The sequence below is a fragment of the Varroa jacobsoni genome, unplaced genomic scaffold, assembly GCF_002532875.2.
Source record: "Varroa jacobsoni isolate VJ856 unplaced genomic scaffold, vjacob_1.0 scaffold_965, whole genome shotgun sequence".
Taxonomy (NCBI): Eukaryota; Metazoa; Arthropoda; class Arachnida; order Mesostigmata; family Varroidae; genus Varroa; species Varroa jacobsoni.
Genome location: NW_019213867.1, coordinates 39530 through 109421, shown reverse-complemented (window position 1 = coordinate 109421; position 69892 = coordinate 39530). Strand labels below are relative to the sequence as shown.

The 69892-nt window shown below is 39.4% G+C and overlaps 2 protein-coding genes across 5 annotated transcripts; one reads left to right on the top strand and one right to left on the bottom strand.

Annotated features, from left to right (window-relative positions):
- Nucleotides 1–1551: 1551 nt before the first annotated feature.
- Nucleotides 1552–26281, top strand: LOC111265381 (uncharacterized). Of its 4 annotated transcripts, none has more exons than XM_022841983.2 (18): nucleotides 1552–1677; nucleotides 2607–2739; nucleotides 3007–3108; nucleotides 3293–3405; nucleotides 4049–4268; nucleotides 4674–4897; nucleotides 7661–7758; nucleotides 10050–10195; nucleotides 16608–17165; nucleotides 17799–18277; nucleotides 18789–19027; nucleotides 19451–20940; nucleotides 21083–21235; nucleotides 22096–22266; nucleotides 22611–24021; nucleotides 24692–24882; nucleotides 25200–25361; nucleotides 25674–26281. In XM_022841983.2, exons 1-18 carry the CDS (start codon nucleotides 1654–1656, stop codon nucleotides 25946–25948), a joined length of 6189 nt encoding a protein of 2062 aa, XP_022697718.1. In that variant the 5' UTR covers nucleotides 1552–1653; the 3' UTR covers nucleotides 25949–26281. The 4 variants fall into 4 exon arrangements, with proteins under 4 accessions (XP_022697718.1, XP_022697719.1, XP_022697716.1 ...); XM_022841984.2 differs by having other exon boundaries at nucleotides 7658–7758; nucleotides 16608–17015; XM_022841981.2 differs by having other exon boundaries at nucleotides 7658–7758.
- A 23518-nt stretch (nucleotides 26282–49799) lies between these two features.
- On the bottom strand, nucleotides 49800–56379 carry LOC111265379 (uncharacterized). The gene is made up of 3 exons (XM_022841979.2): nucleotides 56227–56379; nucleotides 55491–55797; nucleotides 49800–51751 (listed from the first exon to the last, which is right to left on the bottom strand). The coding sequence occupies exons 1-3, from the start codon at nucleotides 56362–56364 to the stop codon at nucleotides 51708–51710; spliced, it is 489 nt and encodes a 162-aa protein (XP_022697714.2). The 5' UTR covers nucleotides 56365–56379; the 3' UTR covers nucleotides 49800–51707.
- Between the last annotated feature and the right edge of the window lie 13513 nt (nucleotides 56380–69892).

The window sequence follows — 69892 nt, the reverse complement described above, 5'->3', positions numbered from 1 at the left end:
TATATAATTCGCTTATCACACTACACGTTACATTAGGTAGTAACATCAGTAAAGACCGTTTTTAGTGTTTTTTTACCTTTTATTTTTCGACCATTTACTTATATCCCGTGTTTCAAATGATTCCTTTTTGTCCTTCATAAGTCCGTTGGGCTTTTGATTGTGCCATCGAGTTTAATTTCTTAAGATTTGTGTTGTGAAAAAAAGTTTATTTTTGATTACCACTTTACTTCTAATTTTATCGAGCTCAAAGAAGCTCCCAAAACAACTTTGGTATAAGCCTTTAAACGAGAGCACTACTTGAGGAAGTCTGTTAAGTTCAAGGATATAATTTCACACCCTGGAAAACGTATCCCATTCTGGGCAGATCAATGAGGACCTTCGATGATAAACAACTCATTAATTGATTTAGACAATAAACCGCAAATACCAGATTGTTGTCAAACATCTGAAATGCAATTTTATTAAAAATTGGGAGCTTTATTGTAAATCCCTCTCCCTCACCAAACAACGCGCGGCCACAACCATGGGTTTCTTACACAGAGTTATTAGGCGTAACAAAAACTGATGTCTTCGTATCGGCTATAGGTAACTCCGGGACACGTAACTAAACCTTGAATTAAGCCACATTTCACTTGAAAAAAAAATATCATTTGGTTTTAATGAAACTGAAAAAGTCTTATACCGGGAGATGTTCGAGAGTTACAAGACAGACCAAAAAAAAGGGCCTGTAGAAAAGGCAAAATCACCTCGTCGATAATACCAGACCACGCATGGCAGAAATCTTTAAAGTAGTTATGCAAAGGCTCAAGTGGAAATTTTTTTGTAGTTGACTCTGTTCTCCAGACCCCACACGTATGAACTACAACCTTTCCCATCACTGACCGATTCATAATATTGCACTTAACTATAACGAGAATCTCAAAGTTGCTGAGCAAGTATTCAGCACTAAAACTAGCATTTTCTAGCGAAGACTAAATAAATTTGTTGAAAAGTTGAAGAAGGTTAGTCATCGCAAATACATAATAAACGCATTTATTGCTAAAACTCGAGCCATGAGTGCTGCAGAGGGTAATGGCACTTGCATATATAGCCACGATAAATAGGGTCGATTAAGTTTAAAAATGTCCTTAAGAAAAACATGAGTGCGATTAAGTTGAACGTTAGTATAGTTGTCTAAAATTTTAACTTATACTGTTCGTAAGCCTTTGTGTAATGGTTCTATTCCAGTGCCTGAAACCCATTTGTTTCCAAATGAAGACACGTCAGACCTATTGTCAAAATGATGAGAAGTAATAATTATTTTACAATAACATTAAGAAACATTTGATTTCTTTTAATGACCATTCTGTTACGCATTAGCATCGATCCTATAACGTGCAAGCATTTATTAAGCAGTATCAAGATTATTCTGTGGTATTTCTTTGCTAGATGATTTGTTATGTTTAGAGAGTCTTGTTTTGCTGACTGCTCAGATTGAATTTGGCGCGCTTAGCAGACAAAATGGATCAGCCAAGTGGTGTTTTTATTTGGGTGTCGCGTTCGAATGTCCCGAAGTGTTAGAAGAGCGGGCAGAGTCGTTTCTAATTAGTGGCAAACCCAGAACGTGCAGATAGAAGATCGTGTCAAAACGAAGCCCATAACATTACGTATTCAATGGCGTCCATGACGCCCACTTCAGTAAGATAATCATCAGAAAGAAGCTTACCTTTGACTATGATTCATAACGCATGCTCGCAATATATGATTGACTGCATGTTTTATATTGACCTTTTCACGGGTGCTACATTACGGTAGTTTTGTATGTATATATTTTCCTTTTGGCCTATATTTTAGGGCGCCCACTTTATATAATATCAGACTAATTACAATTGATGATTTAATTTGTACTAATGATGGTACAGCTCGTAATGTTGCTTGCGACGACGACATCATTATTTAAAGATGAGACGTTGTAGAACCCAGGTGTTCCTGCTTGTTATATATAACAACGAGCATGTATGAGATCCTGTTGCTTGTATCCAGTGAACTCCTCCCGCTAATGCGGTTTGTTTACGTAATTTTTTTGTATATTTTGAAAAATTTCATATATTGTTTCCGCAAACAAGCTTGGTGTTTGTTATCTAGTTATCGGGCGAGTTTTTCAAACCTTCATTTTTTCGTACAAACGTATAATTTATTAATCACTTTACGCCCTCAAACCATAGAAGGGCATATGTAAATTGGTAATTTTACGTCCTTATCAATCAACCGTATCATGGAACTGAATTTTATTTACAGCGCACAAATAAGCCATACTTCATGCGTGAAATTCAGCTAAAATTCTTGCATGACTTTATGCCAGCGCAGACCAACACGATAGATCTTCGTCGTCATAGATAATTACATACTTATACTATACTTTATTGTGTAGCATATAAAAGTAGTTGTTTTATTAGTTGATTTGAATTTGACTTGAAAATTCATTTATTAACAAAAACAAAGGGTGTTACATTACAAATGAAGCAGTGTATTATTACAATCAGATAAATATATTCATGTGTAAATATATTTATCTGATTACTAATGTGTATGTTTATGTGGATATTGTTTGTTCTACTATACTTTAGGACGTGTTCTTCACGTCCAGCCGGAACGTGGCTCTTGGCTCTCCTGAAGAAGCGGCGTCGTTCGATTTGTTAGCGACTAATCTTGTCGCCACGTCTGACAGATTCGGCCTCGTGTTTGTGGCGTCAAATAAAGGTGTCTTAGAAACAACGAAATTAGAAGTTGATATAAAAGAGTATTAACTATTAAGTTAACTGATATATCTGATATATAGATTTTTATTATTAATTTGTTAACAAGGGTGAGATGTTTCTAAAATATGTGAAACACGCTAGCTGACAGTTATTGAAAAACTTAGTGAAATAATATTGAATAGTGCATTCCAATGTACCTGCACAAAGCTTTCCTTATCGACACGCATTGTGTATTAGTTTTTCATATGCTTATATCTTATCAATTTAGAACTGAAATGCACAACGGTCTCTGCCATCCAGAAAGAGGACAATCCAGAGGCGCGGCTACCAGAGGTCACGAATCACGCATTCGTTACTGTTCCAGTTGGAGGTGGGTATTTCCAAAGTCATAATTCCGTTCGAATTCGTTACGAGTAAGCTGCAAGAGCTGATTATCCTGTCTTGTGCAGTACAATTATGTATGATTAGTTTTGGCTGTGAGTAACGAGCATTTTTAGTTGTTATGCATTTAGTCCTTCGAAACTAAAGTAAGCTAGTAACTTTCCGCGTTTCAGGTGCCATAAGCGGAGTGTTTCTGAGTTCGGATGATTTGCTTTTAGCTGTGTGTTCAGAGAAGGCTGGTCTTTTGTTCTGCCATCTTTTTGACGTTCGTGTTTTCGCTCCTCAGGTTTGTATTCAATTGACTATTTTCCTGTGAAAGAGGAATGGCAGCCCGGAACTGCTTTCCGTATGTTATACGCGACATATCGGCATGCAAATTCCGTAATTGTTAGTTTGGAAAATTTCTACAATGATATGGGTATCATTAACTTTAAAACGCTCTTGATATAAAATATAAAAAACAGGCGATGTTATATCAACACTCTTCGTAACATTTATATTCTATTACCTATTACCAATAATTGTCAATGGATCTTCTCCACTCACTTTATGGCACAAAGTGTGAGTTTATTTATCTTTGCGATACAATTATCGCCATGAATAATTGGGTTTTGGCTCTCTGATATGTACTTCAGCTTTAACACCCGGTTAAATTGAAGAAAATTCCAGTTAAGAATGTGTTGAACGACTGCGTTCCTGCCGGTAATTTGGTTACCTGCCGTATTGTTTATGAATGCTCTATTTTGGCCTAATCTTATTCTAACTTGATGAAGTGAAAAATTGAGATGGAAGGTTTTGGATTCAGTTCCAAAAAAACATGCAATTTGACACTTGATGGTTTAGGGCTTCCAAAGTTGCTACTAATCTTCACTTTTATTGCGTAGAAGTGAATAGCGTTCAAAATAAATTGGTCATCACGCAACTTTCAGGCCTCACTGCTTGGTGGTAATGCCTCTATTGGACCAGTGCATTCTTTTCCACTATCAAACGTCCCTGGTGTCCAACTTACGGATTTTTCATTCAACCCGGTTACCGTAGAAATGTTTGCAGTAGTAACTTCAGACGGAGTAACCACTAATTATGAACTGGGCACCCAGATCACACCGGAACTCAAGATCCACGGCAGGATTGCCATTGGAGCTACATGCTGTAAGTGTAATCATGTTAACGTAAACTAAACTTTGTCATGGAGAACGAATTGCAAATGGTGCAAGTACTCCTTACGAGCAACGTGCTGTCTGCCCAGTCCTTTTTCAAAAAAAGACACTCGTATTACAATGAAGCAGTAAAGCAAGTGTTTTTTTAATTATAATTTGTTGTTTCTTAGTATTATATCTCACTTTATGTACACAGATGTTAGTCATAGGTTTATAATCTTTTATCGTTTTATCTTTTATCGTGTTAAATTCTAACGAACGAGCTGCACGTGCCTTCAACAGGTGGCACGGTACTTGGTCTTTTTAGCTAGAAGAAATTATGCTACTAATTGAAAAAATAGTATTCTTATAATAGTAGAAATTCTTTGCACTAATGTGTGGTGCATGCCTTCTGCAGGTTCATGGTCTCCCAAAGGCAAACAACTGGTGGTGGGCAAAGCAGATGGTAGTTTAGTCCAGCTGAAGCCGCAGCTGACTGAGGTGAAAACTATTCCACCGCCAGTTTTGCCTAATCGACCCGGTTCGTATATAGCAAAAGCAATTTACTGGAGCGCGAGTACAGTGTTTTTCGTCTCTCATTGGTACGATTCTACTTCCCTTCTCGTCGTAACGACACTGCAGGTTAGTTTCGATAATTCTAGGATAAATTAACTCCCAGGATGACATTTGAATAAAGCTTTTATCGACAGAAAAGTAGTTAACCCAACTGGGCTCCATATCACGTGCAGTTTTCCCTGAAATGAATTTCTAAGGTCCACTATACGGCAGAAATCAAATCAGACAAACACATATGAACACACTCCTAGTTATGTGTAAAATTATCGAAAAATCGATTTTTCAACTTGATGGCTTTAAAGCTGCAAATATCAGATAATAAAAGTCGCGTCAGACTGGCGTTGATATTATTTAAAAACTGATTTTATTGAATTGTTGCAATGCTTTTATTCAGACTTAAGATAAAGCGCCTTGAAGATGAGTAAAGTGTTTGGAAAAATTCGCTGCATCTACAATTTTATTAGAGGCACAAATGCCGCTTAGGCTCATAAAAAGTTGCGTTGTTTTGCAATCAAAACGAGTTATTCATATTTTAATTTTGAATGAAGGCATGCCAACAATCTCTGCACATTTACTGTTGCCAGATCTCAGCTCTTAAACGACCCCAGCGTCGACTAACGCAACTTTTAAAATCTGAGATCTGTGACCTTAAAGCCATCTAGCTCGAAAAACGATGAATAGTTCTTGAACAAGCTTATGTATTAGGCCATTACAGGCGATTCCGGCCAACTTTAAAATTGAATAAGCTTTGAACTACGCGCGCCTACTAGAGGAAATTCAGTTGATAAATACCTCAGTCTTCTAAAAATTTGCGAGTAAATACAGGTTGAGTTTACTTTAGCAGAAATTGGTTTCGAAGGAAAAACAGCTTCAAGCGTCGAAAATCAGTGCTTAGTGGTAAAGTCCTTCGTTCCTCGAAGGTTACAGCGCTGCAGAAATTTATCGAAGATTGGTGAAAACATTATGCAAGATCGCTTTAAGAGTACAGTGATAGTAACGTTTTAAGAACAGCGACTGGAGTGTTAAATACTAGTAGGAAAGTGTGTAGATGTCAGGACATTTTATCGCAGGACAAAAGGCAAAACCTGGAGTCTATGGACTTTATGGTTAAAGCTGATATTTCACGTGTAACGTATTGCAGAACTATAATCCAAACAGAAAATGCGATAGCTGACTAAAGAATGGGTCCCCCATGCGTTGACTCCAAATCAGTTGGAAATGCATGCAGTATATTCCACGGGAAACTAACGGATGTTAATCAATAAAAACTTGCTTAGAGCATACGCTCGCAGTAGGCATGGTTTTATCTATTGCCAACCGAATAGAGCCTAGGCAAGAAATTGGCGTCGCCTTGAAGAGTTTCTTGGTAATGGAATAGGCTCGGACGTAAGTTGATGGTAGCGCTTGTGATTGACATCACAGACATCTGCTGCTACGAAATACTCGCTAAAAAAAGATTCCTCAAAAGGTTCATGGACGGCTGGCACGCAAATCGAAAGCATATTGTCTTGTTACTTGGTAACAATGCTAGAGATCATTGCTATGTTTCAATTACTTTTTATATTGAGCAAAGGAATATCTACTGTCAGCTCCAACTTGCTTATTTCCCCTTTTAGTCCGTGTGATTACGGAACCTTCCATGCCTTAAAAGGCACAACTAATGCTCAAGCATATCTCACTGTCCATTCATTTTGCAAAGCCATCGTACATATCTTGTACTGTGCCTAGTGCGCATCCATCTTTTTCGTACTTATAGCTCTGCTGCAAGAGCTGCACTCATCTGCTTTGCATCTTAATGAATTAGACACTTTTGAAAACTTCAGTTGCCTAAGGAAAAGTTAGCCCTCGTTATCTGCTTTATTAGGTAATTTAAGGTTACGTATTTGGCTTTATGCGCAGTAAGACGCTGAGAAAGTTTTACTCTGTTGTCAGTCTCTTCCGTTTCAAGGTGATTATGCTGTAATTCAGATGATGCGATTCTTAGATGCATATTTGTGGGGTGCTTCCATATATCGTGAACCCGGCGACGAACAGATTGTACTATATGTATATATTTCCCCGAAAATATAGGTGTATCCAATACCCGTGTCTATTCTGTAATTCAAGTCATTAATACGAAGGAATGTTTTATTTTTGAACCCAACCTTTATTTGCATCTATATATCTCTAGCATTCAAAAAATACCAACAGAAGATATTCTAATAATATAATTTCCTAAGGTTTTCGCTTTTTTAGTATTGATAAGGCAATGAAAAATTTGAATATGTTGTACCGTAGCGTATGTCGTTATGCTTAAACCATAAGTCGCTTAAAATTTAGTAGATATCATGCGTAAACAGGATCTGCAGTACGCATATGGTATGATTGCTTACCGTACAATAGTTTCAGTTAAATTTTCAATTAAACGATTTCCGTCAAATCGGACTACATGGTAGTAAGCTGGAACGTTTAAACGGCATAAAATATTCTATTTGGTTAAAAATATACTCGAAGACATTTTAGGGCTTTCCCAAAGGTCCTAAAAACGCGGGTTCCCAATATCAGTTCTAATGGTTTCGTCACTAGATCTCTTTGCTGCGGTCTTATGTATTAATTGTTTTTTACGATATTAACTCAATGCATATAAAATACAAATACTATATAATTTATTTAAATACCGAAAATTATTTTTAGTATATTTAACTAAAAAGGTCCTGTTGTGAAAAAAGTGCTGTGAATGTAGTTTCTACGTTTCGATGATTTCCACAATTTAGCCTATTTCATTAGCAAAATAAATATACTTGTGCTAGTTTATCTGATAACTCGCGCATTTTATGTGAATTGAAGAAGAATCGACCCACATCTTACGTCGAGTTCGTTGATGCCTGCCTTCAAAACCTTGACGCAGAACAATTCAGTCGCGTATATTTCTGCCCTGTCCCATCCTGGTACGTACAGATTCGGACAACCTTAATTACAGACAATAATAGCTATTATGATAGACCAGATTATTGTTAAATATAACAAAAATATTTGTCTTTGTGTATATATATAACATGCGTTTCTTTTAATTTAGTCATGCCTTCGCGTAGTATGTGTCTGGCTACAAAATAGCGACCTCACGTTTCGTCAGCCTGAGGTCGCTATTTTGTTAGCTGTCTAAGCCACATATATGGTCCTGTATTTAAGTTCTATTACGTTTTCTTTTATATTTTTTGATAAGTTGTGTAGGCATTCTTCCTCTATGGGACACTAATGCTAAAAGGTTTTAGCTTTGCAAGGTAAATAACTTTTTTTTTGCTATACATTTCTTATTTACTCAATGGTTTTATTTTTTTTACTATATTATTTCTTTGAAGAGTCAAATACAACTCAGAATGTCGCTAACTCTTTAATCTAGTCTATCTCAGTTTCCGCTAGCGTAATGAATTCTGCGGCGAAGTTGAACATATTGTTAACGTTGGCAAAAATATCTGAAGTTGTTCCGAATTTTCTGTTTAGAATAACTGTACATTAAACGTCTTTGTGAAGGGCGACAAGTAGACCATGGACAGTATAGATCCCTTCTAAATCGCAATTGATCGGGCGAGTCTTTTTTATCACAAAATTGTAATATAAATAGGACCGTTTATCTACTTCCTAAAAGACGCCACGTTTTGCAGCAGCAAATTAATCTAATGTGCACTTCTGGTCATTCTCAACAATCTTCTTTCATTTCTTAACCAATATTTCTATTCTCGCGTTTGAGAATAATTCGACTGTCAAATGTATAACTGTTAATTTGATTTGCCAATAACTGGAAAATATGGTCTTGAGAGTATGATGGGTGCAAAAGAACCCCTCACATAAGCTTTTGTAGGGCTAGTTCGACGACTTTTAACACTTGTCGCTGGGTTTTGTTACGGAAAAAAGGTGACTGTGTCTTGTCCGTTGGCTCTTTCACGCTGGGTAGTCTCGTGCACTCGGTACAATACTATATATACAAAATTCGTTGACTGTCTTGTTATTCTTAGACCTTCACTACCGTATAAGACCGTTCCGATCCTGCCCAGTAACAAATTACGATCTTTTTCGGATTGGGATTTCCCTTGATTATATTACCTTGATTTATATTGACCTAGGGGTATCTCCTGAAGCTGCGCATTCCATTCACTACCTGATGTCTACGTGGGAACACCATTTCTTGTCATCCATAACAATTCCATAAGGGTGAGATGTTGAAAGACGTTGGCAAGCCTTGTTCTTTTATGCTCTTTATTCGGTTTACGAAATATCGAAGCTTCTTTTAAGCTTTCAAGCAAATTCCACAGATCTAAGATTCTGGTCGATAGTTATATGTCTGCAACCTATCGACTAATTCACGAGTCATGTGCCGGCCATCTTCCTTTAACATTGTCCTTAAAAGTTATTCATCGATCACAGATATCGGCTGTCGGCCGCAACAGGCCAGATCTTTGAGTTGCAAAAAATCATTATCAGATTTTGCAAACTGCGCTTGAGAAGTATTCTCAGGTGTCGACTCCTCGCTGTACACCGTATAGATATCCCGGCGCTTTTTTGGCAGCCTTAACATTGGTAAAGAAAGAAATAGAATAGGTATCGAAAATGCACACGCTTTTTATCAGAAAAAAAAAAAGAAAATGTAACAGGCTTATAAATGGTGGAGAAAGCACTTACGAATGATATAGGGAAGTACATAAAAATTATAAGGGCAAAAGGGAAAAAGAACATTGAATAACAATTCATTATAAAAGTCAGTATTTTCATTTAGATTTATATAAATGAGTATGCATTTAAATAGTTTAGTAGATGATGTAACTAATAATGCGTACTCGTATACAGCTGGTGAATTTTATAATGGATTATGTATTTTTTACACTTTGTGTACACTTTAACGTATTTCGGTACTAACGGTAACCTATTTCGTAACATTTATCGCTAGAATGGTATGATTGATATCTGCGATGATATCAAACATACTGTGGTGATCTGATTGATCATCTTTTATTTACACATGCGATCATTTTATACATGCGCTTCAGTTGTCGAGTGTAGTCAGCGCAAATTTTCGCAAATACCTCTTGCTATACATTATTGCTAGCTAATTTTGTGCCACATGTGTGTCAAAGTGTATAGGAATTCCATAGACTATTTTAATGCAGTCAAGAGAATTTTTAATTAATTAATCATAAAAAATAATTTTAATGTAATCAAGATAATGTGACTAACTCTATTACAGGAATTTGGTAGTAGTACTCTGCCGAAACTCAACAGAGGTAGCCGTTTTTCAACACAGCGAAGATCGACTTCAATGGACCGCGTTGGATTTAGAGAATGGGCGAGCGAGTCTACCATTCGTCAATCGATCTGACACCTATCCCATCGGTAAGTGTGGTTCTTATCGGTATTGTTATGTCAGATGTATGTGTACTTTTTTATTAATAAGTTTCAAAAGAAAAATGTTGTTTTTGTTTTAACACAACCTAAACGTAATTCTCAGGCATCGCTATGTTGCCATTGTTCTAAATTAAAAACGACTGGCAAAAATCAATAAATGATTTGTACTAATTAACCTACTTTGGAGCATTCGTTCAGAAGCATCGAGAGGCTATTTCCAAAATCGATCATTGCAATTTCATATAACAGGCATTACTTTAAACCGCACACTATCATGTTAAGTTTGCTATTTCTAAATAACGTTCTTGATAGCTGGAATTAAATTTAGTCAATAATTCATGGGTAACTCATTAAATATATGAGATGCCCCCGTAAAAACGAGGCTTCTGCCTTAAATGTGGTAGATTTGTCACATTTTTTCTGATCTTGGACGAACAGTCAGTTAGATAAGTGCTCAACATAATTCACTCTTTGTGTCTAATATGTAAAAATAAACGCATATTTTTATTGCTCACATTAATGTATTAAAATTTATATTGAGAATTAATACACAAATATATCGGCGACTGTTTTTGCTTTATCGCTACTAATAGTCTTGTGTACTGGAGTATCACTACTATCACCATTCTCGATGACCTAAAATGGGATGCGACATAGAGACGGTAACTCTTCATATGTACAGTGATGTTTAGTATATATATACACCACTGAATCAAATAAGTGTCAACAAGAAGCCAGACTTTTGTCGGTGATTATGTACGCACCACATTCGCTTGTCTTTCTGCTAGCCGCATGCTAAATTTCGAAGCATTCAAACGTGTGCGTTATATTTTGAAAGCACCTTGAAACGACTATTTTCGTGCTTTTTCGGGAAACTAAAACGAGATATTAAGGAACAAGCATCATATTCTGCGTTAAGAACGAAATCAAATCCTCATGTTTTGGGCTTCGCTGTAAACAACCTGCCGCTAGTCGCTTATATATATATAAATAGTGTATTAACCGTTTAAAGCCAAAACTGAAGTAAATATTGTTTTTCTTCGGAAATTATATTGCTCAACCAAAACATGCACCACTTTAGTCTGTGATCTTCTGCTATTTTTTTTCGGTAGTGCTATAATTCCATTACTGTAGAATTCTGTGCTTTCTGGGAGAAAAATTGTGACAAGAGGTTTTCGCAGCCGTCCATTAAAATTAAATTACAGATAGTAACTTGGCGGTGCAAGATCCAGGCTGTGTGGCGGGTACACTTGAATTTTCCATATATATTCCTTCGGTTTTATTTAGTTGCCAGGTAGCTAAATATATATGTGGTGTGGCATTGTGACGGTAAAAGACGACGAGTTTTTTGCTCACTAGCTCCGTGATTTTTTCAATGACTTGTCATAATCTTGTCAGAAGCCTAAGCTAGCCGTTTTGCCAGGCGGCAGAAACTCATAATGCACGACTTCTTATTAATTCCGGCTCGATTTCGTTGCGTTTCTATCGAGCCTCGCAGGTGAAAATGTGATCGAGTAAATTCTTTTGCGCAATTTATGTGGCACCTAAGTATCGAGCTTTTTTGTAGTCGACTTTCTTCAAACAATTTGAAGCTGTTTAATGAGGATATTTAGTTCTTTAGCAATATAATGACTACTCACGTGTCGATCTTGCTCAACTTTCACAGTAACTTCGTCAACAGTTTCCGTAACTGGTCCACTACGAAGAGCACTACAAGTAATTACAAAATTTTCAGAACCAGGTTTTCTCTAGGCTATTCCTTTCAATAGCGCATGTTAACTACAAACAGCACAAACTTGTTTATGGATCTGGGCAGCATCTATGTCCTTATCTTGTAAAAGTTGTAAAGTGTGGTGAATTTTTGCACAAGTTTTACTTATATTTAAGATGCTTCATCTTGAGTTCCAGTAGATAGTATTCCAATGATTTTAGCTGTTTATTATCAGGATCTACAACTGCCAGATCTCAGCTTTCAAGGACATTAACGCCGATCCGACATGACTTGTACTACCATTTAGCTAAAAAACGGTCAATACTTTGGCAATCAGGTATACCGAGGTTAGCATATCTAAAACTAAAATTTTTCTTATGATTTATTTTTTATACCGTTTCTAAGTAAAAACAAATATATTAATGAACTTTTTTCATGCGCTAGGGGTGTCATTTTTGATGGTTATAATTTTTCAATGTAACCGCCATCTTATAATAATTACAGTTTCAATTCTGGGCCTAAACTACTAGATAGTCAATTTTACAACATTTCTTCCTTAATCCGCAAATAACTTTTCAGTTAGAACCGTGCGTTAATCGATGTCGGCAAGCGTCGCTCCGGTATATTACATAAGAAGGTTTAAATGAAATTAAGTTTTGCGTTGATTGCATGCCAAAAGTCTGAAAAATGCAGAAGCTCACAACGGCCAAAAAGGCTTAAAGGTGCAAGAAATCTTAAAAAGGCTAATTGTGGGATATTATCTAGACGACCGATTCAACAAGTAACAGTCTTCTTTCGAAAACGACCATTATCCCTGGTTTAAGATCAAAGCTGCATCAGAAGCCCTTTGAGCCATTTTGACAAATCTCGAGCCCTTTAAATCTAAACCCTATTGGGAATATTCCCATTTGCATCATAAAAACATTCCTCTATTTTTTTTTTCAGGAATAATAACAAAGCTGGCAATAATGTAAACGGTCACCTTTTTACGAAATAAATTTTTAACCTTGGTAAGGTGTCGTCCAGCGCGGAAAGAGAAAGTAATAGCTGACCTTCACTCAAATTCAGAAAACGACGCATTATTGTTTTTCACGAAGTATTGAGTTTGCTTTTTTATCATTATTATCGCTATTATGTTATAGTTATTCATTATTGTGCTTTAAAAGAAACTGGCTCCAGTTTAGTACTAAAAGTAACGGATAAACGCATTCCCATTTCGACAAACAACCCACTAAAGTTCTCCCCAGGTTGAACGCGCGTCGAACATATATATATACATCAACGTATTCGATCGCCTTGCTATTTTAGACAAATACTTGTTACGTTAGAGCCCCATAATATTGACCGCTGACACTTCGAGCAGTACCAAGCTACCAAAACCAGCTTTTAAATACTTTATTGAGATATGCATTTTCAAGATTTAATCAAAACTTCGTTTTGCTCTAATATCTCGAAAACTTAGTTTTACGTACATATATTCAATATGCGATTTGTATCGTTTTGTGGGAAGATATATAAATATGAACATGTAGAACTATTAAAAAATCGAATTTCAGTTTAGATCTTACATATTAGGCGACTCTAACATTACTAGTTATTGAAATTTTTACACAGTTTCTAGTATTGTTATAATAGCGGACATTTTTTCGAAAATTGAAAACATTCCGTGTATTTACTTTTTATTATAAAAAATTTTTTTAGCGAACATAGGCATTAATTGCGAAAGACATGCCCAGCATGTAGCAAGACTTTCAGCAACTTTATACAGAGCCACATCTATAAAATGTTCTAACGACCTCAGTGGATTTATTTGCGCTTCCAAGCTGGATTTGGCTTTATTTTCGGCCTGAACCGCGTTGATTCATCCGTGTTTCGGAAAACCAAGTTCCAAAGAAAATTCCAGAGCGAGTAATTGAGGAACATTAGGTCATAAGTACTGCCCACTGTAGGGCTTCCTTATGTGAGTCAGTTGGTTGGCTAAGCGACTGGCATGCAAAGGAGTACTTCATATGGTTCAATAGGGTCACATACGTTTACTGCACCCAATATACGTAGCTATGCATAGCCCTGTTGCTTTGGAGACGCACAAAATTTGCGACCTATGAGTAGCTATATACGCTTAAAATAAATACACTGAGGACTTTATGTACTCTCCCGCCTCCTATCAGCCTATATCTTTCATAAATAAACCTACAAATCCTATAAAACACTTTTTTTTTTAAAGAAAACATACTTTGATCACACTTTAAAACCTTACGTTTCCACATAGGCCCGTTATTCGGGTTCTATGAATGATGTCAGCCATTTATGAAAAAATAGTCTGTCCAATCAGTGTTTGAATAGGCGAGTTTTATTTGTAAACAACTGTTGTCATCTAAAGGTGTTGATTATATATTGTTTCATTAGAAAGCTTTTAGATTTTATTTTGAACTCGAGCCAGCGTCATTTATTTTGATCGACTTTTAATATTCTATTGAGTCGTATTTCCCGGTTCGACCGCTTGACATGATTGCTTTCATATAATACATATAATGATAGTTTAATTGAAATACGTGGGATACTCATAAAAATGACGCCGGTATTAGAATTAAGTTGAGAACAATAAACGTGTTGAAGAGGTATGTTTGTGCTAGTTATGAAAGCAATTAATGCCACGTGGAAGTATTGGTAGTAATAACTATAGACTTCCTTAACCTGGTAGATACGCTTTTATAATATGTACATAATACGAAGAGTATTCACATCTGACCAACCTATAGCTTCCCGTGAGAAGATCACCGGGTTGCGGGCTGTCACCATTGGAACTATTTTCTTCGAAGCCATCAGTATTTTCAGAATCTATTGACTGGCTCTCGCCCTGTATATTATGACAGCAATTTAAGATTAAGTATAAATGTCCGACAGGTCCGAATCAGGAAAATCTATTAAATAAATGGTTCAAAATTTACGTCCGGTCTATTATGCATTTTGGCGTGGACAGAGAGTCAACCCTATTTTTCCAAATTTACTTTGTTTAACGACAGTTTTGGACGTAAAAAGCGAAGTATTCAGTTATATTTACTCTCACTAGCTTCTGACTGAGGAATTTGAACAGTAGGAGCCAACTGCTGTACAATATTTAGGGAGATAACAGCAACTAGAGCAACAGAATTAGAAATCAATGGGCCGATAATGGTGTTGTACCAAATGAGTAGTATATTTACACATGGTAAATCTATCTGCACTCTATCAGCATTGAAGAAATAGATATTTTCGTTCGTTGCTCAACAAGTGCCTTCTTTGTTGGACTATACTCGTTTGAATTTGTACTCGAACTTTTTGTCGACAGCGAACACCGCATTGGCTTTTCAGATTCGTTACTGCTACTGCTTGACAATCACAGATCACTTAAACCATTTCAGAGCCTGTTGCAGCAGGCGTCGCAGTTAGTAACAGCAACAAGTGATGCGGCGATAAATGACATAATGCACAAGTGCATAGTTAAAATCTTCATTTAAACCATTGAAGATTTGTCATGTCACCTTTTAGATTAGGTTCATTGTTTTGCAGCGAATTTAGTAGTCGAGGTTGTTGGCAGAGCCATCTGAAAGAGTACAAAGAACTGTTCCATTCCTCTGAATATCCGACGCTAAAAATGACTTCCTGCAATGAAATTCTGTCGTACAGGTTTATAATTGGTGATTTTTCGTAAAGAAAAAAACCCGCATCCAATTTTTGTACACGTTCTAAATAGGATATGGCGATGTGGTCATATTATCTTCCAATTCAGGTGGCCAAAGAAGCTCTGTTTGTTTGGTGTGGGACCTTAACACTGCCATAAGAGGAGTTAAGAATACACGAACGAATTAGTAGTTTTAGAGACGTTTTTACTGCACCATTAGGGTGAAATATGTAAAAATGTACTATATTGATAGCATACAAAATATCCTCACTTTAGTTATTCGTTGAAATCCACGCGACTGATCTTTTAGTCACCACGTCTGTCTGTTATTCCGCCGTAGATGGACATTTAATGCTTGAAATTTAGGCCATCTTATTTCAGTCAGTTGACGAATGAGACGTTTAGGGGTTATTTTAGAATAGCGTTTGTGCTATCACGCTTTGCAATGGCTGCATTTCTGAGTAACTCGACGCTTTGACTGCTCCTACTTTGGGTAATGCCTCTGATAACTTCGCCATCTTTGAAGTGATGATAACGACACTACTGAAGGCCAACCCCCAAGCAAAGCGCAAACGAAGCCTTTAGACGCACTGGCAGATATCTGTAATAAATACTGGTGATCAGATTGCGGCAGAAATGATAGACGAGGTTATAGTAAAATAGTAATCACAATACGTTTCTGCTAAGCCATAAATTTTTTCGAGTTTTATTATGCATTTATATGAGGTGTCAACGGCGTTTTTCTTCGACAATTTATGACAAATTAAATGACGCCCTATTGACCTATCAATGCGACACATTCATTGAGCATGCATAAAATGACTGAAAGGTCTGTTATAACTAATTCGATCAATCAGAACTTCTGTAATTATCTGCATTTTGCACTGTTTCCAGCACAAATGTTAATCATCATGTTTTCTACTGCTTGAAAATTATACGTACTGTGCCAACATATTTAATATAAACCTCTTGAAGTCCTTAAATACATACTTTATATGTTTGCTTTGGATTTCGCATTGTATTTGTAGGAGCGCAGATCTGTAACGCAAGCACGTTTGTCATTGAAAAGACGAACCATCCCCCAAGGCCGCCTTCGCCGCTATTGGTAATACTAAATACCAGGGGTGTTATAGTTCCTTTCCATCTTGTTAACTTGAAAGGGTCGTCCGCCGTTCATCCGCCGGAGGACCTAAAAGCGGACGGACTGCGAAGGATGTTACAACCGATTTGTCCTGCTCAGACGGTCGTTCAGGCTCAACAGCAACAGATTGAAGTAGAACATGTTCAGGTTAGCGGACCAACCATTGCCACTCAAGCAGCTCCTAGACATTCGAATTTTTTCGTAAAGGAAGCGCAGGACACTGCACCAGCGGTGGCCGCTTTCGGGTCAATAACGGAAACGCCGCGAGCACCAGCAAACACTGCGGCTGTTGCAAGTAAGTTGAAGGTTAACCTACTCAAACAATTTGATGCTATGAATACGCTGCACAAACCCCAGCCGGAACTACGACGACGTCCAGATGAATTCAGCGACAATCAGGTTGATTTAAACGAAGGCCAACAAGCAAGTTCTGCAGCTAATTGTAGTGAGTGATATGACGACTCTCTCTGTCGGCCGTGATTGTTGTCGAAATGATTTGTCCGTTGTTCAAAGTAACCTGTTCGTTAATTAGCTACGGTTGCTGTAAGCATATCTGTGTGAATGTGTGTTTGCACGAACGTTGGGTTGTTAACATCGCGAATTTCGAAAATTTATCTAAATCAGTACCTTTCTCTTTAAGCGTATTTACACTTCGGATAGTTTGTTGAGGATTTCTCTTTCATACAGTAAACATTATTATAGGCTGGCTATATGCGAAAAGTTACTCTTATATTATGATCTTATAACTAAATGTATAATGTATGTATAAAGTACAAAATCTATCTCTCCTGAAAAAAAAAATGCAACATCGTTCTAAAGATAATTGAAGGGAGTTGCATCACTCGGATAACATCGGTAGAAATCTGATGCGTTCGCTCACTTATACCTAGTGGCACTGTCGTGCATGAGTGCAACGACGAGGACTTTCATTTTTTGTTATGTTGAATAATCCACCAAGCAAATTTTTCAACTATGTTAAAGAATGTCTGCACCTTTCACAGATCAGTTTCGAAGCACTACTGCGCCTTCTCTAAATATATGATTATTATAACGCTGTTACTCTTCCCGGCCCTGACAGGTAAGCCTGACACATCTCAAGTCACGCCAGCTTTCGGAACCACAAACTTCAATTTTAATACACTTGGAGTGACCCCGAGTAAAACTATTGGTCTTCCACCTTTAGCGCAATCGACTCCTAAGATCGAGGTGGTGTCCACGAGTTTGCCTGAGACTACTTCCAGCAAACCAGCGACTGTTCTATCTCGCAGTTCGACAACAACAGCGGGAAAGAATCCGGACTGTGGTCAGGCGGGTTCGGTCGTTCCGAGGGGACCAGGAGAGATGTCTGGCAAAGGGGATGAATTCCTTAGCCAAGAGGCGCTCTCGAATGCGTTCCTCATGGAACTCGACACTTTTACGAAGGAATTAGCCACGTTGCGTGTCGAATCAGAACGCGTAATTGAAACTCCTATTGGTGATGACGGAGAAGTGTCTGCGATTCGTAAACAAACGAAACAACTTACTCAGAAAACTTTAGACGTTTGCAGTAATGTGAAGGTAAGTGGCTCTTTTACACTAATATATGTAAGCATAGAGGGTAGCTACGCTACTGTGTATATTGATTAAGTAAGACTTTCGATGAAATCATTTTTGACTTGCACACTTGTAAAGAACAAATAGTATTGAAAATGTACCTTGTACTGATTTTAGATATTCACAGTAGTATATTGATTTAACGAGTTAGTATTCATGTGATCATGTTTGATAATATGATATATATATACATACAATTCGGATGTTACTCCTTCGATTTAGCTGATTTAATTATTCAGTGGGAGACATCTTCCAAACCAGGTGTATGTCGAATACTCCATTAAGTACAAGTACTGATCGGTGAAATTATCGGGTTAGTACGACGGAGTAGCACAGAACGAATATTGCGTAGAGGTTGATATTAAAGGTTCTCGGTTGTAAGGCAAAGTCGCACACAGCATAGGGGAAAGGTGCTATAGATTCGTGAATATTTGAAAAACCGCTATCTACCGATGATTGTGGTGATGTTTTCTAGTTAATGTCCTCAGCGATTCAAGAGACTGAATCAGTGTATCTCGATGCTTTGGCGTGTGGACTTCACGCCCAACGTCTGGTGTCGGCCAAAGAAACTCGGTTGAGCCGAATGGATCCTGTTACAGAAGCGACCTTAAAACAGGCCAAAGGTCTGGCACAGTACCTTGAGCGTCAACTTGTGGTTGCTAATCGTTGGCTTGACGAGGCGGTCGAAAAGTTTGAAAACGAAAAAAATAACAAGTAGGTTTACCACACCTAGCCTATAAAAGCTTAACGTATGTATATATATACCTCCTAAAATTATAGTATCACATACACTAGCTACAATCAATATTTATTCGTCTCAGCTATCTTACTTTAGCAGTTCAACGCGTTGGTTTGGTTGAATTAAATGAAATACGTGTGCTTTTGATGTAAGGAGCCAACTGAATTTAAATAAAGTAATTATTTTAAGCAAAAACTATGCGCAGTATCTGTCGTCACCTGAGTCCTTAACTGATCGCAACCAAATCGTTTTTAACAATCTTGTTTCAGACGCTTATAATAAAATGCTTACAGAATGAGATATGCTTTAAAGGATAAAAGCTAGGAAAGTCTGAAAAGTTTGCTGCAACCAAATATTCACTATTCTATTATTTGTTTACGTGTTTTCTCTCTCTTAAGGCGTCGTTTACCGACGATAGAAGCGTTGTTACGTACCATTTTAGCGTGCGATAAAACCGTCGAGGTGCTTAAAACAGACCTTGAAACCATTCGGGCTAAGGTCGATTCCGTAAAACGAATACGCAGTCTGCGAGGTCGCCGAGATGTAGATCTGAGCTTACTTGCGAACTCCCTTCTCAAAACCAACATCAGTTCACCCGAAGAGTCGACAACAAGCCGATCCAACGATCGAACTCGAAGTCCGGAGATCTCTGCTCTAAAACTCGCGTCGCTGCGAGAATACTTGGCACAACGCCCGCCAACGGTGGTAACACCAACCCGTCTAAGTCATGCGTCCGAGTCTATGATAATGTCTCGTCTCAATATGATCCTCGAGCAATCGCGAATTGACAAACAGCGTCTGACGGCACCCGGAAGTCCAATTCTGACCGAGCCTATTGAACAGAAGTCGACTGCCGATAGAGTGCAGCCGGTCTTGATGGAGAGCAATACAGCCCGAGAATCTTTAGGTGGTTTACTGGGCCTAAGAGTTCAAACGCCAGCTATACAATCGACGCCCCTGCGGCCGACACTTAGCTGTGTAACCGACACGTCTGCTGACAACCAAAACACCTACTTAAAGGGTATCGGTCAAAAATACGCGCCAAAGACGGAGCCTGTCAGTCCTCCAGAACCTTCATCCATGATCACTAAAGTAGGCATGGAACAGACGCTTGCTACTCTCTCTCCGTGTAAGCCATTTGCTATTGAAAACAAAAGTGGGCGGCAATCTGGCAAAGGAATTCTTGGAGTCAAATCACAAGGCAACCCCAACAAAACTGTAACATTCTCGTCTCTTCCCACTTCTTCGAAGCCCGAAGACAAGAGTATCGGATCAGGGCCATTTAATCTCGGAACACCTTCTTCGGTAAGGCCCCCGTTAGACTTTAATACTACTCTAAACTCTTCAGGAGGTACTGCAAAAACAAGTCTACAGTTTGGATATACAAAGGGTGCCCATGCTTCAAAAACAGAAGATAAACCTGGTTCTAGTGAATTCAGGGTTACCTTACCTAACGTCAGTTCCATCGGAGAACAAAGCAAAGGTCCTGTTGGAACTTTAGAGTCAATACCTAACCCAACTGGAAGCTTATTTTCCTTCAAAACGCAAGACAAAATCCCCTTCCACTTTACTGCTACTTGTACACAGGATTCATACGAAGCAAATAAGGTTGGGGCGAAGCCCCAAGAATCTAAAATTCCATTTTCAAATAAGCTGGATGTGTCACTACCGGGTCAGGTTGAAGAAAAGCCAACGTGTGGCACATCAGGAGAAAAGTCGAATGAACTGCCTAAGACCTTTACTTTTGTAGCAGGCACAAAAAGCTCTACCAGTTCGCTTGGCAAAGGTTTCAGTGCAGTCTCATCTCCATTTAGCTTTGGAACGCCAGCAACTGGAGATGCGGCTCCAAGCTCCGAAATTTCGGCAGAACACAATAAGGAAAATACAGGTACGAGCCATTTTAATTTTCATCGCGCGTAGTAGTTATAAAAGGATGTTTTTTTTTAGATGCGTACAGATAGTTATATTGTTGTGAGCGTTGTGCTGTGCCTTTTTTCAATGTATATTGTTATCGGAACGCCTAATTACAGGTAACGGGTCAAAGCTCGAATCGCGTGTTGAATCCTTTACATTTTTGGCACCTTCCAAAACCCAGGGTACTCTAACAGCGGCTAGCAGTTCAGCTAAAGGAAATGCGCTTTTTTCTGCGGAAAGTACATCTTCCTTTGGAAATATTTCTTCTGGTAAGTACTTGTTTGATGCTATGAACGCACCAGGGGCACAGTAGTTATGAAATTATTTAATGAACTTAGTGAACAGTTACATTACTACAAAACAGTGCGTTGGGAAGGAAGAATAATATCTAGTGGCTTCCGATGTGAGGTCGATGTTATCGTATCTAGTCAGTGGTCGCAAATACTGTAGTCGCACCTTAACCTCTACGTTTCTCTATAGAATAATAGATTTAAACTCTGTATAGCCACAACCTCTGATGGTTGTGCTGCGCGTCTCTATTTTTGTCTCGCCAGTCAGTAGAACACATTTGGCTCTACCTTTTTTTTTAATATACATTCGTTTACCATTTACATTTATCTTTGTCAATTAAATTTACATATGATAAAACACGAGTGATACTTATTTGACATGCTGAATTTGTAGCGAGCCTAATCGTTCACCGAGAATATGCCGAGGCGTTAATCATCATTGTAAGGACCATATTTCGACATAACCTATGCGCAAGTTACATGCACGTAAAGTTCTTGTTGCGGCGTGGCTCTTAAGCTACTTTTATAGCAGCTATCTGCAAACAGCAACTACCGTATTACAATATTAATACACGTTACAGGACCAGTGTTTAATGTGAAGTAGTAGTCCTTTGAAAGATCAAGAAGTGGTCATACTATCTATCGTTCTGCATTGCTATACTGACGTATTTGCGTGTGAGGCTGGTGTGTTGAAAAAACCAAGTTTAAAGATGGATATGGGGCAAGCTGGGATGATTTGCGGGAAAGCAGGAATGTAGTGGACGTAATACGGAAAGGTTGTACATGTACGTTAGTATTTTGTATATAATATACGACATTTGTATTGGCCGGTTTTTCAGTCGCTGCTTCAAAAGTTGTTGGTGAACAGGAAAAGTCTCGAACCGAGACATCTAAAGTTCCTGACGCCTTAAAAAGTCCTTCTCAGAATAATACTGTTCTTACTTCGTCCAGTGGAGGGAACTCTATTTTCGCTACCGGATCTACTTTTTCGTTCTCAAGCCCCCTACAATGTATGTTGCTCTCTTTTCTTACGCTCAATGGACCACTCGAAATATCTCTTTTAAAGTATATTTTGAATTATTAGTTGGTTATGAGTCTTTAGAGAAAAAAAAAATAAGTCTTTGAATTGAAATTCACCATCCTAGTGAACTTGCGTTAATTTTTCGTCGTAAGTACATACCCATTAATTGTACGAGCAGTTCTACGACTTAATGGTACATGGCATTCTGTGCGAACTCTGATAGTTAAAGTCTATCAGTTTTGCAAAATACTGCTTGTACAGGAAACAGTTTATGTGAGTTACCTTTAAGCATATAAAGTTCCGAATTAATCACTTGATCTTACAATTTTGCAGCCGCCAACAAATCTGGTGATAATGCCGCTAAGTTGAGCGCATCACCCCAAACGAACGGTTTGTTCGGTAAAACTACGTCGGGTGGAGTCTTCGGCATCACTGGCGGATCAACGTTCGGTGCAACTTCCGGCGGTGCGTCTTTCTTTGGAGGCGCCTCTACAGGCACAACCTCAACTTTCAATTTTTTCAGTTCCTCAAACAGTAGTACTACAGCCATTCCTCCCACTTTAACTTCCTCCACACCTTCACCAGCTACGACTAAACCGTCAACGGTAGCTCTTAGTACAGTGGCATCGAGTGATGCCTCTTCTCCTCCGGCTATTACTGTCACAACCACAACTGTTTCAACAACTAGTTCCACTGCAACAACTACCCCACCTCCAATCACATTGTCACTCGGACCAGCCGTCAGTGCGGCAGAGACCGTCGTGGCATCATCCTCAGTCCCAGCCACTTCACCAGTCATATGTGTGACACCGCTATCAGCCGAATCAACAGCCGCTAAAGAAGCAGCTACCTCATCAGGTCGCAGCCAAATATCGACGGCAGAGAGTTCCTCTACCTCGATAGAGACTAGCTCAGCAACAACTGTTACATCAACATCCACAACAACAACAACAACAACAACAACAACAACAACAGCAGCAGCAGCGGCAGCAGCAACGTCAACAACAGCTGCGACGATTACACCAGTCGGATCAACCACAGAAGTAACACCTACAACTACGCCTGCTCTTGGGGGGTCATCAATGTTTGCTACACCTGCCACGGTTGGGGTACCGTCGTCGGCTACAGGTTCAGCGTTGTTTGCTCCTTCCACTGAAATGTCGCCAGTACACACTTTTGGGGGGTCCGCAATGACAACAACTAATGCGAATGGTGGAAACACTTTTGGGGTGACTTCACTGACACCAACATCAGTAAGCTCTTCTGCGACTGTGGCACCAATATTTGCTGCTGGTGTGGGTGCAGGCACAACGAACACCTTCGGAGCCTCCCCGGTTACTTCAACGCCTGCATTTGGGGTTGTCGCAGCAGCTACCACCGCGGGTACGTCTGCGCCTCCTTTTGGTACTGCTTCAGCGCCTAATTTTGGGACTCAAGCTAGTGGGCCTACATTTGGACCTACCACATCGATCTTCGGTGCGCCTGTTACAAACCAGAATCAACAAGCAACCACATTAGCATTTGGAACACAACAGGCTGCACCCGTTCCTTTATTTGGATCTCAGCCCACTGCTCCGGCCTTTGGACAAGCCAATACAGGGGGAGTATTTGGATCTCCACAGACAAGTAATCAGCAGACCGCTACGGGTTCTCCGTTTGGAACACAGAACACGTTTGGACAACAGCCCACTCAGCAGTCCTCTGGTAGAGGATTGTTTGGGAAGCCGTTCGGACAATCGGCAGGGTATGTCGCGAAATTGTTTACTGTAGAAATAATTCTGCATGTGCGGATTCGCGTGTAGTACTTTATATTTTCGGAAAATCACTCTTGTTCTATTTGAGCTTGAGTGCGTGCTTTGTAAATGGGCATGCCTTGCAACCAAAAAACATCATCTTAGACAATTTTTATCCGGAAGTTATGTGGTGTGGGACGCTATAGATGAGCGTACTTGCCCATAGGTGGTTTGTTCACAGAAATGACATCTCGGACTGTTAAAGCCTCAATCCCTTTCACTTGTCGAGTTCGTCGACGATTGCTTGGGGCCTCTATAAAAAAAATGTTTGTTAGACATGCTCATATATCTTGACTATACAGAGTCCTCATCGCACGCGGAGGAGTTGTCCTGATTTGTTTTTGCAGCTTTTTAGTTCTTGAAAAAAGGTGAAGTTAAGTGTCTGAAGTACTGCTCTTGTTACATAATGTACCCACCTTTTGAGCCTGAAGTGAACTATAAAATCGCGATCTATACAATACGATGCCTGCTACAGCTAGAGCTTTCCAACGCAACCTAACAGCTCAGTCAACAAAGGAAAAATATTAGGAAACAAACAATTGTAAACCTTCGACCGCTTATTGCCTTTAGAAAAGAATGAGTCTGTTATTGGTAAAGGAAACTACTTTTTTTTTGTTTTAGATCTCTTTTTGGGCAAAAGAGTGTGTTCGGTACTCCTTCGGAGTCTACATCATTGTTTGGTGGGAGTGCCTCCGGAGGCTGTAGCAGTTTCATGAGTGGACTTGGCCAACAGGGCGCAGCTAGCCCGAGCAAAAACGTTTTTGGAGGCGGAACCTTTGGACAAAACGCTCAACAGACAAACAGCCTTTTCGGTATGGACTTCTCCATGTGACCATTGGCAGCTAAGTTGGTTACTGATTTAACGTTAAACGTACATGGTAATATGCGGCATACCTGAATTAGATTTAGCCTTTGCGATTTGAATTACCAATATGAAAGGTGAAAATGCAGGTATTTTGCTGGTTTTCCATTGGCATTTTTCTGTGCCATTATCAAAAACAAATTTCTCACAGATATCGAACATTAATCAACATTAATTAATAATAACAAATAATTTTTTTAGTAGGGCTCCACTTAGGATACATCGTTCCATAAATCGGTTAAATATACTTGATCGTTTTATATGTAGGATCGGGAGGAGCTACGTCGTTTGGTGGGCCAGCTCGAGGTGGATTCAGTTCCTCACAAACTACAGCAGGGGCTTCGCAGAGCACCCCAGGATTCACCGCCTTTTCTTCACAGTCACCCACTCAGGCTCAACAAATCACCTTCGGTGGAGCACCTACTTTTGGTAGGTCCTATTGTAGTATATAGTAGAGTAGGACGAACAGCCGAGTCCGTTAGTCTAACGATGGTTTACGAATTCCTGAGATTTCCTGCTCGTCGACTTTAGTCTTTTTGGCGTATTATCCAACAACAGGATTCTTGAGTTGAGAGTTTACGCTAGTCTATGAAAGTAACGTGAACGATTAAAATAACGCGCATGAAAAACTAAAAATAAACAACTACTCACATGTGTGGTATTAAATAAGGGTCTCATAGCAGCGTGGTACCCGTGATAACATTACAGTGTTGTAATTCTAAACGAACTCCTCGTTTCCAGGTGGATCTCCAGGGGGCTTTGGCTGTGCTCCACTATTCGGGTCCGGTCCTACGTTCGGGTCAGCTTCGAGTTTCAGTACAACTGCATCAACCGCTAGTTGCTTCGGTAGCGCAGCTTCCAATGCCCCATCCTTTGGCGCTTTAGCCCAGGGTCAGACATTCGGTGGCGTTGCAGCAGGTGGACTTAATGCATTCGGAGGCCCCGCCTCCCCACAACAGCAACAACAACCGACGTCGAGCCCTCAAGGTCCTGCGTTTACCCAGTATCGCGGTTAACTTGTTAACAATGGATAGAAAACGATAATGTTGTCTATTTGCCTGACTAAAGTGGATTAAGTGTATGAATATTCCAAATTTACGAAAAAACTACACATGCCTTCCAAACGTGCGCTCGTCGAATCGAAAACATATTCTCCGTATGGAAATAAACATTGATATAAATGTGTTGAATATGAACCTTTTGTCCGGATAGCTAACCGTGTATTTATGACGTTATTGCATACTTAAAAAAGAATATGTCAAATTATCGCGACGGAGACGGGGTTTTTGAACGGTTGAACTATGCTCACGTTGGACAGGATTTTTAATAAAAACAACATCATTTTCTTATGCGCACCTGTAATGTTTACTCTATAGTAAAAGATTTACAATATCAGTTGTTGTGCGCATAGTGTTCGCCTTTGCGTACCCATTTGTAATGTAAAACGTTATTATAAGCAGCAATGGTAGCCTCAGCTCATAATGTTTCTTTTCGTTTTTTTCAAAAAATGCTGAAACATATGTCGACTAGCTTAACCTGAACAGTTGATTTACTGAAATATTCTACAGTACAGTACGTGTATATTCAATAGTCTTCGATGTAATACATAATGGAATCCAGTGCTCGAAATAGGTCTGTGAGAAGAACTGTGACACTCTTTAATGCGAGAACACATACAGACATGCGAAGTTTCTACATACTTTTATACAAGGCACAAGTACGTATATTCTACAAAAGGTGTACGTCACGTGTGCATAAAAAAGATAAGTTACAATATAATGTGCGAACACTGAGGAACACGTAAGAACTTATCCGCTGTAGAAGACGCTACAAAGTTTCTTTACAAAGTACATGCGAAGCCAGATTCTGGCAAACCCGGAGGAAGTGTATGCTATCAGGTAAACCAATATTCACTCTTACATTTTTGTTTTACGCAATACGTCAGATTTAAAAGTTATACAAATACTGTATATAAGCTATTTCTGGGTCAGTTTCGCACAACTTCACTGCTGGTAACAACATCTGCACCATATCGTTCCATGTACATGATTTAGGGGAAAGGAATACGCATTAACTAAATAAACTAATTTAAAAAAAACAGCCTCTTTTTTAGTTAGTTTTAAAAGGTAAATACTGAATCTTCTCGCTGTTTTTGATACGCACATGGCGTCAAAAGCTTGGTTCAATTTGCGGTACTGGGTTTCGTTCCAACAAATCTGACGATATGAAAGGGTTTAAGCTAGCTAAGTTTCTTTATTGTGTTCTGTGCAAAGTTCATCGCTGACCTATAGTTTTTGTAAAAAAAAACCAAAGTAAATTGTATTTTATAAGGTGAGCATGTTACATGCTATTGGGGTTAGGGTTCGGTAAGCCTATGTAGAACACTGTGTTCAGAACCATCATACCTGCGTACCCATTGTGTCACGTTTAGCTGCTTCTAGAAGAAATTCCGACGACCATATTGGAATGAGCCGTTGAGAGTAAACAATCTAACCGATAAATGAATTACAGTTCGACTAATCACAAGATGTTATCGTAACTCATCATGGATAATTCTTCATACAAAAATAATAGATAACTATGAAAATTATACACGCTTCCGTGATTTACTCATTTTTCGGAGAATGGATCTGCTAATATCCTGTGTGCCATATAAAATTCGGCTTCAGATTTCAAAGCTTCGCGAAAACCTATGTGAAAGAATTATTACATTTAAACTAACATGACATATAATTTTTTTCAGCCATAATCACAGCCCTTCCTCGAAACACAAACATCTCTTGCCCCAGCTTTGTGAAATTACTGTACTTCGTTGGGCCATATGAGCCAATGGCATAAATGTCTTTATCCAATATTTTCGCGAAAATTATTACATTTCTGTGAGACCTTTTTGTCCTGAAACAGAAAGAGGAGCTATTGACGAATGCACTAATCTAAGCTTTTCCTTTCTGTGATAATTATTGCTCTCTCACGGCACAATTAAGGCAATTTCGGCTTATATATTTCCATTCTTCCCAACATAGTACTCTATCATGTGCCTAGACTTTCACCTGCTACTCCGCTAGTAGCGTTAGTTAAGGATTTGCCACTAAGGCTCTATAGCTTTTGATTGTATGTACCTTTTGTCGCAAAACATTTGATAGGACTGGTCGTAGCCTTCTTATTAAAGTGTTACTGCACGTTTAAATATCCAATCTACTTTTTAAACGAGTAAGGAATTACTTATTAAAGAATCGAACATTGTAGCTTGAAATCAACGTCTCTTCTCCTTACTCTTCGCGTATCCCTACCGCTCCAGCCTCGAATCTCTTTTATTTTCGACATTAAACATGTTATTTCAAGAAGCATAAGCTACAAGCTATGCGTTGACAATTTCAAGTTTTCCGTTCGACACGATTCCTCTCAGGGACAATCGCCTTTACCACTTATATCATGGACAAGTAATTCCAAGATATTTGTACGCGTAAATGTATAACTAAAAATACTGTAATGTATTTAGGATATATACGCCATAACGGTCAGTGTTTTCTTAACGGCTACTCATGTGACCGTGGTATTATTGTTACTCCCAAATTGAACTTCGATTTCTACATCAGAAAAATGATGAATTATTCTCCCTTTTATGCTTTTTCACGCTCTTCTGTGGTTTCATAAGGAAAGGACTGTCTGTTACTGTTTTCTAGGATGTAAAAGTTTTATCGTGTCGTTAAAGTGCGAAGGTTGGCGTTCTTATGTAACCAAGCTTATTTTCACTTTAAAAATAAAAAACTAAAAATAACAGCTATATTAGCCTAATATCAGAATTTTTATATGGCTACTAACGCGCACACATGTCAAAATGGTCCTATGTTGTCGTAGCAGCACCGAAAGCTTTAAACTTGCAGATAATTCATTAAATAAAGTATCCTACCAGTTCTTGCGAAGATAAGAAAAGATCGATGACGATAATGATGAGAACATTCTAGTATACTTGCGTATTTATTTCCTTATGTATAACTACATTTATTCTAATCTTTATTTATATAATTTTGGCTATCGGCATTCTGAACCGAAGAAGTAGGTTTTGATTGGCCGGTAATGACATAATTATTATTCGAGCTCTGCTACATAAATTACCTCTTTGCCTTTGGCTAGAAAGAAGAACGCTGCTGGCGAAAAAGACACAGAGGGGTTGAAAGAGATCAAGTTGTTGCTTCAAATCCCGCCAACGTTATATACTACAAAATTCGTATGAAGAAAGAAAATACAAAATGTACAAGGTAAAGTAGATTCGGATAAACCTTTCATAGGCCGTTTGGCATGATAGACATGCATTTATCTGCTATTCTTAGTACCTGAGGGAAGCCAGTTCTCTCTAGAACACCACATAAGCTCATCGCGGCAAAAAAGAATGCGTCCTTTTCGGGATTTTAGCACAGATCAACTATACCTAATCCAATATTTCTGCGCAGAGTAAATTTCCACCAAAATTAAATACTCTTTCTATGGCTCGAAATAGATGGTCGAAACATTTATGCCAGTTTTCATGCAGCTTTTAGAATGCTTTCATGAGGAGAACCGGAAGATTCTCAATAGGTACTAGATTTAAAGAAAAATTCATGAAAAAAAGTAGTTTTTGATATTCTCGCCGTTTTGGAGGGACGAGTATCAATTGCATATCAAGTTATGCAGACGAACATAGTCGTTTGAAAACTTTTTGAATTTTTTAATGCTTTTTTGGTCGGTTCTACATTTTTGAATGACGACTTAACTAATTCGTTCCAATATATAGTTTTACCTAAATACGGCCCTATAAAAAAGTTACTTACAAATTAAAGAAGAAATGTTTTCAGAAATGATTTTGACCAGCTAGCGGTTTAGACCCCGAATTGAAGCTGTAATCGCGTTGTATGGTGGTTACCTGAAATGAATATATCCGCCGAGAATCGAACCTCTAACACATGTAATTTTATTGAAATACTTGTTTTTGTTTAGATACAACCTGTAAGGAATAGTCCGGATTTAGTTGCCGTACCTGTATGTATTTATACTGTGAAAATTGATCCGTTAGTCATAAACTGATAATATCGATGTGCCAATAGTCTCGAATTGCCGTTGCAACGTTTCTTGACTGGCCATCTGCTTAGCGGCTGCGCTGGTACCACAGTCTTCTAACGGTTCGGACGCCCTTGTTTCCTTCCATTTTCGTAGTACAGATACCGTAAAGGCGTCTTCGCAGCCTCCTTCCATCCTTCGCTCAGCACCGACAATCATGTGACTACTTGTTATTACAGCCTAACGCTGCTACCGGTTATTCTGAAGATGGCTTGCCTAATGCGACAATCTGACTCGTAGGTTTTGCATTCCCGACTTGGTCTTCGGACAGCTGACCAGGCCTTGCGACGTCTGATGAGAAAACTCGATAGAAAGTGTGATGCCTTGGGTGGATCGCTGGATGAATTATAAATAAGGCAAATCCTAACCTCTGTCCTACTTCCATCGTCACCAACCAAAATACTAGTGGAGCCAAAAGATTGTGCAGGCAAACAGGTTGTATATCGCAATCCAGCGCGTAGTTAAAATAGCAAAAGCGAAACTAGCGCCAGAAAATGCACGGGATACCACCGGGCGTAGTGAAGGTGTTTGCTAGGCGTTGACCTGATCTTTCTCATGATTCTATAGGTCCATTTCCAGAAAGAATAGGTTTTCACAGAGTTGAAGAGGAGACAGAATTTGCCCTAAGCCCAAGGGAAAGGTACCTCGGCGGATCGACTGATATGTCTACTTGATACAATTGCCAAGCTGATGGAAACATTATAGTTCACAGGTTGCAGCAGGAGACTGAAGGTATAGGATCGACTTGATGGAGCATCGAATATGAGGGAATGCTCGAATAGCCTCATATGCTGGAGGAAACTGAAATACTTGCGTAGCTCGACAACTTAGCATTATTGGTGAAGGCTTGCACAAAACGTCATTTTGAGACAATCGTCAACTCAAAGACTGGCAGCCGATCTTACTGCATAAATGCATAGCTATTGTCCTTAATGAAGAAAACCTCTTCAAAAAGAATTTCAAATCCAGATCAACCGCCACCATGTAGAGCTCAAGATAGCGTTAAAGTATTTAGATATCATCCTATATATAAAACAAATAGGTTCCACGCATTAAAAGTACGCGGCTTTAAAGACTCTTACTATAGAGCTAAACCTAGCATGCAGAACTTTATACAGCTTTGTGCGCCTGTTTAGTATGGGGCGATATGGCACTGACCAAAATCTACTGGGACAAATTGTTGTTAGCGCAAACTGCCGTCATATTTCGTGTTATTATATATGAGACTGTGCTGATGAAAGTGGTGCTTGCCAGAGTGTTCCCGTATAAGAAGGCACTTTTCTTCCCGGCAAGAAAGCACTTCAAAAAGGCGCTATTCGAAGCTTCGAAGATTACAGCAGAGAGGAAATTTACATTCGAAAAATGGAAGAAAAGGCGAAAGCACCTCACATTGAACCACATGGAGATCCTCAAAGGGGAATGGATGGGAAGGGTCATAACCGGCCTCAATCTATGATATTAACGTCCGTATGCTGAAGTGGCGTACCATCTGACACTTATACTCGTTCAGTTTCAAACATAAGGTAAATATTAAAAAAACTGGATGTGTATACCTGCGTATTATGCTTATTCTGCTTACACAGAAGGTGTCGGGCACACGCTTGCGAAAAGTACCGCATTGCGGGAAACTCCAGAAGATCAGTCATATGCCCACACACATCAGCTCCCAGTAAAAAAAAACGTCGTCTTAAGGATGCTTATCTACAAAACGGAACGAAAGCGCTGACAAGAGTACCTTATATATATATATATATATATATATATATATGTATATATATATATATATATATGTATATTATGCAGATATGCTAGTTTTTTTTTTGTAATATATTTTACAGCAGTTATAGATACGACACTACTACATTCCTCTGTTGAATAGTGTCTTGCACTAACTTTGCTTTGGTCTAGCGTCCACAAAGTCTAGTCACTTTGTGGACCAGTAAATTATATTCCACCAGCCACCAGCTGAAGAATTGGGGCTAGATGTTCGCGAACCATTATTCTTCCACCAACTTGCCTTGCTTATGCCTATAACAATGACGCCAGCGGATAAACGTCATAGTTGATGCGTGTCGATCCGGTTATCGTGAAGAAGCTAGAAAAAGAACTGCTTTCATTTTATTTTACGTCCAGTTTCCTATTCCTTTCAAATAGTCTAAACCGCGTCTCAACAAGAGAATTTAGCCCCTGCTAACTCGACTTATGCCTAACAGCCTTCCTTTTTTCTGCTGGGTGTCGTTTTTTTTTCTGCTACTGCACTTTCAATTGGTATGTTAACGAGCGCATGACGTATGGCTACTATAAATGCATTATCACCTATTTTGTTGAAGTTCGGGACCGCTTTGTTCCTTCGTCTACAGCGTCACCTATGACTGGCTTGGATGCCAAAGTAGTGGCAGAAGCTAGAGGACGTTTGTCGGAAGCCAGGTATTCGGTGATCGTTGTTTAGTGGAAGCTTGACGCTACTTTTCCGCTGCTATACTTCCGCCATTTGTTCGATAAGTTTTGCCAACTCTTTCCTTTGCCCTATTTAATGCCTTCACTCGCACTATCAAAGGCGTTTCTGGTCTAGTGTTTTTGTTTGTCCATTTGCGATCTTTCAGTATTTTCCTATTGAATATGGAATATGCTGAAGACTTCGCAGTCCCACTACTACTCAGAGGAGTCTTAAAGCGCACAACAGCCTCTGGTAACCGTGTGCTCAGCATCATCTTGCTCACTTTCTTGAAATTTCAATCTCGACTTAGTTTGACCCTTGATTCAATAGAAACCTTGTTTTCCAATTGATTGATCCCTTCACCCCTCTCCCGGCAATCTGCACCGCATTTATTGGGCACTCCTGTGCTGGCTAAAGTTAGTTACCTGCGACATGTAATAGTTGGCCCACATACTTAAAGAAATCGTCTGTTACATTTGTAATACTATCTCTGCATTACGCACGACAGATGATAGAACCGCGCACAAATGTGCAAATCTGGTAACTCTATAACGATCAATGTACATCCAGCCACTACCACCAGCCACTGCTGGTGTAGTAAGAGGCGAAGAAAAGAATTTATCATTCTTGTTCTTTGTTTGCTGATGGAGTTACTAGATAATACTGGTTCAAAAAAATCAAATTTTTTGCAGACATTCAAGGAGCGATCAGCCATAAAGGAAGAAACACATTAGATGTTTCGTGTTTCGTACGAAGGCAAAATACCAATTTTTAGGAAGACCGGTTAAACATTACACCAAAGGTTTTCAGTACTTAGCTTCTCGCAGATTACCTACATTTTGTAAGTGGCGGATCTTCAGATCGAAGGCACAAGTTGTTTGACACCGCTTCTTTTAGTACCCGAATCGTCTTTTCATAATCGAGTCTCTTCAAAAACCAATTTCCTGGAGACGAAGCACTCGTAAAAAGCATCGTCCCATGTTGCTTCGGGTCTGTTAATAGCGACAGATGATTCTTGGTCAAAAGTCGAATATGGTTCCTCAATAAAGCCTACAAATACATAGTACAGGGACATAACGTACAACTTAACGTTTCTTCTATTCATGTATATTTCAGAGGTCGCCATTGATGATTGATTGACATGCGATTCGTATTCTAGGGTGGAATGTTTATGACTTATGGTTGACTTAATACGGACATTTTTCTGACAAGAAGAGTTTTAAACAGTGATGAACTTCAGTTTGTAAGTGACAACTCTGTTGAAGTACGATCTTTCTCGAGTAGATAAAAACGAATGCAACGATATAAATGGAGAGAGCAACCTAGAGCGTACTAAAAGTATCGCCATGAGTCATACTAAGATATATAGATATCTAGTGTATCATTCGAGGAGCAATTCACGGCGAAACTTGATGTTGCGCATGAAATGGCTTTTTGTGGCTATTTAAAACATTCGACTTGATATTGAGCAAGATGGAGGTGTTTCTAATGAAGGAATGATGCTGGTCGGATACATGTAGGGATTTCTTCTGACTACTAGGCCAAGCACGCGCACCTCATAATAATAGTAAAGACGCATAGAGAGCTTCAGGAGAAAAGCCGCCAGTTGCAAAGTATCGCAGGTCAAGTGGGGGTCAAAAAGAACATACTTTAATTTACCTGACGAACCATCGAGTACGCGCTCGTCATCGACAGGACCCAAACCCACTAAAATAGCTGCTGTTTTACCAAAAAATAGACTCGTAGCTTTAAGAGAACATGGTACCACTACACGTAAAGGTTCGCACTGGCAGGGCGTAAAATTACAGCAGATAAATGTAAGGATAACAGCAGCTGGCACAAATTGATTCAGGAAGATGAAAAAAAGCTCAGAGGAAAAGCTGGCTTTTAACACCCTTAACACATTCTCCGAAAGCGCTGCTGAGTCCCTAATTCCTTTTAAAAGGGTAAAGGTACCAACCGAAAGTAGAACCTGTTTTTTAGGCCCAACAAATTTCTGTTCATTTATTCTTATGTGCTGTTGGATATGATATTTTCAAACGAACGAAGATAATTCTATTAACCGACACTCCGAATTATCTTTGTAGCTTTAGGTAATTCTTGAATATACATTTCCTAACAAAAACTGTGAAAGAAGACGCCTCATTCTTGCAGTCCTTTTTTTTGCGTTTTATGTGCGATTAGAATTACCAACTAGGTTACTTGGTAGCATTTTCAATTGTTGAGAACTACTGCTTTACTTTTAATTAGATTGAACATATATATATATATATATATATATATAAGATTGCTCAGTATACAGTGAAGAACGTTAACTCAATAGTATCTCAAAATAATGTTATTTTCTAACAGGGCGACATTTGGTACATCATGTACTATTTTCGAGATGCACTTCTTGCCGTTGCCTCAGAGAATTTTTAGAACGACAAGTTTTAACTCGAAAATGAGTTTTGTTGAGAAAGAACAATCAAATTTTATTTATTCATCTTTGCTGGTAGTAGTTGAAAACTTCATAAATACAAGTCAACAATATAATATTCCAATATCAGAGAAATTATATCGAATTAACTAAAACAGTTCGCATTATATTGGTTAGATAAGCCTTGTTGAGTTAATAAAGCTAATTTGCGAAACTTGCCAGATGTCCTAGAGATGGTACTAGAAGATGCTACCACAACTTCCCCCGCATTTGGAGCATCTACACATATCGTCAGGCTCGTGGAAACCATTTTCCTGCAAAGTCGACGGTGGAACCTATGCACGACAAAGCGAGTGACAACATGTTTATTCAGCCGGTACATCTTTATCCACTCGTTGTTTCTCATCATACACGAAGCAAAGAATCCCCCATCGATCTCTGGAAAGATTTGCTCTTAATTTCTAAGGTTCGTCTTCAGAGTCTTCCGTTGCTAAGAACTAAAAGCTGCGATGTAGGTTTTCGGATAGCGAGTGAACTAGGAGATACATGACATATTAAATGACGCATATCTCATACGTTGTGTTTGAAGTTACTTTGAGGTCGAACAAGCTGAGAGAAGCAGTGAGAGACAAGCGACGAGGCGATCTCGCTCCATTTGCAGTAACACTACCTTCCTGCATTCTTCAGCCACGTGCGCGGTGAAGCTTTTGCCATTCGCGGAGGTGAACAACCCCAAGTACGAAAACCGGTTTACAAAGGCAAGAATCTATTTGGCAAAATAGAGGGTGTCCGTGGCCATTGTCTGACTTTCCCTTGAAAACTTCATTGTTTTCGGCTTGTTAAGGTTTACGGACAGCTGTAATTGCGACGTGGAGCCCGGCTAGAACTTGCTCCCCTTGAAGCCTCGCTGATCCGCATGTCACCGAGTCGTCTGTATATGGGATAACTTCACCTGATTTTCTTAGTTTTCTTATTTGCAAGATGGAGAATAAAAGTAGGTTTAGGTTATGTCCCTAAATCAGGCTAATAGTCTGTGTGCAGGGCAAGAGTTCGGGCGGTTCGTCAGCAATGTTTGTTCTGTTTTCCCATAGAGTCGTAACGAAAAGATCGGGCACATTCATAAGAACGCACACATCGATCAGCGTAAACATAAGGCTGCCTAAAGGTGAACGAACACCGTGGATAGCAGCTTGCGTGGCGTAACCAGTATTTTTCTAACGTCAGCCGTCAGGATTCCGCACATCGTTTCTGTACAGCGTTCTCTCCGGAAACCATACTGCTGCCTTGAGATGGCCCGTTTACGTTGTAAGTGGCTGTTCAGTCTTCTAGTCAGGAAAACGGTAAACAGCTTATAACGACAACTTTTTTTCACTATTCTCCACCATGATGAAGGTGCGGATGGGTCGCTCTATGCTTAAGGGATCACAGGGTAGCATTTTTCATTAAACTGGAAGCTTACCAGTATGTAGACACATTTGAAATAGTGCTTAGCATAGTTTTAAAGCCACGGCGCATTTGAGCTCCTCCATATGCACCAACGGCCTTCTTATTACGTGGGCCACAAAACTGGAACAGTTAACCCACTGTGAAGGATATCGCATTGTATTGAAGTGACTAACAAAGAGTTCAAAGCTGTAGTAGAATGACTCATACTTGTTCAGCTCGGTCAAATCGATGAAATAGAAGTAGACACAAATGGGCATTGCATGGTTGTAACGATGATTAAAAATAAAAAATCGTAGAGACTTAGTTAGCTATAACAGTAACTAATCTTTGCACCGAATTGTGATGAAAGATCGACTAGCTACGATAATTACAGACAGTCGTATAAGAAGATGTATGTAACTAGTCGGCCAAACTGACAGCTTCAGAAGCTTACGGCTCCTGTTTGGTGATTAATGCAGACGTTATCCGCTCCAACTTCATTAACCCTAGTTCGTCGATTACGTCTGCAGTGTACGATCAACAATTCGACGAGGTGATCAGCAAACTCCGCATTAAATAGCCAAGATTCATAAGCGAAGCTAGGTCACTCCTATTTCAGGTGAAAACTCGACCTCACACCAGAAGAATTACAATGGCGATAATGCAGAAGTTACAGGTGTAGCTCAATCTACTATACCTACCAGACATCGCTGGTACAAGCGATTTTTTTTTCTAATTTCAAGTAACTTCATAGTAGAAAAACTGCTTTTTAGACTCTCGTGTTTCAGTACTTCTGTAGTAGTGAGGTAAGTAAGATGCTGCTTCATGTAGTAGAAAATAGATCAATAATAATAGAGCACACTCTGATTAAAAAAAAGAACTAAGAAAAAAAGATGGGAAAGTGACAGTTTATAATTTTTTCGCATTTCATACTGAAACATTTTATAGACGGAAGAGTGGGGCAATGTGAGCCAAACTTAGTAAACACTACGGTTTACTACAGCAGCAGAAATTATACTGTTCTATTTGCCAAGGACTACTTAATTTGTATATTCCCGCCCGAAATGAATCAGTTTTCGAGAAATAATTAATTTATTTCTATCTAGACCTATTTTGTCTTTTCTAGTGAAGCAATATGGGCCACTAATGATTCTAAGCGAAAATGCCAGTTAGAGTGATGAGCGGTCAGATACCATTCTCATAATCCTAGAAGGAGAGAACAGATATTGTTATACAAAAAAACAGCGCATTTACTTGGCCTGCATAGTTGATTGTCTAATAATCGATTTTGTTGGACAGCTGAAACGGACGAGTCCATATAATCAATAACGGAATAACTCGTTTTGTAAGAAGAACGGATGATTTTCGGGTTCTGCTGCTCGCTCCTTGAGATAAAGTGGCGATCGGCAATGAGGATGTCCACAACGTAGCTATTGTTTTCAAAAATGAACGGCTGTCCTGCTGGAAGGACAGTTCTTAATGGTCTGAAAGTCCCGGCTGATTATCAGCCCGTGTCTCGGGAAGGAAGAAAGTCGTCTTCAGTGAGTATGCTTTCGTTTAACGAAAAGATACCGTTTTTTGAAACCGTTTAACGATATTGGCCGTCATAAAGGATAGCTCGGACGCACTTTTTGTTAATCTGGTCAAATGATCGGTTGTTATTCTTTCATCGCAAGTAGTCACGGAGTTCTGTTAAGCTGTGCGAAGTCGAGCTCAACAATTGTTACGTCTAGGAATTGTAGCTCGTTTGAATATTATGGTAGAAGTGTAACGATGTGGATGCTGTTCTCTAAAACCAATTTGATAGCATTTAGGCTTGTTTTAGTCTCGTGGTGATCCACCATTAGCAAACATGAGTTTTCTAAAGAATGACGAATGGTCGCGACGAAATGCTGCAGGCAGTCTTCAGACACTTCCTGTATAACCTATCCTGATGGGTTTCGTAGAAGCTTGGCCTCCTACGGGTGCAGCTATTAGCATATATACCTTGAAGCGTACGGTAAAGAACACAAAATACGGCAGAACTTTGTCCCTACTTTCGGACAGAAAGGCGAACATTGTAACAAAAATTCTGCGATTTTCTAATGTAATTCCAACAATCAGTTTCGTTTCCTTAGGCACAATCATTTTTGGAATGTTTATTATCGCAGCAAAGAGCGTAGAATTGCTAGACGCCATTAGAGTCTTCAGATTTCCCATGAAAACTTTGACCGTTTTTTTTTTATTAAGGGTCATTACGTGTAAAGGAAATCTTTTCGAGTCGCCGAGAGGAAAGATAATCGTGCCGTGTTATAAAAGTCACAGATCAATCTTTCCCTGCACGCTAGTTGCAGTGTCAACTGTCCGACAATGTTGTTGCTTAGCATATTCGTGTGCTTCTAACATGATACAAGCTTATATGATCATTATACATTAGGTAAGGTGGCCTCGATTAAACCGACTAGGTGAGTAGACGCATATTGACGCAAGCTCGTGTGAAATATGAACAGCTATAATTTTTTTTTACAGTTTTCAGTTATAACTCGTTATAGCGTAATTTTTCTCCTCCAAAATGCGGAAACTGCTTTCCAACGGAAAGGTGTATCTACCATGGCTGCAGCTACCTCGTGGGCCGCACAATATCTCTATCGGTTTTTTTTTGCCTAAATGCACCATTTTGCGATTTTGAGTCCAATAGCAGCTAACCAATATGGCACGTTCTTCAAAGTCAGGCAACAAGCATTGATGATATGGACGATCAGAACAGCTAGTTTAAATAAACACAGCGTTCAAACCATTTATAAACGTGACACATTTAGATTAGAAATCTGGTACACTTATCTGCAACATAGTGCAGTCTTTACGATGTGCTATGAAAACTCAGTGGTTTCATTGTGCCGATAAATAAATTTCCCTAGTAAACTTAAAGCAATAAGCAGACCTGTAGAAACTTAACAGACATAATATTTAAGCTCTTAGCAGATCAAGGATCTTAAGTAATTATCCTGTTCTTATATCTTCCCGCTGAGACATATCGGCAATGTTATCGTGTCTCTATGGTATTTTATAAGGAAACCAAGGTCAAGATTTTTCTCAAAAACTTCCTTATAAACGTGTAGCATTAGCCCAAACATACGATAAATGAATATGACATTCTTTCACACACATGTGTGTGCCCACTATGGCAAGTTATACTCGGATACTCTAATTCCTCTACATAATAAGCCGTATACGCAACCACATTTTTTCCACTTAAGCTCGACATAATACCAGCTTACATATATATACCTTATACAGACTCATATAGCCCCCCAATGTTTCCTTCCTCAATGTATATAAAATTTAACTTACTTTCAATTTGATATTAAGCAGGCAAAACTGTAATGAAAAAACGAGATAATCATATTATTTGTTTGCTTAGCTGATCTCTTGAATCTTTTGATCCGTGCACATGTAAATAATTTGGAAATAGTATTAGAATTTCAAATCAGTTAGAGAAAATCTAAAGTTCCTGTTCTATATTCCACACCGTTAGTCTTGTACGAGTAAAACAGGTTCAAGTAAAGTTCTTCATGTGGATATATCGTATCGGGGTTTATAGGCCACTGAGTTGTGTTCTTTGCATACGCAATTGAAGATGACCTTATTCGAATCTGCAATTTAGAACGGACATAACACACGTAAAATAAAAGTCATTTGCTCATAATAAAAAGGACTGCGTCAACCCAACACACATTTATTGAGTATTCAACAAATGTTGCACACAGAACGTGTTAAACACTAAGTACAACTATAGAAACATAGGAAAAAGAGTACCCCAAATCTATATATTTTGCAAAATGGGTAAAATATGAATCATTGTATAATTCCTTTTTTCATTTACCTGTACGAGCAGCTCAAATCATGCATATCATTTAGAGCAGGGTATATAGTCTCCGGCTCTTCTAATTCTTATCGTCGAGATTTCCAGTAGAATATTTTTGTTGTTTGAACACTCAACTGTGAATTTACATCCGACGACATGGTAAAAATTTGAGAGACTTGAAATGATCTTTGTCTCAAGAGCAGTTATGAACATCTCTGGGAAATGCCGTTCGGTTTGTCTAAATGAAAAAAATGTCTTTACGTAGATAATTGTTTTGAAGGACGCTTTAATCCTGCAAGAAAATAGGCAAAATAAAGACGAAAAGAGTAGTCCGCTATGCATCGCTGCTACCAACAGCAACGTACGGCCGTTTCTATCGTGACAGAGTAATTCTTTAGAAGAAAACTTAAAGATTCATTATGAAGTTAAACTGTTCGTAATGCTGTGAAGAATATCTGCTAAAGGTCGAATCAATATATAATTTAATAAATGATATTATTAACATTTAAAAGCGCTAATTTTCAACACTGATTTCGGTCAACATTTCACTCAACTATATTAAGCATGGCTTCAACCTGCGGAACATGCCTCAACTATTTGCAGCGACTCTGATAACGCATTTCACTGTGACGGACATTAATGTTTTTACTTAATTTTCTGACCATACCTCTAAAACCATGCGGTAGTCAAGTTCTTGCAGTTCGAGTCCATAAGAAGCATCTAACTCCTACATACTGTTCATTTATTTAACATGCAAAATATGAAACAAAGACTTTTTCTATTTTATTCGAACCGAAAATGACCAAAATATTTGAGACTTCGCTTGAATCCGAATCAGCTTTGAAGTCGACGTATTGCATCGGTCGTCACAGTAGCAAAAATGAAGCGAATGAGATACCCTTTTAAATTATCTCTGAGGCCAGTGCGAAATAAGTCAGATTCGTTTTATGTAGATTTATTTAAATAAGTGCAATACGTATGGAACTCAAAACCTGATTCCTACTTTTCCAAGTTTCTTATTCATGGAACTTAGATTTAGTGATACTCTCGGCATAGACACGAGGTATTATGGAAAAAAATTTAGTCTAGGAAAAAAAGGCTTAGGTGTGTCAATAAATATGGGTTCCGTAAATTGATTGCATATTTTTTTTTTTTTCTAAATTTGAAATTTAATGTGAACTGATGTACATTTCCCAGTCTTCTTCTAGAATACACAGTTTATGTTTCTTTATATGTATGCAATTCAATGCACGACATATGCTTTACAGGGAAACAAAAAATCCTTGATTTGAGGCTGATGGATTGCTTATACATAGGCGATAAGTTCACTTCGTACAAGCTTGAGGGGTGCAAGTGACTAACTTTTTATATAGTTTTAATTAATGAATAAAAAGTAAAAAGAGCTATGAGCTATAATGTATTAGTAACTACCTAGAACAAACTATATTGTCTGATAATGCGTCCACAGCCGTCAATATGACAGCCATAGTAAACCTGAGCTAAACGTTTGTCCTCTATTCGTGGTATTTCCCAGAATTTAGCAAGCTATATTTTTCTAACTAATAATTGATTAAAGTTTTATAATACCAGAAAAAGCCGAATTCCATAAAATAAAAACACTCGTATAGAAGTGCCCTGATATCGACCTGTTCCTCGCTGTTCCTGGCTTGTCTCAATCTTGTAACCAATGTAACAGGTTCTTTAGAATTTTACAACGCAATAAGGAAATATGAAATGTAATTTTAATATTTTCTTATCATTGCAAACGATACTAACGATATAAACCACTCATAATCCGGATCATATGTACATTTAAAACGATTTTTCATTTTTAACAGGACACAGATTCATTAATACTACTTATTTCTGAAGTAGTTAATTTTATTTCTCTTTTTTTACGATGTAGTTCTTCAGCAATAGACTATTACAGGGTGTTAAACTTCTTCCGTGTCGCCAACAATGATTTCTGGGTAATTAAGGACCGTGGCGATAACTGCTGATAATTCTTAACGTATGCCAATGTTTGACGTCCTTAGTTTTTCATGTTCCACATAACTAGCACAGACAACTAAAAAGCAAAGTGGTTTTTTTTTATTTATCAGTCAGCAAAAGATCAGTTCAATGTAAAATGTTTTTAAGTAAAGAACGAATGCCTTATTTATTTGAAGGATAAACTAAATAACGTTTTTAAACAATTTACTCGTATAACTAATGTGAGCATATCTTCACATATCATCGTGTACACGTGGAAAGCATATGTTATGTGAGTTCTTTGGTCACCTAAACATGGTGCAATAAATTTTATTCACTAAAAATTTATAACGATATTTTTTGTACCCGCTAAGACACTGGCTTTTGACAGATCTCGTCTTCCCTCACTGGCTAAAAATCATATTATGCCCACTTTATTAAATAGTAAAATGTAACATACAATACCCACTGTTGATTACTAAATTAGATTAGACCAATCATTTGAGAACATAATAAAGTACTGCTGTGTCAACCTTCACTTTTAGACTAAAAGAATGCCACCCGTCTTTTATTTCATAGGCTACCCCTCTACTACCGTATGTATTATAAGCATTATAGGAAAATCAATTCTAGATGCCAAAGGCAATCTTCCTGTCGTTTAGTCGGATCCCCGAAAGTGCTTCGTTCTATAGGGTTGTAACTGCCCTTTGTTGTAGTTTGGTGTTCTTCCGAGACACGTCTTTCGATCTTTGTTGTTGTCACCTATGAAAAACCACGAAAACCATCACATGCGATACAATTATGACTTCGACGGAGCTACAACCAAATACCCAAACCACTATAATTGCGCTAGTTCGTTGGAACGATCAAATAGCTTGTCAGAGAAATATGCCTTATCTTCACACTGGTCGACTCACCGAATCGAGCTTTCACTCCGCGCAGAGATGATATTGCGCAAGCTGCCAGCGAGTAACCGCTGATGCCGGCCCTTGCTTGTGACTGAGGCCCGGACTAACCCAGAGGTCGTAGGGAAACGAGTCAGATTCCAAAGTTATGACAGGCTAGTCCATAAGACTGCCACCAGACCTATGGTTTGACTCTAGGCCGATTCTAGGTTATTCTGAGGAGATCGTTGACAGCTATGGACGCAGTACCTCTGTTTATGCGCAGGTGCTGGTCCGAAGTATGGACTTCAGTTAGAGTTAGGGAGGAACGGGCCAATGCATCGGAGATCGGGCGTATTAAAGCACTGAAGTACCTTGGGGGGTTTTGAGACGAATCGAAAGCAGGTGGACAATTCGATACGGAACACACGCAGACCACTGTTGGGTGAGCACAGTGGTGCTGATAGTAGGGAGATCAGCATAGCTGGCGTAATGTTATTGAAATTTCATGGGCGAATGAAGCAGTGTTAAATAAAAAAAGACCCAATCCATTCAGCTAAGTATTGCTTATACAACGACTTCTCACGCACTTGTATGATTTCGTTTGTAAGCACGAGCCATGGGACAAATGTACAAAAGCAATAAAAGACATATGTTGCAAGTTATTACTATGAACTGGAGTGTTCTAGAACCGGTGTTTTTACGTTTCCCAAGCTGTAGTTAAACTAAAACGTAAGACATGGTCTAAATTGTTTGTATATGTCACTGTTACAATTACATTTAGTTACAATACCTTGTACGCAAATACCTAAAATGAACCTTACTTGGAGCGGGCATTCTACTTGTCGACTGCAGAGATTGTGTTTCCCGTTGTCTTCTACTCCGTCCTGTGTTCATCAAGCACATATTCTGAGTTCTGTATAAAGTTATAGCTGCATTTACTAGTAATCTTCTTCTTAAATACGAGTATATGAACTAAAATACGTTTGCGTTCTGAAGAACTTTATTGTAAATTTCATTCAAAATACTATTAGCCTTACAAAAATCGTGCATTATTGCATTAATGATAATCCGTAGAAAATCAAATCCTTCAATATTTCACTTCAGATTTCGACCTTAATTTTAGTAGTTGAAGATGATCTTGCACGATCATGAAAAAACCATACCACGCCCGTAGATCTCTTAGATGATATCCTCTTTGTTATTAGTATCGGCTACTACCTTATAAAAAAAATAACGATTTGGCTTGGTTTTTCCTAGAAGGTCCTTTCAAAAGGCTGCTCTATGGACCGTTCATTCATTGCAAGAAGTCCTTCACTGGTCTATTGTGGACTATATTTTTTCAGATTGGCCGTACAAGAGGTTTAAATGTTTTTGACAGATTCGAGGCAAAAATCATGAGGGCCGCGGTTTTTCATTTAGTTTCTTCATATTCAGCTTTCGGATAGTACTGTTCTTACCAGCAATCCAAGGAATATCAATTTAAACAAATCCACAGTTTAAAATCGAAAAACACAAACATATGATTATCTACTGATTTTGGAAACTAAGCGAAGTCATTGTTGCCAGATTTATGTGATCGATTTTGCTAAACAGATGACTGTGTTAGTTTGTTAAGTATTTGCATTATTTGTCTGCCAAGGTTTCGGTGACTCTGGTATAATTTTGATTTCTGTTTCTCTGTATTTCTGTTAACATAAACGCTATTATAAAAGCCGTAGCTAGGTAACTTTATTTGACAAGTAACAAGAAGCATAATACTCAGAATACTATATGAAATCAGCAACTATTACATTTAATGTTATTTAATTAACATTCATTGTCAATTAAGAACGACGGCCCACTCTTTCGGCTTTTCGACGAAACGAAAAAGAATTTTTTTTCATAAATGAAATTCTTCACTGGTTTGAAGTCCAAAGGAGCTCGGTAAGTAGCAAGTCGTTTGCGTGAGTACCTGGACTTGCTCAGAGTAGCTTTTTAGAGGTATCCAGTGTTGCTGGATAGTGGGGTTTGTGAATACGTCACAAGCGAATAAAATGTGCCCCTTTAAACGCTTAGTAGGTAAGATAGTAGCAGGCGCTGAAAGACAGGGAAGAGCTCTCTCAAGAGAGGTCGAGGTGAGGGAGCAATGGGAAGAAACGATGTCGGACAAGACGATGGCGACAGCTACGGCAGCAGCAACAAAGACGACGACAACAACGTGCGCGAAGGAGGACTTTAAATTGAGTGGAAAACCTGCTGTCCTCGCGGAGGGGATTGAACGACAGGCCATGACCGACCGTCTAGTCCTTTTGCTTATGCAGTAAAGGATCGTTCTAAAAAAAAGAGAAAGGACGACGAACAAACGAAAATGAAAGACACCGCTTGTGGGTGTCTGTGTATGTACCTGCGCCGAAGGAAGGAGGACGACCATCATGGTACGCTGGGTCGAGTAGTGCTTTGCATGTGTGCTGCTGTATGGAAACAGGTACGACATGACCGTTTAAAAGAGAAGGTAAGTCGCTAGCTTATAATTGTGCATCGAAGGAGACGTCGTTGACAAACGACGTAGTAGAATTACTCCTTTTTGACTTTGAAGACGGCAGTCTAAGCAGGATGTCTCTCTCGACAGTTCATCAAATTAAGCCACATAAATAGTTGCACCGTGTAATTAATATAGGATGAAATTAATTCGAGTAAATTAAATTAAAAAAAAATGATATACGATGAGATAAATGAATTTGTGTATGTTTGTTGGCAAGCAATAACGTAAGATCTACAAACGATTAAAAACCTTTATGTGCCTTCGTTATCTACGTACTCTAAGGAACTTGAGGCGATCGAGCAGGTATATACATACTCTATATCCGAATCTGACACACCGAGCTCATATCACCAAAAGTGATATGAGCTTAACAGTAATATGCAAAGGAAGACGAAATACATTGCGTTTTCATGCTCTTTTTTGCCTTTACGGGCTAACACAACTTAGAGAGAACCTAGTTTTTTTAAATTTTTCATTTCAATGTAAAACGTTTAAATGTGACTGTCCTTAGGGCATATCGTTTGCGTTGGAATTTAAGTTATAACTGTCGACACAAAAGAATATTTAATATAGTGAATGTTAACGTAATAAGTTATGTATTATGAAATCGTTATCTACAAATGTCGTATTGACGCTTGCGAGCTGAAACTTAATGAAAAGAGGTACTCAAAGAAAGTTATAAAAGATTTCCAAGTATGCTGCACATACAAATATAATTATTATTATAAATTATATTATTAGAGTAACGTAATTTCATTCTCCACTAAACGGCCAAGTTGCGTAGAGGGTTGAAAAATCTGGAGCTAAAAAGGTATTTAATATAGGAAGCGCGTTTCATTGGTTCAAATTGTGAAAAAAAACCCTATTCAAAAAAATAGTGAACTCATTGTGCTACCACTCCAGCCACTCGGCGGTTACGAACGTGTCTAGCGCGTAAGATAAGACCTAATCGAGCGGCAGAAATCGTTATCCTTTAAAACTAACAAATAGAAACGCACTAATCCCATTGCAAGCGAAAATAGACTCAATGTAAGACTGGTAAAGCCCTGACGGATTCGTATTATATGTATGCGTTACGGTAGTGATTGGACACAATATACGTATATGGCCTATAATCACTATATACGATATACTGATCGATCTTAGGCTTCGAACATGACAGCAGCAAAAGAGTCAAAAATAACAGTTTTGCTTATTTACATAAGATTTATAGTATTCACGTGTCGTTGACGGAACGTGAAACAAACGTAAATTTGATTGTTTAAGTCTAACCAAATTAATAGCAATAGAACGCGCTCGGCGGCAAGTAAGGCCTAGACTCAAAAATTTATGGGTCTCCAGCTAACGGCTAGGTTGCCAAGGCAAAAAATCGCTATATTTTATTTCGTTGATTGTTTAAGCAGACAACAATTAATAAATTGATAACTGGAGTACACGATCTATAAAGCTTTTTTGTTTACTAACTTCAGTTAATGACGACGTTTTTCAGACCATCGACTATTGCTGTTCAGTAAGCGCTGCATAATTTTCGCACCCTCGACGTATTCAATAGACTGTTTTTAGTGTATGTAACGTTGCGATATGCTCGTCTGAATAAGTTAAGGTAAGGCCTCTGTGCGTCCCTCGCGCGCTCGATTCGGTCGAGCACCATTTATCAACAACTCAGTGCTTTATTGCCTGTTTATTGTCCACTGCTATTTTAGCTCTTCTTTTTGTCAAGGAGCACTTTGCACTCGATCTTCTCAAATATGTGCTGGGCAATCATCTTTATAGAAGCTAGGATGTAAGCCCGCGTTGTATTACTATAGGAATGTTGGAAAACAACACTTGGTAGACGACTTGGTAGGTGATATTCCTAGATAAGTTCAAAATACACAGGTAAGTGCTTAGAGGAGTTGAAGTAAACGGCAAAGTGTACGTTGTGGGGGAACAGCACAAAAAACATACGTGGATAATAAGCTGTGGAGTCGATTGTTTAAAATAGAAAAGTACACACATTAATGAAGATAACACGCATTATATAAAAAAAGAGTAGGGCAGGTTGGAAGAAGTAAGGCGAGACCATGATTTATAATATTGAGTAGATATTAACGCATATCAAATGAAATTGAAGTTTGCACACGTATTGAAAACGGCGACCTTGTAAAGAGCCGTAGTAAAATTTGCGATGACAACCACTGCATTGGCCTTCATATCACAATATGTGTATAACTGAAATCTGCACGTACCTTCTGAACAATTTTGAAGATAATGGCTTTACCGAAAGACAACGGGATTTAGTGAAAAACGTTTCTAACGAGTCGGATATAAGGAACATTATACGTAAGAGATCGAGGCAGATACGGACAAATATAAAATTTATTTTCGTTTAGCAGTTGGCCAGCGCGAGGCAGCAAAAAAATGTCGTCAGCCCATAATCGTTTAGTGCTCTTCGTAGCACTGTTTTCTATGGTAATAAGGGCCGATACTTAGCACTTAATGAACTTACACACAGAACAAGAGGCAGAGGTAAACCTGTATGGTTACGTATACGTATGTGTACATTATAGGAGATATAAGACCGTCTTGGCTACGGTGAATTGCGACCAATTTATGTACAAAGTGCGTCCCAAACAGACACAACAATTAAGAAGTTTGCTATGTTAAGTTCATTCGGAGATTGCGGGATCAAGAAATTGCCAACATCCTGGGATACTCATTACTCAAAGAGCAAACAGCTTCGGCTTCTATATGGAATAGTAAATAAACAAAAGGATTCCTTAATCAGGGTTCATGTATAATATGTCCTATGTGCGTATTCCTTGTCTTACATTTAGTTGACCAAGAAGAGTTTCATTAATAACTGCAATCTCATTACGCAGATAGCTTACTTATAGCTAGCTAAATTCTATAGACATGTCCATGCCATATATAAAAGTTGAAATTTGGAGTACAGCCATATCGCCTACCAGGACGAGATGTTTTTTACAAGCATTAGCAAAAAATGTTGTCTTACTATGAATGCGAATCGAGTGATTGAGCTCATTAGGTTTATTTACGAAAACCAGATAAAATTCAAAAATTATAGTATGGAATAATTTACTTAATTTTTACCTTTCAGAAATGCTCGGTGAGCATTCTTAGTGCTGCCTAGTTTTCGTGCTTGATAACAAATTAGCAAGCATGTTTGCATGCATACGTTCACAAACAGTCACATAGAGTGAAGGTAACTACATGAAATACCAAATTAGACAGCGTTTTTTTTTTTTTTTTTCTATACTAATAGGCGAGTGATGCTAGTCGTGAAAATATGATAGAAGACTCTTTGATCTAGAAAGACTCTAGCGAGTGAGCTGAATTTTTAATAATAGGTGGCTTTAATCAGAACAAGACAATAATAGCTGATCGCAACGCACAAAATGGGAGAAAGGTTTTTCAGTTCTACACGTGAACATCTTCTTGGCATGGTTATCTCGTCTTTAGCCACCACTACTAATCTTTTTTTTTTTAGCCACGGAGCAACTGACTCTAAGTTGGAAATACCTCTCCATAGCTTTGAGAATTCATGGGTAAACAAAAAGCATCGGCGCAATTTCAAATCCAGGGGAGATCGGTCACCTTGAGATCACAATTTTACTTGATATCATGATGTGATTTATGTCCGCTTGAAATTAAAAAGAGAAGTAAAGCTTTCGAATTGGATGTTGGACGTCAGCATCTTCTGTCAGGCGCGTAGGGACTCCGAAGGGGTCCAGCCTTTTTTCGTACGAATTTATTTGCCGAGTGTCAGACGCGAAACGCAATGCGTGCATAATAAATGGACCGATCATATATAATGTAACAAAAAGCGTATTAACTATGCCGCTGAAACAATACGAATCAGCCGTTCTTAGTGAAGTTTGCATCGACACAAGAGTAAATTGTGCCCAACCCCATAAACAGCGCCAAAAGTTAGAAAAATACTTCAAAGAAAGCTGTACAGGCTGACTATAAAGACAATATTGAAAGAATCATACACCCAGTTTGCCTTTGACGCCGCTTTAAAAATGCGCCTGACTTATCTTTCATTACTCTGTATTCTATGGTATTAGAATGCCTATGTTGGTTCTAATCACCTTTCCAAAGGAAATGAACATTAAAGTTTACATTGAGCCGTAGTTCCCGCATGTTAACTGAATATAGATATTCTGTGCGAAAATGGCTTGCCTGCCTACCTACCTATAACTCTAGGGCACAATAATGACACAGACCTCGATTTTTAAGCATTAATAACAATAAATATGATGTTTATTTACACTCTGAATGCCTTGGCCTTAGCTTAACTCCTACAGTATGTCATTATTAATGTTGTTGCTTGAATTTCTAGATAGCGTGCTATAATGAGCCAGTTCGTCTTCAAACAGCGTTCACGTTTTCAAGTGTCTCAGAGGTTAAGAAATAATAAGAATTGCGTATCCTGAATGATCTTTTAGTAGAAATCAACATATGTTGCTATTGCAATTAGTTGAACTTACTGAAGAGACCAAAGCTAGTAGACGCGCGCACATTCAAACCTGGGCCACGACTTATGCCGTTATTAGCGAAACCGTCACTTTTTATATTATTGCTTCTTTTGCACTTTTTTTATTCAAATGTTGGGTTAGCAAATAAGCGGATGCCGATTTCTAACTAATACAAGTAATTTACCTGAATAAGCATAACTATTGCCATAGGAGCATTTATTGATTGATCCGTCTTTTTTTTTATTTTCTATTGGTCACCTTCGCTTAACGGCTATGCTAAGTTCCTAATGTCGTTCCTCCAGAAACCCGCGACCACGCTCCGCTATATTAGCTTATTGTATATATATAATCATTCGAATGAGTAAAGATTGGAGAAGATTTAGAATGTTCGAAAGCGTACGAGCTCTGTGCAGAGAAGACCGAGCTCGAAGGAAAATGAAGTACCACTCATTTATCAACTCCGTGTCGGTTTGAGTGAGGATGGTTCTTAATTATTACAGCTTACTTTTTAGGGTACTTTGCCGCAACGCTTATTGTGTTCGTCGGACGCTTGTATGAGATCACACTGTCCCACTATACCAAGTTTGCAGCATGACCCCCTTACGGCGAGACTAGCATTGCCTAGTCTCGCCGTAAGGAGGTCATGCTAAGTTAACCATTTCCTTTTTCGTTTGGCCATGTTCTTGTAAGCAATCAAGCTTAAAAGTCTGGTCACTACTGTGGTGAAAAAGACCGATCTGAGTCATTTTTGAATAGATTGCTGACTGTAATTCAGTATGCGCTGCTTGAGGTGGTCATTATGAAACTCGTGCCTAAAGCTACGAGAGAGTTCAATATCAACCTGCACGTACAAATCTATTTAAACAGTTCCGTTAACTTTAATCTGTTTAAACGTTTGCTAGTTTTTTTCACGCGTGGCGCGAGTTTCCATTTGTAGGCTCTTTTACTGCCCTTGTATGGATATCGGCAGTTATAGCTTGTTTGGGCGCGCACTGATAACCAACCTTTTATAGGGCAAACTAGGTAGACATAAATCGGATTATGTATATGTGTATGTGTAAGAATCGCCGAAGGTGTATGCATGTTGCATTTTTAATCAGCAGTTCTCATCACTCTTTTCGACAAGACATCATAATAAAAAAAAATCCGCTTCCATCAGCTTCTTCATAGGACAGCTCTATATCGCCAAAAGCCGAACAACCGAAACCTTAGGCTAACGGATAACAATGACCTCATTGTATATTAGGTGTAAATAAACCGTCTTTTCATTGACGTCCTAAAATTAACAAAATTAGGCGGGAACATCGGCATGTAACTATTTGCTTACCCAATAATTTTTCACCTTTAATAATAATTTACATACGTTCTGGCTGTAAAAAAAAACTGTCTAATACGCTTTTCAATCTGACACTGCCAATATCAATTTAGGCTCGTGTGTCACCATAAAGACTAGTATGAACTTGTTAATTCGGCTATCCAGGGCTTTTTATTATGTATATTCTTTCACTTTCAGTTGTTGAGCCAATAATTGTAGGTATAAATGATAACAGTATATACAGACTAGGTACAATCGTCATTCTGCTACTTTCAATTATATACAACTTGCATGTAGTCAGTCCCTAGAGCCCTCGCTGTAATTCTCTTTGTTGTTGTATTTATGGGAAAGAATCTGTCATTATAGGCGCTCTAGCAGGAATTAAAACCAATACACGTCCTTGGTATCAGCTGTCGTCTCTAAACCTGTAAAGTTTCAACAACAATGGATGAGTATATGTAATACAAATAAAAAGCAACCGTTTACTAAGACTATTTTTATAGCATGACATATTTGTTACACAGAACGTATCCCTTGCCAACTGCTAGCTTCATTGAAATGTTAATTACTTGTTAAGTACTGCGAACAACGCCGTCACAGAATTCTAATTTCTGCCAGTACGTGGAGTCCAGCTCTGAAGTAGTAAATGACCACTTTAGGCCTGTGCCGCCCCCCAGGGTGTTTATTATCTGTGTTTATTTTCTTGCTAATATCTAATGTTAGCAGTCTTACTTCTTCGCGGTATTCCTTTACCAGCAGAGCGCTAAAAATGAAATAACATAGAACTCGTGACGCAGATGGATTGTAAGTTGACATATTGTAACTAAGGTTTGCAATACACGATTGTGTGCCTACCGTCATACCCAATCTCCGTAGCAACTATTAAATCACTCTGTATGTGTAGGCCGAAAGCTCTCAAAAAGGGGCAACTGCAAAGGCCTGCCGTTTTCTCAATGATTCGCACCCCTTTTGAAGATAGTGGTCGACGGTGGCGCTCGTATCGAGTGAGGCAGAACGCAAAGCGCGGATAGATCGGCTATCCGATCCGGTGTGCTAAAAGACCGTGGAAGACGAGGAGGCACAAGCCGAGGTAGCACAGCATCGAATCAGGTCGAAGAGAAGAGCGACTTCAATTAAGGTGAGTTCGCGTGGAAAAGATTGCGCCGAGGCAAGCAACCCGTTCACCAACCATCTACCAACGTAGCCGTGCGTTGTTTAAAGGATCAAAGGAACCCCTTACCTTCTGCCTTTGAATTGTTGTTTCAATGAGACAGACAATTGCATGATCGCGCAGCACTCGCTAAAGCCTCCGTTGAGCCGCCGCCCTTCTCCCCATCGCACAGAAAACCAAAGAGGTCACACGAAGTAATGGCTACGCTTGTGGTTGTCGAACGCCGCGCTGATGCCCCCGGCATGGGTTCCGATGTCATGGGATGTGTACAAAGAGTGGGGCGTCTGAGAAGACCAGAGGTCAGCGCGTCGATGTTGCTAGGCAGCAGCAGGAACAGCGGGAGCAGCAGCAGCGGTGCGACTATAAGGTGGGGGGCTATAGATTGAAGGACTTGAAGTTGTCGAAGCCATAATAATAATAATACTAAGGGGTAGGACGCCTGTTCTCTTAGGAGGCACTTCCTGTGTAACTGAACACTGGGTCTTACATGGCCAAGTATATTCTACTTCACAAGCACATATTGAATAGATGAAATTAAATATATATTCTCAAACCCCCTATTCTTCAGAGTTCGGTGCTTTTTTAACTCTGGTTCTAACCTTTTTGGTTATCTCAAAGCGCTTTCGAATCTAAATTTTGTGGTATAAGCACTTTGTACTCGGATGCTCAACTGAGCTCATCACAAGTCATGCGCGAGGAGTACAGTGCTGAGGCGCCTACAAAAGGACTGGTAAATCCAGTATTTTCGCATCCCCGTGACCCCTCGGAGGCTCGCCATCCGCACGAACGGGGATAACCTAACCCCGAAGAAAAGAGAGCCACTACTTCCAATAATCGATGAAGCACTGGACTGATCCCTAATGGCAGTTTTATTCCCTTGTAGCTGGCGTAGCCCCTCTGTATCCGTACACACCGTTGAGAGCCCAGCCGGGATCGTGCAGGGGAAGAAAGTGGATCGGTTATAGGACGATGGATATATACTGTGATGTTTCTACGCCATCAGTGCATGTTTCCCTGTTCACCATCGTCTGAGCATGAGGTGGAAAGAAAAGGCTTTTCTGTTTTGTCTTGTCCTCTGTTTTTCGAGACATCCAAGTATCTTTTCTTAGAATATTGTGTTTATACACATTCACAGAACCTTATTAAAACGAAAAATATGCTTACTATATATAATGGTTTTCTTCTAGTTAGCCCACACCTATTTAGGAATCGCCCACCGTCATGTGGAATTGTTGTTATATAAGTAAGCAATTTGATTTCTCGGCGAAGTCCCAGGAGAGGTAATCATTACGATAGTAATCGCCTCAACCATTTCGCAGGTATTGTTAATCAGGTAGACATGAGTAAAATATATATATGTATATATATATAGGAAAGGGCTTGTTGCTTCGTTGGTTGCTGAGAAAAGAAGGGGGTCATAATTTCGCCAATCAGGGACTTTTATCGAAGGGTTAGTTAGATACCATTATCAGGTTCAAGACGGGAATATGGAAAGAACCGGGATATCGTTATGAGAAGGGGCTTGGCAGCGCGACAAAGGGAAGGGGGCAATGCGATGGAAGAAAGCGAGTGCTCCAGCTCTCCAGCTGCTGCTGTGAATCAGAAGAAGGCGGAGAGGAGTGAGCCAAGCGGAGCACTGTGCAGGAGTATGAATGGCCGGGGGCGGGCCCCTCGCCCAACCTCGTCACCGATTGGCTGGGACTGGTCCACTGAGCCTATCGGTCCACAGCTCTCAGGACCAAAGTGAGCGAGTGAGAGTTCTTTTCCTGGTCGTACGTCTCCACCCAAAGTACACCGGCCGCTTCAGGCTTTGCGAAGGCCTTAGGGTGACCAGCGATATCACTGCTGCTGAAGCCGCCATCGTCGTGGCCAGCACAGGCTACGCCACTTCTGTTTATAGGTGTTATTGGTCTGTAGTACTAGTCAACATATCCAGTCAGTGTAGTGAACTCCTCCACACGGCAAGAGCTTGCTTATTTCCTTTTATCATCATACGAAAGATCAAGGCCCTCCTATACGATACGGCCATTGTTGTTGGTCGTGATGATGCTTACAGGGGAACTGTGGGGCAAGTATGATATATAGACTGGATATTATGTAGACAGTAGAGGAACGAAAATGAAAGCCCCTTCCGATAGCTGTTGGTATGTGCGTATATAGATATGCGTGTGTACAGCTCAATGCACCTCACGAACATATGACGTCATGGATAAAATTGACTTAGTCACCTTATTGCTGTTGGTCATATTTCACAATAACAGAGTCATTGTCTGATATACAGACAGCTACCATGACGCCCTCAAGTTCGTAGAAAAACATTTTTTGTGCACGCAAAACGGAGACCCAAACTGATATGCTACGCTGATAGCTAATGTGTTCCGATAGAAAAGTATGTGATAGATCTTGATGAACCTTATTTGCTGAGGAAAAATAGAGTGAGCGGAAGCACGTCAATGCGAACGTACGTACGACCCGCTTAGTTGGCCATTTGGCCAGTGAAAGTCGGTTAAGTAGTATTTTGCGGTTGTCGATGCTTAGTAGTCTCTTTAGAGGCCCGCCTCTGCCTCAGGGATTCGAAGGTAGTAACATATCTTGCTATGCCCGATGGAGAAGAAATTACGTGAGGCAACACGCAAATCAGTGAGAAAAAGATATACTGGGAAAATTGACAATCTGGGATGCGTAAGTATTTTTAAATAATGGGCATAAAATAAAATGTGTGCATATCAGATTCAGAAAAGTGTAACGAAAATCTCAACCTTTTAGTCTTCATTTAAATTTGCTGATACGGAGCGTATTATTTGATTATTTGTAGCCAGGTGTGAATGACTGTAGTCACCTTTATGTAAGGGTGATTCTTGGTTTCTAAAAAACTAGCGTACTACAAACGTACTTGAAAATTCGCCAGTAAGCAATACAGAGTGGTTTAGTGAAAAATGCGCGACATATTCTAACTATTTAATAATTGAAAAAAAAAAACAGAAGACACTAACCAGTCATTGCCGCACTCATAGGATGCGCATAACCAGGGTGTCCTGGATGGTAGCTCGGATGTCCCGAAGGATGCCCGCTTTCGGTTACGGCTCCTGGGTGGATGGGTCCATTTGAAGGATGTGTGCTGTGGGTGGCCACAGCACCGACGCTTGCCATGTTCATGCTGTGAATTTGTTCATGATAACGCGCTACCGATTGACCCCAGGAATCTATAACCTTTTCATTAACACCAACACTGAGTACAGGCACTGCAGCAGAACAGGTCGCACGTGACTGCTGGCTGCCTAGCCCCAGCAAAGAGTTGTACTGCAAAACAAAGTAGAAAAATATTTGTCTGTTGCAACATTCGTGTGCAGTGCAATTACAATGGGACTTCCCAGCGTTTCCCATAGCCAGAAATTGGTCGGCGCGATTCACAGTGTCGACTGGATGTGAATTTCTCTACTGGATGGTTGTTTCAACTTAGAACCTTCTAAAAACTTGAGAAAATATGTACTGTTCGATAGGGAGACCTACTTTCTAAACTCCTATAGTGCGCGTTCATGTTCCATAAGTATTGAACTTCTATAATGATATTCTCATAAGCAGGCACTGTGTCTTTATATCAAAACGTTGTTGCTTTTTGCGGTACTCATAATTCACTCTTAAGGCTACCAAACAGGAATGAGACGGTGCGTCGTTTCATGTTAGTTTGAAAATGCTAGTTGATCTGCGCATCCATTCTAGAGGATTTACCTGATGCTGCGCGAATTGATGTCGATTTGCCGCGGCCGCGTAACTCTGTAGCTCATGACTTGTTAGCTGGCCTGAGCATCGATAGCTCGCTGCCGACATGTAATGTGACCATGGATCATAATCGCTAACCGATGCCATCGAAGCGACGGACGTTGACGGCGCTGACGCGCTATAGAACTCAGAAGAAAGCGGCAGACTTGATGATGTCGGCGCAAGCGATAGATATGACGGAGAAGGGCCATTGCCTGTTCCAGCAGTCAGTTGTGACGGCGATGGACCTCCTAGGTGATTTGGATGTGATGGCGAATGTGCCCCCTGAAGATGAGATGACGGCGAAGAAACTCCGAGTTGCGGGCTCGATTGCGACGGTGGCGCCAATTGGGGATAGGATGATGTGGATGATGGTGATGGTGGGTACGAAGCAGGGCCACCGCTCCCGCCGGCGGCAGCTGTGCTACAGCTGGGAATTCCTGTTACTGGTGTTGGAGTGGAAAGAGGAACGGGTAGAGCCTGAGAAGGGCAGAAAAACGACGCTGGAAGATTCCGCTGTGCAAGTGGTTTTGAATCTGAAAGCAAGTTTAAGCGAGAAAATTACTCAGGTTCATACAAAGTACATGTTTATAGTACGGATTGATATTGGAATTAATGCCTTCCATTTTTTGTAACACATAGCTTCTTGTACAATTCATTCGAGCTTAATTGAAACGAGCGCCTTTACCGTTATTAGAAAAGCGTTAACCTATCTCACTCGAAATTCACTCGCTTTTCTCGCCACTTATCTGCACGCAAATACAAAGCATCAGATCAAATTTGAGTATCAACAATAGTTTTTGTTCGACCAGTTTCTTCCTATCATTCAGTGCTTACTTGTATAATTACTTTGTAACTTCCTTCAGATCACCGCAAGTTCCTCCTTTCGTAATCTATTGTTTGAACCTCACTCTTGAGCCATGTGTAGCTCTTGACCGGAGCTGGTTAGCAAAATGCCGATCGTTGGTCAACACTCCACTGCGAGAGAATCATTAGCAGCTTAATTGATGAAAATACCTGCTGCTCCATTCGACAGCAAGGCTTGATGAGGTCAGCAAAGACGTGAGCCAAGTATCCATCCAACAAGCAAGTTGCAACAGATTACTGAATAAGGCTATACAGATAGCTGTGTTAGAATGCAACTGTGACAAATACTCCTCAATGCACAGATCGTGTATATTGGGTACCGTAAATGGACCTTTCATTCTTAGTTCTAAGTTGATAATACATCATCTGAAATCAATTGAATCGAACTGCGCTGGATATCTCAGCATGACAAAAGTTTACTAATTCAACATTGTTCAGACATCCTATTAGCTTGCCATATTATTAGCAAACAGCGTACAGTTAGAGATATCGTTTGTTAGTCAACGTATATGGGCAACCATTGATGCTCATTTAACAGCACCACGTTTACCTCGATGACTCAAATTCCACAAAATGATCTTGGCTTTAACTTTATAAGTTACTGCTGTTGGTTAATGCATGCTAACAAAAGCCTTATGTTTGAAAAGATTAGAATATTACTTTACTTTTGTACGTTAAGCTTTTATCGCAGCCATCGGCGCTGGTAGTTACTTGATCTACTCAGTTTCGGCTGAAAACATCAGCGATCGCGGTTCAGTATTTTCAAGTGATATATGTAATACAGTCGTTTTAAAAAGTGTTACCTAGTCCCATAGTTTTTCTAAAAATTCATCTAAAGAGTGGTTAAGATAAGTTTCGCTAAAATTCAAAAGATACTCTTTTACCCAGCAGCTATCGTATATTTGAAAGGTTTCCGTACAGAAGAGCCTAAAATAAGTTTGGCAGTGCATTCTTCACAAGAGCTGCGTAGTTTCCATTCTGGCAGCAATGTGTTACACTGAACCGGGCGCTTTTCCATAAAGAAACCGGATTTTTTAGCACTTGTTGTGTTTCTAGTTTTCGGAATGTTTATGATGCAAATTTTCATTTGTCGTTGTGTTGTTACGTGGTGTTACGTTGTTCAGCAAAAATCTACAACTCAATTAACTTTAGGAACGTTTGTGCTGCGAAGTTCCTCATGATCTTTTATTACATTTTCAAAAGTAGCAAAGCCATTTAAAGGACTTTGAGGTCTGGACTTAAGTGAAGGCATTTTTTCCATTTAAGAAAGAACTCAGCGTTTCATCTGAATTCTACTAACAAAATGCCTTATTATTCCGACAAACTTTTTGCATCCCTCGACCGACATACTAACTTCTTGTCTCCAGAACCTTCTTAGGTCCGGAATTAAAAGGCTTGTCCAGATTTTTGAGACCCTTTTCACTAAGAAATGTATAGTTACTAATACGATCATTAATTTGCCACTGACTGAAAGCTGTGGTAATCCGTAGCCGCCAAGTCCGAGGAATATCGTGCGCGCAAAGACACCACATAATCTAGCACTTGCGGAGCGACTTTTATAGTCCTTGCTATGCGCGGCCTGGCATTGGTGGAGAAGAATGACTTTGCCTCATTTATCGGGTCCTTTCTGTTGGGTAGGCTCGTTCAGTCGACGCGATTGGGCTATACACAGACCTTTGTTGTTCTATTTTTCTCAAGCATTTTCCAGTGCATAAGGCCGTTCTAGTCCATCAAACGCAATGGAGTTAAGCGAGATAGATATTTTTCAGAACCACCCATTCCTTTCTTTGCTTCATATCAACGTAGAGATATTAATCGGCGTCACCTCTAATAGTTTGTGGCTGCGCGAAACGTTAGGGGTCAATGAAAAACTGCATTTCTCTTTACGCCAAGAGCCCACTCCAAAACACATTTCCAACAGATTTTCGACAAATTTTCCAACAAAATTTCACTATCCTGGATGCAATAGCGGTATTCTAGTGTTGGCAGCTCATTTTCTGGGCTAATTATTCTTTGCCACCGAGGTCCTCATCGATTACGAACCGATACACTTGAACGAAGTAATTCGGAGTCTTTAAGTTTAAAATTCTATTTTTGGACCTAGCAAACTTGTGCGAGTAGTCCTTTTGCTATAAGGTTCTCGTTGTATACGGCATAAATATCCTAGGCTACTTTAGACTTCGGAACAAATTAACATAGAGAAACGTTTTTCTCTAAAAGCTCCATATTTGAAGCTATTTGATGTAAATATTCGTTTATGGCACAGCAGAATTGCTACAAATCTTCAAAGTAAAGAAACAGTGCTTTCAAATAGTTCATAGAAGTAAACAAACACTAAAGAAACGCAAAAACTAAAGTAAATATTAAAAAACTAATTTCATTCGTGTTTCAATTTAGTACACACAGCCACTGGCTATCTAGAGATTTTACAAATGATCGACTTTGACCGAAAATATAATAACTCCGCATCCGAATTGAAATGCCTGTTCTTTTTATATGAAATCTATCTTCCTCTGCTTTCTAGTGCTAGTACATGTTACGATACTGTCGTTAGAAAACCATTTTTAAACCGCTGTGGAAGACACTTACTGAGGCTAATATTTGGTCTTCCATTTGCGAATGCTCCGAATGTAGCTTGACACCATCTCCGTCGCGCCTAGATCCCGGGCTCATACGTGGAGCAGTGTATTCAACGATTTTCGTCATCTACGTCCAGCCCCGACCCGCCGTTCGACATAATGTCACACTTTTTTGATCGGATTCAAGTCGAGTGAGTTTCCCGAAGCTATCTTCGATCGAAAGCAACAGTATTCGAAATTTTCAGGTGTCTTTATTTGATTGATCGATACCTGTATATATCACCTCAAACTGACGAAAAATAAAACCCTTTGTACAAAGTGTTTTTTACTCGCGGCATAAATTTGTTCAGGCAAAACAAAAAGAATACAAATCCTTTTTTGAACCACTCTCTGCAGTGTAGCTCAATGGGACGTTTGTCGGTATGAGTGAATTAATAATAAAACATTAGAGAATAAATATATGTATATATGTTTTTTAAATCATTTTTAAGATCATATCAACATCTTTGGCCGAGAACGAAATGAAACTAACAACAACCACCCACCCACCCACCCACCGTAGACCACTTTACAGGACACTGGATTTGATTTCAGACTATGTAATAGTTTGCATCGAATTACGCGCGATCACTATCGGCTTATTGTACATTTACGTATAAAATATTTTGTAGTAAGATGAAGCCCAATAGAGCTTCGAAATCATTTCCTTTTTATTTAGAAATAAACTAGGTATACCTATTACAGCGTGGCTTTAGAAGTAGAAGAGAAACTCTTTTAAGCCCAAAGCTACGAAGTTTAATGTCGCCTACCAAAAAAAAAAAAAAAAACCACAGGAGAGAAACATCTTTCGATCCCACCTAGCAAAAGAGATATTCCAGAATACCCCTATAGTGTTTACTAGTAGGGAACTTGAATGGATAGCAATGGCAGCTCTTTCACCACTAAGCGAGGCCTCCGTGGGAACGGTCCGAAGCCATTGTAGACTATTTAAGCCAGGCCTGAGTACAAATACCCATACCCGTGAATGTATAAGCCCTCAGTACTGATCTTCGTACTGAGCCTGAGCTCAATACAAAAGCCAAGAAAACATTAACTTAACTGTATCTGCGACAGCGGATACCAAGTGACAAGTGCATCATGCAGAGATAAATTACCCTGATCAAAAACTATAACTAAAACAAGTTAGTTAGTAAATTATTTGAAATAGCTAGTTTTTTACTCTAAAATTATGCCTCAATACTGGGCTCCACATTTCAAAGTCACTCATAAAAAATCGTCTACCATCAGGATAATTGAATCGTTTGCAATGGCTGTCTTAAGCCTATTTAAGGCTCACCGGAACACGCATTGCACTCAAATAACAATCACAGAACATCTTCGAAAAGTCTCACAATCTGGCTATAAATAGAACGTCATATTTATCGATATCGATAGCATGGCATGGCAATTAAAGCGTTCAACTATCTTAGCGGGCGATCTAATTCAGTATAGTTGTTCCGGTTATAGCATAACAGTGTGCTGTAACTGTGTGCCCAAACAGAATTACAAGTCTTCGCTTGATTATCTATTCAAATATAGATGGGCGAACAATTTAATATCTTGGATCTTGAACCTATGCTATACAACACTCGACAGTGGACGAATAGATCAGAGGGGAACGAAGCGGACGAAAGCAGGTCATCGTTTGGTAGAGTATTAAAATATTTGCAGCCAAGCTTCGGTGTGACGATTCAAGCAGTCGCTAACTTATTGGCTGCACGTGACGAGGCGCGTGTCGTCTGCACCTTGATGATGGGTGTATCGATGGGGGCTTTATTCCATTGCCGGATACTTCTTCCCAGTGCGGATTTAGCAGTATGTACTTTGGCAACAAGCCATGTCGCCCAACCGGCGCCTGATTATTAATGTCCAACGGTAATCACTAAAATGATCGCCTCATAAAGCCTGTATTGTGGTCCTGATCTAAAACATATTTGATTACTCTGTATGCCTGCATTTAGCAGGCAGTCGGTCGTGTTCCCGAGTTCAAGTAGAACGTTTGGTTATTAGTGACGAATATTAATATAATCACGGTGGTATTGATATAACAGTAATGATCATCCTTAGGAGAGCTTCAGCAATTGAAGCTGATTCGATCAAATATGGAAATTATTTTCTATAGCATCAGGTTGTTTTGAAGCATGAAGTAAATTGATACTTTCGGAGGGTAAAGTACTGCCTCGAGTTAAAGTCTTGTTAATTGTATCTATGTATAAAGATGTATGTCTAAAGCAATACACGAAACAACCGCCTCTGCCAGTTTAGTACACAGTATATTAGGTATTGCAAAGCATGACTAGTTTCTCGCCGTATGGGAATTCCTTTTCTAAGATAATAAAAATGTATTCAAGTTGAACTTAACCTTTTCAACTACGCTGCCACAGACTCCAAGCTACGGTATATGATATGTGTAATACAGTTTACGCTTTACAAACGCTTTACGAAAATAAATAATGGTGATAATATTTCCTATTTTTGAGCTAAAAAAAAGCTCCGCTCAACGAGAATGTCTCCTGGTTTTTCCGAAACAGCACAACCTATACCATTTTTAGCGTTATCTTCCCGAAGATCTCATGGAGCAAGGAGTCTGAAAAGGTTTAATCCACGAATGCGTTCGGATCGGAGCAGTATTCGTATGCATTGGCTAGAATGTTTGGCTTAATTTTTTCGTTGGGCAGATGCGTTGTTTAGGTTGCATCGTTACGCACGAGGTTAAAAACTGACCGCTAAATCTTGTTTGCGATTGAAGAATTCTAACAAAAGAAGAACGCTGTCTCATCGTCAAACCAGCTATTATATCGCACCTACTACACCCTTTTCATTGTGCGGATGACACGATCAAGCGCCCCCCTGTGATACTTGATTTCTCCAACCTTTGCACACACCCATTCAGGCAGGACCCCTGGACGATTGCCCGACAAACGCAGTGACTTCCCTAGAAGGAAAGCAGTCTCAGTTTACTGCGGCCTTTTCGATGATAGCGTCAGAGGTAGGTCTGCTCGTCGGCGGTGGTAAAGTGTAAATAGGAATAAATCAATTGAACGTGTCATACTGAATGTACGGATTAAGGAGAGCAAGCCATTATACAGCGACACTATCGTCTACCATAGGATACCGAATAATTTCGCCTGTCGGCTTACCGATGGGTGGTGGGTTTGCGCGAAATGTTTATAACGGGTAAAGAAAAGGCAACTATAGCAAGAGAACCGAATAAAGCAATTTCAAAATTGTTGAGCGATGGCGCTTATTGGTCACTGAGTTTTTACTTTCCGAAGATAATATTGATCAGAATACGCTGGGCACTTTTTGTCTGACATTCATTACTTTCGGCACCTGGCGCACTATGGTTATGCTCAAATAGCTGTTTTTTTTTTTTATTTTTCGCTATAACGGCATGAACTATTTCGAATGGATAAAAAAGAAAATGAACTGATATACATCGTTTCAGTAAACAATCCTCAGCTGGCTGAACTATTTATCTATCTGTAAAGACATGCGGTCTTTGTGACCTGCGCGGCTTGAGACAGCTTCAGAGACCGGAAAGGCGGGATTCAAACAAAATACCTCTTTATATGTCCGGAGCATAGTTTAAAGAAGGGCAGTTTCTCGGATCAGGGTGCATGCATCGACACTATAGTTCATAATCAATCAACTGACAAATATCGGTTATCGTATGTGGACCAAAAGGATCTGATTATGGTACCATCAATATACCGAATGCAGTTTGTACCTGAGAAAAGTACTGGACGAATGAACCTAACCAGATGGAATCGCGTTCGAATAGAGGTTTGCAAAATCTGGGCTTTTCTTACCGCTTAACAAAAGCGGTCCTTAGATAAATCGAACCCAGCGACAAATATTACCCTAATCCTAGCTATTTTTTTTACAGTGTTGGAATATTTATATGTATTTTGTCATTAGAAAGAGATTGGGCAGTGGTATAGTCATGTTGCTCGCAGGTGAATCTTTTGCCTTCAAATCAGAGTTTAAACTCGATGTTTCCATGCAATTAGTCACCCATAGCCACCAACTAAGCCAGTCAAATACAGGGGATTTTCGCACATTAGCGAGTTACAGCGAATGTCGGCAAGTTACTGTGGGTATTAAGGCTCAATGAACCCACTAGGGTAATCCACTTTGTTGTACCCGACAAATAGTCGACTACTCAATTGCTACAACTGTGTCAACCCTCTAAGCCCTGAAGCTTTCATCTATTCCTTGCAATTTTGCATGTACATGCACCATATCAAAATCTCCCGTAGTCGAACGCGTGTTGTGATACGTACACCTACACGGTAGAGACTACAGGGTACAATCTGGTAGAGCAACTTGTGATAACCAATTACGGGTCACACGATGATGGCACACGAATATGTCGTTTGATCCACACGTCGTACAGGCATATAGTAGCTCATAGAATATCCTGATACCTCTTCTCTTTGTCTTGTAGTTAAAAGTGCCCTATGTGTCCTCTGTAACAATCCCATGTCACTCATATTCGAGTGCACTGAAGTGTGTGGCGGTAAGCGAAGCGTTCGGCAAACCCCACGGCTTGTAGCAGCAGTAGCGCCAGCTTCCCCTGAAGAATCTGCTACTTAGAAGCCGCTCCTAGGAAACCGGATGAAATGCTTCTCATTGAATTCCCGTAGGGTTCCGCCACGTGTCTGAATGTTTTCGCGATGCAATGTCTTCGTTACAGTGGGAAACATATGACTGAAATATCGCGTTTTCTATGAGAACAAATTCTAAGAACTTCAGCCTTTTGTCTTTGCTATGCTCGTTTGATGTTTGAGACCGCCTTGATTTATTTCAAAATTAGCAAAGGTATGTCTTTTGTCCTTTTTGTTGAGCGAATAAACTTTGTGCATGTTTTTAATAGAAATCTACGTAGTCAACGTTTTCTTCTATCCCAAAAATTCAATGGTGCAATTTTTGTTTCGTAATTAAAACTAATATGACTGCATCTCATGTACCAACCGTATATCATAAAGCTGAAAATATGTTTTGGTGAAAAGGATGATCAGTGCCGATTTGTAGGGAAAACATCAACGCATGTTTACAATTAGTTCTTCAGAAACGGGCAGGGTAATTTCGATAATGATGTTGTTTAGAGCCGCTGTTAAAATATTTTCATGGCAGCGCTCCAGCAATCAGCTGACTGCAATTATTAGCCTTTGGTGGACCCAACAATGATAACGCTGAATTTGCCAAGATCGAAGAGGTTAAGTATCATACCCTTCGGTTTTGTTATCGGTAGGAAATCACCGCAAATAAACTCAGTTTACGGATTTTCTATGCAGAAATACCATCTCATAGATTGTCCTTACTTTTTTTTTGTATGGTTAAAGACCCGCTAACTGCCCCTGCTATAGGCCATGGCAGCCATAACAATATACAATACGTATGCATATTCAGAAACAGCATCAGTGCTTGCTTCCCGATGTTCGTTTCTTGACTCCACGGGTGTTTCATTCAACTGGCGAATTTTCAACGCTGCCAAGATCCCTTTCGTCACGCCATCGCGAATATATCAAGCCGACTGCAAACACTCCTTTTCATTCTCAATTGACTACTTGGCCTGCTGCTAGCAGCTGAAGTGTGACCCATAAGGGCCTACCTTTCGTTCTCTTTCCTTAATACCTTTATATATATATTACAGCTTTAGAGCAGGACGAGACAAGGGTTGGTGTGCATACCTTCGCGACATTTAGCATGTCCTATCTCATTGTTTTACAGCGAAAGCGTGGCGGATAGATAATTGTAGGTACGCTATAAAAAAGGACACGATGGTTGAAATGGCCTGCTCAACAGCTCTCAAATTCCATGTAGCTTCTGTCCCGTTTTCGCTTTTTGGATATTTCATGTCGATGTGTGGTAACGCAGAACAGTATCATGATAATAAAATGCTACGGCTTTTGAGTAAAGGTCGCAGATGCGATCTTGCGTATCTATAATTCGTTTAACTGAACGGGTCCAATTGATTTTGTTGAAAGTGTTTTATAAAAATAAATCTGTCAACACAAATATTTAAGTTAGATTAACATATCCTTCTGCAAAAATCCGCTTCATCTGTCTTTCCATATAACAGCAAGTCAAATAGCTCCGCCTCCTCCTACCCGTACTGCCCAGGGTCTACGGGCCTGCTTTGCCCCGACAATCTCTGTCTTCGACGTTTCATTACTATCATTCCCTCTAGCCTATAAAAAGAGACCACTCTTTACTGCGAAAATCACTTGCTTCCTCCTTTTGAGTTTCCAGCATGTTTCCCAATGTCTGGTGCCTTCAAAAGATTCAAACCCTGATTTGGCCCCAGACTATTTCTGCCCGATATTGCGCCCACAAATGCTAACTCATACAGATCGTACACTAGACATGACACGCCTTACGCAATAAAACTACTGGTGGTAAAGATTTTAATAGTACGGCTCTAACGGTGCTACGCGTGGAATTGCGCTTCACTAGAAGAAACTACCTAGCTGAAAAAATTCGACGTTTTTTTAACAAGCTCTTCTTTTTCGCTCTTTGTATCGAAGGATGCTCTACATTACGCTACCTGACGAGAATGTCCCTGTTTATGATACATATATGTAGTCGTAAAGTCAACACGGAAAAACTTTGCTTAGTGTGACTGCTTCTGTCAAAAAATATATGTAATAAACTCAAAAACTAAACAGAAAAATCATCATTCAAATACTCATTTCTGGACAGGAATACTATAACTGTAGGAGATTTTGTAGGTAATTTGGTCGGATGTCCTGTAATAAGAGTCAGCTTTTGGCCAACAGGTCAAAAAGTTAATTACAGCTTTGTCCACCCATCATTTGACCGATTTTCTTCTGAGGCGTATATGTGAGTGATGCACCTAGCTCAGACCAACCCGTCATAAGTTATTTCACGCTAATGAGCGATGCCTATTATAACAATAGCCTAAAACTATAGAGTGGATTAGAAGTTCGAGTATTGACAAGAGACAATTATTCAGTAGTTACTTGAATTACCTAAAGGCAGGAATTTAGTACAACATTTGCTGTGCACTCTCAACCCAAAATTAGGCGGTCTTTTTTGAAATCCGATTTTTCAGGAGGGCGTACCATTGAGTGTTTCCTGATATCTACTTGTCTCTTGTGCCGCAAAGATAAGTTATCGCCTTTATGTCCATGTCAATTAATTTCAGATTAGTCCTCAGCTAGTAAAATAAATAGAGGTTGTGTACGTTTGGGGCAGATGTCAATGAGGTCGCTAAACACGTACGAGATTACATCCGGATAATTTTGAAAGGGATTAACTGTGTTAGTATTCCCTTTCATTAAACTATGCTCAACAGTGATAGCGTTCCACATGTTAACGAAAAAAGGACCTTGTATTGGAGTCATAGCTTGGTAAATTCAACTCCGCATAGTATTGAACGCTGTTCTGATCCGCTGTTCTGATCAAGTATAACAGTGTTATCTAAGTGATTACTATTATTAATCAACTACATATCGCTAAATTGTACAATTCGCCTTGTTCGATGATCTCTAGAAAGATACTGGGTTTGACTATTTCAAAGACGGCCAAAATTATAATTGGCATAAAACATAGCATCATGGTTACAAGTCTTTTTCTTTGTCTGAAAAGAAATTAACACTTCGTTTTATTCAGATCAAAGCCAAGTCGCCATTAGCAATTGCTATAAATAGTCTCTACTGATTTTCGTGGTCCTTCATAAGCAGGATGTCTCAAAAATCTTTCATGAGAAAGCCCGTCGATCAGTGATACCTAAATCTCTATAGGCCATGCTGATGACTAGACGCCCGGTCCCGAATCAGCTTTTGAAAAAAGCAATTTTAGTAGGTTACTTTAGCATGGATGCTGTGTGTGGAGCCAGCTCTGTAAGCCTTTTTGAGCAAAGGACAAGTATTCATATCGTTAGATGGAGTCCCAAATTTGAAAAGGTCGATGCTCAACCACTGAGAACTTTTCGCTCATCATTCGACAAGGCCCTATTTAGCAGAGAATTTGTTTCGCTCTAACTTTTGGAATTCGTAAGCACAGTTGTTGCGGCAATATGTTCCCAAGCGTAAAAACAGGGTGACGTAAAGGCGAAGAGATGGAGTAGAACATATGGTCATTTAGCTACTAAATGTTTAAAAAAATAATAATATGAAATGTTATTTGTTTGGGCGCAGTCACGTTTGCTTGACATTCCTCTCGTCGAAATAAGTCCGGGTAAATATATATATATATATATATATATATAAATCCCTAAAAAAATTACCTTAACTATGAGAGGGAGGATATCTACATATGTATATAGATTTCAAATACTCCCTCGTTGTTTTCTCTCGGTCTATCTATTGTCGTATGTAGAAAACGATAGATGCTAAATGTAGCGCCCTTTAGCGATTGTCAGATGAATCTACTAGCCGCTACGAGAAGTTCAGTGTAACCCGGTCCGCTAGACATTGGCGTGACACAACGTGACATCTACTCTTCAATATGTGACATGACTATTTCAGTGACTGCTACTTGTCGAGCCTGTGGAATACCGTCCACAAAAATCGCCAGATCTCTTCCGTCACCAATAACAGCGCACTGACAGCTGAATGCTCCTGCTCTTGCTGCTGCTGTCGTCTGCAAACATGGCTACTGTTATATTAGACTAGCCACCATCACCAATACTGCCTCTCGTGTCTCTCTATCTAAATAGAGTTTCGTTTGTAAAGAACGCCCGCATGATGCTTTCATAGCGGTAGTTACTGATCACTGTTGTGGAGCAAAGCGACGAAGGCATTGCAGCTTGCTGATGCGCGAATTGGATTGACTAGTGAGTGGTCAGGTGATAGGTAGATGACAATGAAAGCAGATCAGGCACCAGTGTGAGCAGGTAGAATCGCGCAGAATTTCGTTATACATGCGTTTTTGTTGCAGAAGTAAAATTCCGCTTACACGAACGCATCCAGTAGTATTATCACTAAACTAGCCCCTAGAACACCATCTAGTCCGAGAGGCGACTGATATGGTCTTCCCCTTCGGTTAGGAACAAGCGAAGAGGAGAAGAAGCTCTGATCGCGCTCCCACCGGCCGCTTGTCACAATAGAAAGAATATGGAATATACTTGTGGCCGATCCCGGAAGGCGCTTGTTTCCATCAGTGTCGGCCGGACGATGAGGCGACACCCTTCCAGGCTCTTCTTCGACAGCAACAATAGAGTTGCTTTGCTGCTGGCTATGATATAGGATCAGCGATCCTGTTCTGACGCCGTTTAGTTAATAACCAGCGTCGACCTGAATGGCGCCGTGCAGTGTCGAAAGCATTGACGCTATCTTTGGCCGGAGCAGAGGATTACGACGATGACAGCGTAATAACATTAGCGCATGACAACATAAGCGTCCAACTGAGAGCAAACTATGTATCGTGCGTATTTATAATACATGCACACTATATATGCGTGCCAGTTAACAAGCGTTCTTCCTCCATTACTCACACACACGCACCTGAGCCATTCAATTTCAAAGATAATCCTAGCCAAGCTTTTAATGTATCATATATTCAGGGGTAAATCAAAAACCCAATCTTGGTCAAAGAGAAGTGACCTAAAAGCCATTCTTGCCCCCCATTCGGCTACGTTGGTAATCTTCGAGCATCGCTCATACTAGTACTTACTGTTTCAAGATTCGTTTCGCTTTAGATTACACACTGCGAGTCAATTTCTTTTAAATAGCGAGCGTTTAATTGTAACCGAAAGCGATAAAACTTGATTGGAATAAGAAAGAACCCTAGTGTCAACGATTAGTATTAAAATATGCCTTATATACATGCAACCACTTCGATTCATTATACTGGAGTGGCTTTTATCACTATGTGCTTTATGTGCGCAAGTGGGTCTTCGCCATCAGTCTCATTGTAAAATCAGTTGTGTAAAAATAGATGAATGAAATGATTATCCTGTTTAATCTATCGCGCATTACGAAATCGTTCCCATCTGATAACTCTTCTTCTTTTCTTGGCTGTCCTGCATTGTCCATTGGCCTGATAGGAACAGTAGCATTGCCAGCGCTCTACGCCGCACTCAATCAGCGTTTCCCTTATCCCCATGGGACACCACCACAACGGCAGAGCGTTGTTTCGAGATTTAGCGGCATTCATCAACAAAAAGGCGCTTATATATA

Excerpts from the sequence above, each read along its gene's own strand:
- LOC111265379 (XM_022841979.2), bottom strand. The coding sequence starts at position 56,364 with ATGGCATCGGTTAGCGATTATGATCCATGGTCACATTACATGTCGGCA. Across the intron at positions 55,798-56,226 it reads ATCAATTCGCGCAGCATCAG|TACAACTCTTTGCTGGGGCT; the intron begins GTAAATCCTCTA and ends TTTGTTTTGCAG. Across the intron at positions 51,752-55,490 it reads TATGAGTGCGGCAATGACTG|GTTTAGAGACGACAGCTGAT; the intron begins GTTAGTGTCTTC and ends GAAACTTTACAG.
- LOC111265381 (XM_022841981.2), top strand. The coding sequence starts at position 1,654 with ATGGCGTCCATGACGCCCACTTCA. Across the intron at positions 24,022-24,691 it reads CCGTTCGGACAATCGGCAGG|ATCTCTTTTTGGGCAAAAGA; the intron begins GTATGTCGCGAA and ends TTTTTGTTTTAG. Across the intron at positions 25,362-25,673 it reads CGGTGGAGCACCTACTTTTG|GTGGATCTCCAGGGGGCTTT; the intron begins GTAGGTCCTATT and ends CCTCGTTTCCAG.